Source organism: Manacus candei, unplaced genomic scaffold, assembly GCF_025592945.1.
Source record: "Manacus candei isolate 608988 ecotype Guabito, Panama unplaced genomic scaffold, ASM2559294v1 h1tg000014l, whole genome shotgun sequence".
Lineage (NCBI taxonomy): Eukaryota > Metazoa > Chordata > Aves > Passeriformes > Pipridae > Manacus > Manacus candei.
The window spans coordinates 21,149,067-21,221,155 of record NW_026138062.1 but is presented as its reverse complement, the minus strand read 5'-3'; the positions used below and the strand labels follow the sequence as shown (position 1 = coordinate 21,221,155).

The 72,089-nt window shown below is 42.1% G+C and overlaps 1 long non-coding RNA gene across 2 annotated transcripts; it reads right to left on the bottom strand.

Annotated features, from left to right (window-relative positions):
* Nucleotides 1-17,988: 17,988 nt before the first annotated feature.
* Nucleotides 17,989-46,391, bottom strand: LOC127467144 (uncharacterized). 2 transcript variants are annotated; one of them, XR_007902984.1, is made up of 4 exons: nt 46,058-46,391; nt 29,356-29,494; nt 24,430-24,535; nt 17,989-18,371 (listed from the first exon to the last, which is right to left on the bottom strand). It is a non-coding gene; the product is annotated as an uncharacterized LOC127467144 (long non-coding RNA). The 2 variants fall into 2 exon arrangements; XR_007902985.1 differs by lacking the exons at nt 17,989-18,371; nt 24,430-24,535 and adding an exon at nt 28,069-28,618.
* Between the last annotated feature and the right edge of the window lie 25,698 nt (nt 46,392-72,089).

Genomic DNA, 72,089 nt, shown 5'->3' with positions numbered 1-72,089 from the left:
CTGTTGATGTATGAGAAACGTAACTCATATTTAAAAAAAGGCTGATATGCCCATTTTTGGCCATGCTGGATTCCACAGCATCCTGAATAGCTGGATTAGTGTTTCATCTCATTCTGTTTTCTAGGTGGCACTGGCAATCTGCACTATAAATTCATGTGGTGCCTGGAAGGTCTCTTTCATTTTATTCGAGTTTCCCAGTAGCAGTTCTGGTTCAAGCTACAAACCCGCAAAGCAAACTGATTTGTAACCTAGACAAATTGCAGAACTGATATCCCACAAAAGGTTTCCAGGAGATGGTGAATATATTCCAAAGCCCTGAAAGTAAAAGAAGAGCAAAGAAAGAAAATAAACTTAAAAAAATAAATATAAATGTCTAATTTCTTTTATTGCTATCTTAAAATAGAGCCATCCTACAGCTAAGCCAAAACAATTAGAATCAATTATTTCCACAACAGGCTATACCATTTATCTGCAACCGGTTAAGGCGTGAAACACTGCCTCTGTGTTGTAACATATTGGGACAGGACTATGATATTCATTGGGAGATTGCGTATGTATACAAGTACATACCTAGAACACATATGTACGTGTACAAGTGAAAATGGATGTGTGTGTGAGTTTATAAGTGTACATGATTCATATATGTCCTGACAGGTATCTTTATGTTCTTAAGTCAAGTGAAATAAATTTGTGTGTGTATATGGAAAACTAAGTATATAATTGCATATCTCTTCCCAGTCTTCCAGTGGACCTTTCCATGCTTACTTTCCAAGATACAATGTCAGTTAAAACAATAAGGGTTGGCTCCTCTTCTCTTGGGAATGGGACCGATATCTTGATGCTGGCTCTGATACACTGTGACAAGTGTGGTGCTGTGTCTGTGGAGGAAGAACTCCAAATTCTGGCACAAGCAATAGCGAGCAGGCAAAGATACCACCATCCTTAGTCACGCACTTACATACTAAAATTGTATCCAGTTTTGCAAAACAAAACATCCAGAAAATACTATACAATCAATTCAACGTACCACCAACTGATGGCAACTCAGAAAAGACATAGCTCTCCTCCAGCATGCCAGTACAGCCAAGTAAGCAAAATAAAAGTTATGTAATGTAAATGCTGCTTCCTTCAGTAATGCCACACCAGCTGGTTGCTCACATCATCTTAGTCCTGTCTGGAGGATTTCACACCCTTTCAAAGACACAACTGCTGCTCAAAACTGCCCTTCTTTGCGTTGTCCTCCCATTCACAGGGCGTGAAGGTCCAGAAAGGTAACAGTCCTAGCCTCATCTTCACATTTGTCTGTCAAGACATGTTTACCAGCTGGCTCAGAAGCTGATAGTAGAATTACTAGAGTTTCAGAACACCTTTTGAATCAAAGGTTTAGGCTTGAGTTTGCAGGATTTCAGGAACTTTGCTAATTGTTCTCTATAACACCAACTAGCTTTTTGTCGTGACACTTAGCTGAAGATACAGCAACAGCATAGATGCGACCAGGAGCTATCAAAGGATTAGCAGTAGCTTACACACCCTGTGGTGTGTACGCCACCATTGACATTGCCAATGCATTTTTCTCCATTCCCTTAGCAACCAGCACACACCCTCACACTCTCTGTGCAAGTATAAGCCCTGACTAAAGGAGATAACACTTGCAATATTTTTCACTTTAAAATGGCCTTGGTAGCATGACAAAAGTTCTCACTTGTAGATAGTGCTGGTGTGGGACACCAATGCTTTCTGACATTACTAGTGGGAACTGGGTGGGCAAAAGGGCCATCCATTTTGAAGCATTAATCTCCCAATGGTAAACACCCATCTGATATTTAATCACTCAGCTGAAGTTGTTCTGTAAGGGCAAAATTGCTCCTGGAATCGTTCAGCTTTGCTAAACTCCATTCAGATTCTGGGCGACCATCAGCGTTTTGGAAGGAGCACCCGGTCAAATTCAACAAATGAGGATTTTTTCCTGTGACAAAGTAGGCTGCAGGATAAGCTAAATAGTACATTTAACAAACTGGAGCCAGAGAAAAGCAAGACAGTCAGGTGAAAGTCTCAAACTCTTGAACATAAATCAAGTCCATTAACATCAGTGGAAAATTTCCTACAACACAATGAGCTCAGAATACACTGGTCATTACTATCTATGGACAAGAATTAAACTTCAAGTCTGCACTAATAGTAAAGAATTAGTACAGTTGTCCACACTGGTGTAAATAGATAAATGAAATCAGACATGAGAGTCTGAAGAACTATCAATTCTTTGCAAGGGTTCTGTCTCTCATTAGAAATTAGTTTCATTTCATCAAATATCCTTTGGAGACAGAATTCTAGGGGTTGTTTTAATCAGGTCTCATGAGTTTCCAGGGAAGATGAAACTTCGTGGAAGACAGAATAGTGTTGCATTTGATTTCTAAGACATAACTCAGAGGACCAGCTCTGCCGATTGCTAACAGGGCTCAGTACTGCTCCATTCTGTATTTTGGGACTGTGCAGCAAGCTGCTCTGTTGCTATGGGACTGAGGGTAGGCAGAAGTGAGAAGGGCAGTCCCAGTTTATTCCCAGTAAAAGTTCAGCCCATCTTTATTGTTAATTATTCCGTCAATCTTCTTTGCCCTTTTGGTGGCCCTGCTTTTGGCAAATGAAAACGGAAGCTGCTGTCTCTTTTGAGTCAGGCCATTGGTGGTTCTCAATAAATAGTCCTTTCTACCAGTGCCAAATATTGTAAGAAAGGGATATTGTGAAAGAGCAAGTCAAGGTGAGATCAGACGTACTGGCTTAATTGCTGCTCCAGCTTTGCAGAGGTTCTCATTACAATTGTAAGACTTGTTTTTAAAGCAGGACAGTAGCTAGGAGAAAGGACTCCCCAGCTTATTTTCAGGAAACAGATGGAGGACTGGGGTCACACTGTAGTTTGTGATAAATTATACAGGATACTGCTGAACGTTTGGCTTGTGGACTGCATTAGCCTTGACAGAGAGCTCTTTCCAAGAGATAGCTCCTTTCCAACAGATGATAATGCAGCATTTAGCATTTCTGCTCTGCTTTGCTAGATCGCTGCCTCAGGAGGGGTTGAAACTCAGGAGAGCTCGCAGCATGCTGGCCAGGAGATTCCTGTGGCTGCTGTGCACACTACAGGGCAGGTGCCCAGGGCTGCACAGCTTCTCCAGGCTGAAGCAAGCCCAAGGGCCACACTTTGTCTTGTCCTTGCAGCAAAGGCCAGAGAGAATCATCAGTACATGTCACTCCCATCCTCAGCCAGATGGTTTCTTCCCATGGTTATAGAGGAAGATTATACACCTTATCATAATACAGAGTGGAGACACTTTTGAGATGGACAGAACGTTATTGTTCTTTAGGTTGGATCAGAGGTCCAAATTACATCTGGGTCCCACTAGGCAGTATCACTGATCCAAAGAGTTCATGGTATTTGTGATGGTTAAAGGCTGGGTGGAAGAAAAGGTGGCAAAGATCTGCTGGGAGCCTCAAACTCAAGCTTTCCTTTCATTGGAAACTGGGATGGGGGAATGAAGAGAAGAAGAAGGAAAAGGGGGCTTGTGCCCCATAGGGAAGCAATGCACAGCTGGGGGCACATCTGGCCTAAGGAACCAGAAGCCCTACTAGGTCCTCCCTCCACTGCAGAAACAACCAGGGGATGAGGGAGCTGCCTCAGGGAGCTGTTACCTGACCCAGCTGGCTATGGCCACTTAGTGGTACCCAGCCCCTGTAACAGTGCTCAAAGGGGTCTCCTTAATTTCCACAGAGGTTTGCCCTTTACAGTTTATCTGTACCCTCTTGACAGGTACTTAAAATTGCTTAGATCCAGAGTGGCAGTAATGTGGTATATGCTTATCCGATCACCAGGACATCTGAGAGTTTCAGCCCCTCATTTGGCACTATTTGTTGTGACAGCTTAATAAAACAGTACTGTAGATTGCTTTTTTTATGCTTGTCTTAATGTAATGCTGAGCATAACTGATATAACCAAGACATGAACTCAAAAGAAAAGTTCAGAGACTAAGAGCAGCTTTTAAGCCTTAGGAAATGCTGAAATGGAAACAAAGCAGGAATTGTCAGACACATAGGAAATTCATGTTTCAAATTCATTGAAGACATTGGAATTGTTCCAAAGAGGAGCTGGTCCATTAAATCACATGAGAGTGGATGAATGTAGTCAAATCAAAAGCCCATCAAGACAGTATCACGTCTTTGACAGCTATCAGTAGCAGCTACTTAAAAAGAGTAAAAGAAAAAGGACAGGGAGATGGAACCTGCCTAACCTCTAATAAAATCTGTGCATTAGGGACTTCTGGAACTATTCTCCACCTTATGCTTTCAGGTCCATTGCTCAGACTTTCTTTTATTGACCTATTTGTTGTACTTTTGACATTCCAAAAGTTTATGGTGGTGAATTTATGGCAGTGAAAAATTTATGGCAGTGATTCTCCTTTCTGAATTATGGTCTTTGTGAAAGAGTTTAGTTTGCTTGAAATGTTCTGCCTAATCTCTTAATTCGGTGTCCCCAGCTCCTCCCCTGCAGTGAACAATTACAAACTTTCTGACCTATCTGGAATGCTGCGGGATTTTATATTCCACATAATTTTCTTTTCCATACTAGAGAATCCCAGCCTATTTACTTTCCCTGTAAACAGGAGCAGATCACCCTTTGGTCTCCATCTATCCTTTCCCCTAGTTTGACTGTAAGGCCCTCAAGAATATGAGTCCTGCCTCATCTGTGTAAAGGGCCTTGCCCATCAGTGTTGCCTTCTGACATGGCTAACATTACAGACAGTCAGGAGGAAAGTGCAAGCTGCAGAATTTCTGTAGGTAGAATTTATGCAAATGAGTACAGTTTCTGCATTGCGGACTGGAAAAAAGATAATGCCTCTCCACCAGTGATATCATCTATTTCTAGTTACCACAGGTTGTGCAGCAGCCCAGTGACATTGCATTGCTCAAGGTTGGACAGGGCAGGATTAATAGCAGGAGACACTTTAATGAAAGGCAAACACCGGGAAAGGAGTGATGTGTTTGGATTTGTTTTATAGCCTAAGATGCAAAGTAGGTAGGAACACCCTGGACTGATTCCAGCTATTCTGCATAGCAGTGTCCAAAGATATCAGCACTAAAGAGCCCTTTTATTTTCTGAGCCATGCCTCAGTAGTCAGGAGAACTTGTTCAGTGGGTCTGCAGCCAAAAGACCCAATCGTCTCACTTTCTGAAGCTGATGTTTACTATCCCTTGTACCACAAAGCTGCTGCATGGAGAGCAGTTGGATGGAGGTGTCTGGAACAATCCCAGCCACCATTTCATAAGAAACTCTTTCTGCGTCTCTGCTTTTCCCACAAAGGCTCATATTTTATGATTGCTGGTAGGCAGGAGACTGATGAAATGCATAGCTGATCTGAAAACATAAAAAGGCAAGAGGCAAGATTTAAAAAATATACCAGTCATGGGTAGGCTTGTGAAATCAATAACATACATAGTCATTGTGCAAGAAGGAACAACAAACTCAGTGCCCCCTCCACCATCTGGTTTCCTGTCTGTGGTGTAATGGCTGGGAGTCTGGGTGGTAAATTTACACCTCACTAAAAGCCAGATTATAAATTCATTGACCTCTCCCTTCATCCCCCTCTTCCACGTCCTCTCCAGAACTAAGAGATGGATTGTACCAGAATCATTTTAACTACATGTTTATTATTACAAAGCCTCAAACATCACTTTCTTGTGCCTGAGAACAAAGGTTTTTTGAAATAGAATGTCCCTTTGAACCAAAAATTGGGTGAAATGCAGTGAAATGAAGTAGTGTCAGCTTTGACACCCTGGAAATTTTGAACTCTACCTCTCTCCTGGTGGTCCCTTTCAGTTTGGGTGAATGAGTTCAGGAGTGAAGCCAAATAAGCCAACTCCTTGTTGGTTCCCAGTTTCCATGCAGAAAAGTGGGATTTGAATCTCCCATGCACTCAACTTGGTAGACAAACACTCTCCCAAAAACAAACTGAAAAGCAATGAAACTGGTGAGTCAGTAATTACCTGTCAATATTACCACATGCCTGCTGCTGTCTCTGTGCCATCTCCTTTGCCCCTAGGCCATGGAGTGGGAAACCTTCTGGAGTGTTCAAGACCCACTGTGCAGCCCTTTCAACTCTGCTGATGGTTGTGACCATTGTAGATGCTCCATGGTCCACCTGCACAGATCTGTCTGGGGATGAATGCTATAGCTGTCTCTTCACAATACTGATAACCTTGCCCGCAGGTCACAAGTGCTCAGGTGTATCTTTAGGCTGGCCTGAAGGAAAGCAGATTACAAAGGTTGTGTTGTGAGTAGAAGGGTCAACAGGGACAGAAAGGTAGGTGTCTCATTAGATTTTTACACATTTGGGGTGTGCTGGTAATAGACAGAAGTTGGGTTTTCTGGCTTGCTTTCTTGACCATAAGAGATGCAGAAGACCCAGCAGCCCCGTGCCATCACAGGGTGGAGGTATTTATATGGAGCATGCTCAGCTCAGGAGGTAGGTCTGAGCTGATTGTGAGCCACCCTCACATGCTGACCATCTTCTAGTGGATAAGAAATGGACTTTAGCCTAAAAAAGACCAGGGTCCCATTTTGCTTGAAGGATTTCCTCAAAACCCTCCCAAATATGAGTAAACAAGTGAGGGAAACACAACGTTTTAGAAGAACTCAAATCTCCTGGAGCTACTTCAACTACCTGAATATTGCTGTACACTGCAATGGCAAGACAACTGTCAACAGGGTTGTTTCTCAGAGGCAGATATGACTGTTTATTTTGGTGGTTATGAGTGCAGTGTATGTGATTCGTGGCAGATATGCTTATCTACTAAAAACTTTTTTGGGTAGCTGGAAACTCATTCCAGTTGATAAGTTCACTGGTGATGATAAGTGTAAAGGAAAACAAGTGCACTGTTTTTGTTCCTTTCTGAGTACTTGTGTTTTTCACATAAGGAGACATGATGCTGTTTTGTAACCTTCTCTCCTCCTGGGGACAGAAGGAGCGTACAATCACTTTTAGTCGAGTAAACTGTTGTCAGTGCAGAGCCCAGAAGTCTCCAGCTACCCTGGCAAGCAGTCAGACAAACCAGATTGCTCCATTTTGAGCTTAAAGTGTCATTGAAGTGTGACATATTAGAAAGAATAGCCTTGGACAGAAAATATACCTTGACCTGTGACTCAGCAAGATGGGGAGCAGAAGCCTCTCCCTGTGTTTACTGATTTTTACAGTCTGGGAGAATCTCTGTTTCTGATAGCATGGACCTCATCTCAGCAGTGAAATCGCTCTCTGAGCAGCCTTCCTAATTACATCACATACGGCCTTCTGCTCCCTTTCACTGATAATCACCCAAGCACCTTGTGGCTTTCAAGCAGATGCAGATTTTACTTCTGTGGGAAGTGCTGTTAGAGAAATATTAACATACTTTGGCTCTCTGTAATATAATGAGAGGGTTTATTGTCTTTTGTATAAAGTTGACCATGGACACCTGCTTTTATTTTGTGTTTCATTCCATCCCACCCATCTGTTCTCCTTCTCTGCAGTGGAAGTAAAGAAGTAGTTTGGCGTCTGATTAGCCAGGGCTTCACAGACAAGCACTGGCTCACTTCCAGTTCCAGGATTCTTGTTCCTGTACACAACCTTCAGATGTGTTTGATGTTGTACTCTGCTATGTTCTGTTATGCTACACTACACTATTCTATTCTGTTCTGTTCTTTTCTATTCTATTCTAATTTTCTCACCCTTGTCTGGATTCCAGGTCAGATGTGTACTCCAGACTCTGTACACCAAATACATCAGATGTCTGTAAATCAGACATATTCCATAAATATGTACACCATGGCGAAAAGCCTCCTCTTCTTTCCCACCTTCTGACAAAGGCCTCATCTGGAGCACTCAGTGCCACCATTGGGATGCAGGCAGAGTCCTTCCAGCTGGTGTGCTGCTGATTCAGTGATTACAGGAGCAGCACATATTGCCAACTGTTTTGTGGATTAGATACGCAGAAATCGTCATGCCAGAACAGGCCTCTGATCCATCTAGTGGCAAATATAAGATTTTTTTAGAGAAAGACATAAAAGGCTTGTAATGAATCCAATCAGTCAATATTATACCAGTGGGGGATATTTGTCCCTGACCTCAGCTGGTTATCAGATTATGTACCCTGAAGCATGAGGACTGATAGCCCTTGTAATTTCAGTGTATCCGGCGTAGCTGCAGGTGCTCTGTTTATTCGTATTTATGCTTAGGAACAAATTCAACTCATATACAAGAAGGTGCAACTCCTCTAGTTTCAGTGGAATCAAACTAGTGGTGAATCAGATAAATTTATTGATTAAAGACATGTCTTTGAGCATGGAAGAATGATGTCAAGCTTTGGGGTTTTTTTTCCACATCAGGAAATAGATCAGTTTCTACAGAATAGTATTGCTTAGACTGTGGTATTCTTAAGAAGATTTTTTCAATGTGGGCACAGCAATTTCAAAGAAAATAACAAAACCAAACAGCTGACTTTTTCTGAGGTAGACTTTACTCAGGAGTGAGATCAATCTTAGGAAAGTAAACCTCAAAATGCCTACTATAACATTGATATGTACCTCAGGCTTCAGTGTTTTTTAATGCATTTTTAATGAAGAAACACTTTTTAGAAACACAGTCTGTCCCTTCAAACTCTTGCCATGGTATTTTCTGCTGAATTCACCTGGCTCTAAAAAGTAACACAGTGGTAATGAAGGTAGGTATAAATCCTCACAAAATCCCAACATTTAGTACGAATGTGACTTCTATTTGTGAGAAGGGAGTGTGTATGTGAATGTCTGTGTGTGTTTGTGCATTTATAGGTCTGGCATCAACCTAGTCTGCTGTTTACTATGAGAAATTGCTGAAAGCTGTACACAGGGACCAGTTTCTCTGATGAATTTAGCCAATCCTCTTTGTGGTGTTCAGTGTGACCCTCTGGCTGGTGTGTGGGTACATAATTCATCCTGCAGATTTCTCCCAGATTTTGCTGTGATTGTTACTTTGAGTATTCACTGATTTACAAATTAAGACCTGTAGTCATCACCTAAACCTCATGATTATGTATTTGCTCCCTGATGAGGACTCACTGAAGTAATCTAGGGGCTTTCGGGAGAAGCACATGCACAATATATGTTGCTATTTTGGAATAATATCCATTTGTAAAAGTTGTGTGTAGTATGGTTTTGGCATTACAGACGTATTTATTTCTTAAGAGGTAGAGAGGCAAAAGGTGAGGTGCTATATGAATCAGAAGATGAAGTGCTTGTTATAGAAACTATTTCTCATGCAATTAATAGTGAAACATTTGCTAATATCTGGTGAACACCTGCATATACTATTCGTAAGAATAACATTTAACTTCAGTTTCTCCAGAAGAAACATTACAGAGCCATGCCTCTTTCCTATGATGTGGTACATTTGAAAATAAAACAATAATGTAGTGCTTGGAACAGTTCCTAAAGCTTTCCCAATTCATTTGCCTTTCTTTAATGCCTCTGAGTTCATTCCCTGATATGTCATTGTGTTGCAATGCTTTTCTGCAGCTGTCCTTTCCACCTTCATGCAGGGCTTAAGTGACACTTTTCATCTAAGGCCCCTTGTGGGGTTTCAGGTGGTCAATTACACTTGTGCCAAGGGTGGATATTTGCAGCACCTGCCACTAGCACATAGGAGCATACAGTGTCCTCAGAATCCCTTTCCCTACTGGAAAAGGAGGAGAGGCTATTGCACAGACCAGTGCAGCAGTCAGTCTTGTCCATGGGTGCATGGGTTGGCATGTCCTGATTCGACCCACCCACCACCCTCACTGAGGACCTATTCACAGCAGACCGTTTTTGCCATCTGGTTTGGGTTGCCTCTCTGTGCAGAGCTGTGTGACAGAAAAGCTCAGAGTTTGATGAGCACCTAGACTAGGACATGTCTGGAGTGTGCCTCCAGATGAGGAGCTTGGAGGTGCACCCAGGTACAGTAAAATAGCTACAACTGTAGAGTATCTGAATTAAGCTCCTCTTCTGAATCACCACCTGAAGGAAAGTCTTTCCTTCTGCACTGCAAATTAAGCCTAAAAGCTGGAGATACACAACAACAACCCACCACAACCTCACCATGGGAGGAGAGAGGGAATTTTGGCTTGCTGGAGGTTTGGGCACACTTTCCATTGGTGTTATACCGGGACAGTAATCAACGTCTGGGTTGCCCTTCCAGTCTATGACTCAGAAGCCTATCTATCTACTCTAAAAATTGAATGAGCAATCAAAATGTGGACTGAAAATCAAAAACAATACAGGATGGTGTCTATCTCCTTCTCACAGGCATTCATCTTCATAGGTTTTCTGAATATTTCAAAGTGTTTTGGCACGTATTATCCTGAAATGTTTGTTTCAGCTCTCGCAGTTAATGAGAACTTATCAAATACAGTAATATATTGACATTTATATGCATGCCATCTCTATTAGTAGTTCTTCTCATTTCCATGAACATAAAAGTTGAGAAGTTGTGCCTTAGTTTCTGACTTATGTACTGCCCGTTCCAAGCACAAGGAATTTTGTAGAGGACAAACTGCAGCAAATGAATTCTGAGCAGAGTGCCAGTAAAGCTACTGAGGTGATCCCGGATGCTAATTTGTCCCACCATATCTAGTTTGAATTTTTGACTATTTACAAAGGAGTTGGCTGAAAAAGCCCTTGGCTTGAGTATGTCTAAAGTTCAGTTTATTTTTACTGACTCAGATCCTGCAGAACTCCTAAGGATTGCAGGCACCAGACAGCCGTGTTTAGCCTTGCCTGTTACAGTAACGTCAAGGAAACCTATCATAACTGGCAAGCCTTCTAAAAACATGAGTGCTTATGGATTACAAAAGGAGAAAACATGCAGATTAAAAGAAACTGTTACCAGACAGAAAGACACCCACCCTTTTCCCCTATAACTTCTTAAAAAAAGCCCCAGGGATTTGCTTTGATCAGACTTTAAGGTGCGAGCAGATCTCCTGGAAATTATCTACAAGCTAACAAAATAGTGATAAGCAAGGGAGGAAATGGAGCCAAGATACGTCATGTTTGTCAAAAGACAAAACTCTGGCGGTTCTGACAAACTCTTCTAAGATCTTCCAGAGAGGACATTGCAGAAAAAGCCTAGCTGAGCCCTGAACAGGATTTCCATTCTTGCACTGTTGGTCTGTTTGTGTTGCTTGGGATTTGGGCTTCTCTGGAGGAGGTGCAGAGAGACTTGAAAATTCAGCCACTTTTGACGCTGAAACAGAGTCAAAGTATAGAATGCAAGTAGAAAAACAAAGAAACAAGACAAAACAAATCCCAAACCAACCAACCAACCCTCCCCACCCCCCCCGCAAAAAGCCACCCCTCCCCAAAAGAAACCCAAAACCAAAAAACCACCCAACAAAAAATCCACCCAAACCTCTCCCTCACTACTGATCTCTATCAAGGAGTTGAACCACTGACTGATTTCAAGGCCAACATATGCTCATATCCAGATTTCTTGAGACACCAGGAGAATGAGCTTCCCAAGGAAACAGCTCATGCTATGGGAAAAAAGGCTATAAAAAACCAAAAACTTGGGGAGAATTTAGTCCATAATGCTACACTAGAATGCATCACTTTACCAGGCTGCTGTAAACCCAACCTCACCAACCAGTTGACAGAGGGTTTGTGTTAAGCAGCTGGAAGACCCTTATGAAATTAAACCTTTAATTTTCATGGAGAGCTTCCAGGTTTAAAATGGAATGAGACAAGAGCACTGCTCCATCAGCCTGAACCCAATGGGAGACAGAAAGTCTCCCTGGCACAGGAGGAGCAGCCAGCTTGGTTACCAAAATGGGAGTCACCTCCAAGAGTGAGTAACCCCATCCTTAAAAAGGTGGCCAGGAAAGATAGGATGAACCCCCTTTGTGGAATCCCTCCCTCTTCCTGTTGACTGCAAGAGAATCACAAGTAATGTTTTTGTCTCTTTTTCTTAGCTTTACCCCTAAAATCTGTGTCTGGTCAAACAACTAAAGTAAAATGGCTTATTACCTCTGCAGATGCCAAGGCTGTGGTGCAGATAAGCAGAGGACTCCATTGTCTTATTGGTCAGGGCTCCTCCACCCAGCTATATTTAGAGTAGAGAAGCCCAACAGCACAAACAGGATTTGTGTATGCAGTTATCTTGTTTGCCTGGATTTTTAGTAGCAGCAAATTTCTTGACAGGACATTCAGAGGAAGGTGAAAACAAACAGTCTTCCATCTGGAGTTTCTCTGCTAGTACAGATTTTTTTAACCTGAGAATCCGGAGTAATCTAAAGTCACATGAAGAAAAGGTCAGAAGTGGTCATGGCTCTGAAAGAAATTGGATGCTTGTAAGCGGCTCATCAGCAAGGACTTCTGATCAGCACATGATTCCACAGAGTGCAGTTTTGTCTTAGCTGTGCTAGATATAGTGCTTAGATAAGAACTACAAAACAGACTTTCTATTTGAACTTATGGTGGATACATGAAGGATAACTCAGGTCTTATCTGCTGTATTCAGGGTTAAGAAAGAGTAATTGTCAGTAAGAAGGAGTGTGCATTGCACATCAACTCGGAACATTTTGACTTTATTTGCTGCTGGCTAGTGCCTAACAACACTGTCCTGAAACCATTAAAAAGACAGGGAAACCTTCCTGCAGGTAGTGTGTCATGTCTCCTGAGCGCCAGGGTCCCTTTGGATGCTGTTGAGGTTCAGGAGGTGACCCGGCCCTTTCAAAGCTTGCTGTTTACTGAATCTGATGCTCATCTGTATTTGTGAATTTATATGCTATTAGTCACTGCTGTTCTTGCTTAAAAACGTTCTTCTCAAATTCCACACAATGTCTCACAGCTACTGGATCTTGGGATAAGGTAAAGAGGGACATTTTAATGGTGCCATTTATGTACTCTTTGAATGTTACATCAGTCTTTGGCTTTGCTTCCTCTGACTTGGCAGCAGGATTGTTTTGCTTCATTCCTGATCACTTCCAGACCTTTGCAAGGCACTGAGTCTGGGCTGTCAAGGAAGGTAGGAGAGGGAAGTCACTGAGAGTTGTCATAGTTCTTGGCATTGTGCACCTTGGATCCATCACCACTTCAGAGCAGGAGCAAAAAGGCAGAACAGGCAGCATGAGCACCAGAGGAAGCAGTAAAATGGGCCCCTTTGCCCAGCCAAGCACCACAGGTAACTAGAAAATGAAACAAACTGATGGCCTGCACAGACACCTTGCAGCTCTTGGTTTTCCAGTTTTGTGTCCTCCTTGCATTGCTACTTCCTTGCCCTTTAGACCTTCCTCTAGCCTATCCCATCCCATTCCTGCCAGCTGGCCCCAGGCAACTCAAACAACAGGCTTGGGGCGGACAGCCTCTCCCTGTCCAGGTGCAGTGCGGCTGCTGTTCCCTCACCTTTCCTAGTCAGCCATCACGCCCACATCCAGCTGCCGCTAAGCAAAGCAGCTTGAAGCCAGCAGATTTGCATACATCTGTGCAAACTTTCTGTGAGGTCTGAGTGGTTGAGTTTCACTTCATGTTTCAGGCTAATGTGGAGCCAGACAGTGGAGGGTATCAGTAAGTGTGCAGAAGTGATGTGTTTAGTCACTTCTGCTTACCAGTTTGTGTATTCCGCTGTTAGAAAAGTCACTGACTGCTTACATTAAAAAGTTCCCTTTAGTGAGACTAAAATTATTGTCAAGACTTTGCTGGTTTTGGCACTGATACCTGTGAGAGAAGTCTCTGGGGTTGTTTAGTCTGCAGAAGAAATGACCAAGGTGGCAGTGAGAGGGGATGGGGAGAGGGGGTGGATATAGTACAAGTTTTCAAATAGGATAAATATTGCAACCTGGGAGAAGGGGGTGCTTTCCATGTCCTTGGAGAACAAGACAAAATGGAAGAGGATTAAATTATCAATAAAAAAATTTTGCTTAGGTACTAGATAGATCTTTCTGATGGTAAGTATGATAGTGCAGATACAGAACAATTTATTTGGGAAAATTGTGGAACCTCCATCATACTGCTGGAACAGGAGGTGGCAGGAATTGAGGACAGATTAGATCAGTATCTGACTCTGTTGGAACAGGCAAATGGACCTAGTGACCTTTCAAGGTCTCTTCCAACCCTGTTTTCTCTGACACATTTATAATAACTAGCGCCAAGAAACCGCAATTAATACAGTTTTGGAGGCTGTATTAAGATGGGTAAGCGGACCTCTACCCAGGAGAACACAGAGGGTCAACAGAGATGAGACAAAATGTGCCTGGGGGGAGAGAGGCAGAGAGAGGGAAGCCAGGTTTCCCAAATCTGCCCACTGTCAAGCCAGTGGGGAGGAATCTGTGCTTCTGGACCCAACATCTACTGGCTGTCTGACCAGAAACTTACCTGAAACATTAAGTTTTTGTATTGCCAGTGAGTGTGAAGTTTGGTGAATTTTATATTGCTTTTGAATACTTTGAATATTTTGCAGCCTTTGTCAGAAGGCTACAGAACTTCCTACTCTGCCTTTCAGAGGCCAAAGTAATGCCCCAAAACACTTCAAATCCCTTTTAAACCCCATAGTACACAAGATTTTGCTCAGATAGTCCCAGTGTGAGATTTCCAGGTGATGGCTTTCTGCAGAGGACCCCAAGAGCTGAGGCGGGTATCAATCTGATTTGACGAAACCACAAATTTCTCTCTCTGTCCTTCTTCCCTTTTCTCCATGAGAGAGCAACTGGCTGGTCATCTGTGAGCTGAAATCCCAAACTATGCAGGATACTGTCTCACTGTGAAGAAGCTTCTGAAGAACCAGGCTGCTGCAGCAGCTGCAAAGCAACTGAGGCTGCTCCTTCAGTTTAATTTGTGGAGCTAGGAGCATTTAATCAACTAGGGAAAATAATATTTATACGAATCATTTGATCTTAATCTTTTGGTGCTCTAATTCACAGTTGCTACCTGAGGGATTTCCACATTCTCAACTGGAGCTGTCACGTTTGGCACTTGAGTTTGGAGCACAGAAAGCCAACACACATGCACAGGCATGTGCTCAGAGGTAAACACACCTGTCCCTGGTCATTCCCTTGTCAGCAGGAGTGGTGGCTTTGAGAAGAATGTTATCTCCTGGAGCTGGGGAAGATGCAGAGGGGCTGGTAAGAAGCGTGACACAGGGAATCTGCCTTTATTCTTTTAATTTCTCCATTCACAAGAGAAGCAGTGTCCAACCCCATGCTTACTGGAAAGGAGTTAGAGGTAAGTCATGCTTGTGGCTGTGCTGGAGAGCCTTAGCAGCACAGGCAGTGGGCAATGGGAGGCTGCAGCACATGCACATCACTGGCTACTCTGCTGAAGTGCAGCAGGAGGAGCGTGCTGGCAGGTCCTGTGGCACTGCTGGCACAACACAACGAGCCCCCACAGTCTGGCAGGTGGATGGGCTTTGCCAAATTGCCTGCGAGCCAGCAAACAAATCAAGCAGAGTCAATGGTGTCTCCAGGCAGCTCAGCTCCCGCAGGTGCTGTTTTTATTTCCAACATCAGGGGAGCAATGCTGAAGCTCTGCAGAGAGGTGGGGGAGAGGGCAGTTTGCCTTTGTTTGCTCTGATTTCTTGTGGAGACACCAGAACAGCCTTTCCCAGCACTGGCTTCATTTCCTTCTGCATGAAGAAGGCAAAAGCTGCCTAATGAAGAAGTTGCGTCAATAGATTTTTGCCCTATTTTTCTTTCTAGGAATTAAGCTGACTTACCAACATGCTTTATGGTCATTCGTTCCTTACAGACCAGCTCATTTCTGTTTACCCAGATCAGTGTGCAGCCTCGCACTTTCTTCTGGCTGCAAAACAACAGCACCCAGCTGGAACCTTGTGACTTCCCAGTAGCTCCATCAACCATCCCAGAGCTTCCTTGCAGGGCTTCCTCCCCAGCAGACTCACTGCTGGGAGCCCACTCCCCTTGATGTAGCTGCTCTGTATTTACATGGGGAAGCCTGGGAATTGGGCTAGAATCAACTATTTTCAGCAACGATTGATTTTTCTGCTTTAGTGGGCAGTAGTGGCATCTCCAGGGGATATCACAGTCTGCAGGAGAGCATGGTATCCTCCCGTCTAGCTGCTGTTGCATTCAGTATTTATTAGTGGCAATGAATAACCAGGAGAACTAAGTCCATCCTTTCCCCTGGAACCACTGGTGCTATTTAAAACAGCAGAACAACCAAACCAAACCAGGAGCAGACTGTTAGGAATATCAACTCTCAAAGACAAGACCACAGCAATACTCAAGCCTTTCAAGTAACCTTCAGTACTGTACACCAGCCTGTTTCAATGAACAGCCACTGTTACATAATTCCCCAAAGACCAGTAATCTCTGGGTACTTCCAACAGTAAAAGTATTTGATAAAAGTACACTAAGGGGAGCTTGCAGATACAGAATCTTCAGGCTAAAAATTAACCTAGTTGGAAAGCCTTTAACTCACCACAAGGTAGTGAACAAATTTGCTTCTGAGAAGATGACAATAGGTTGTGTCCCAAAAGCTCCCACAAGTAACTTTGAGTAGTTGACTGAAATGAGCCACCCCACAAGCCCATGTGATCTGGAAATGGAAGTTGGTATCAGTATAATAAAAACTGCCCGGTTTGTATAAATCTATCCCCTCTGCTGCTCAGCCAACCAAGGTCTTCATGTCACAAAGAGCAAAGGAAGGCTTATCAAGGACAGTTTGGTGATGTGAATATGATGGCTGCATCAAAACACCACTGACAATTCATAGGAAACACATAAGACTTGATCTGAAGTCTCTTATGGAAGAAGAGAATAACATCTGTCCCTAACTACTGAAACAAGTCCTGCACACAACCCAAAGACCATCGAATGTGGTCAGTCATGGCTACACATAAAGCACTGAGCGCTTTGGATGGTTCCCACCTGAATGCTGAGTGAAACACGTGCAACAGCCTGTGGGGTGAAACTGTGCCCCATTGCAGTTCTCAACAAACAGGCTATCAATACGTAATTGCTTCAGACATGACCTGAATGGTACCAGGCCTGTGCAGAGCAGCAGGGTACCTGCTGATAACCAGAGATGGAGGGATGTTCATATACAGCGCCATCTGGCATAGCTGGAGCTGACCCTAGCCATTTGTTATTCTGAAGGAAATCCCAGGAAAATGTGGATCCCTCTGTGTTTCACTGATCTATCAGGAAAGATGAATTGACAAGATGAGGGCATCTTAGCTAACAATACAAGAAGGTAGCCTCTGTCTCAGTGGCATGACTGCTAAGGTCATTACCCTTGGATACAAATTCAGAAAGATGGGGGTTTTTTTAAAAGTGATTGGGTGACAAAGGATTTTATTATTCTTGTTGCATGAATCTGAGGTATTATCTAAGCTTTGGCAGCATCACTTTCCAGATCCAGGCATTAATGATAACTATGATACAATGCTAAGAAAATTAAAGTTGTTGAGATGCGATCAAAATTCAGGCCTCCATGTAGGGTACAATCCACATTAATTGAGTCTAATAAAGATATTTACTTGGCTACAGATGAAAAAGAAATTATAAGATATTGACACATACTTCAAGAAGAAGAAGGGGAGTTTAAGCTGGCATTCACTGCAGAGAAATATCTGTTATATCAACATAAGTATTTGTTGGTGTTGAGCCAGTGCAGTGGTAATGTCTTCTTGAGCAATGTTAATAAAGTTATTAAAATATAAAGTAAATATTTATAAATAAAAATTTCATAAACAGGCACAATGGATGCACATGCAAAAACTTGTTTGGGTGAAAACAAAGAGTAATTGCAGCTGCTGGCCCACATGAGTAGCTGTTGGAATTTACCTTGAACACAAAAATGTTAATTTGCATGGTTAAATGTTGGCTTCAAGCAAGCACCTGGATTTGATGCAATTAATGGATCTGGTGGGTGCTCTTTCAGTCACACAAACACCCAGGAGACAGACCTAGTAAGTGAAAAGACTTAGTAAAGGGTTTTCTTCCGAGTAAGTTTTATTGCTTTATTTATCATCTCATTTTAAAGCTTTTCTGGCTTATTTGGCCAAACTCTTCAATAACTCAGGGAAGTTTAGGGTTCTTCTCTTTTTCAGTAATTAGAATTTGCAATTTCATAGTGATAATTTATTTATGGGAACTAGAGTTTCAGAAGCACTTGGTTCAGGATCTGATGAAGATAGAGAGGGTCGACAACCAGAGCCTGTCATTACTTCTTTGGGAAACACTGGGATTAAAGCAAGGCAGGACAGTCCCTTCTTCCACTTTGGTGGTGGCAGGAGACCTGACCAACTGTCTGTATGTCTCAGGATGGGAAACCAGTGTCTGACCAGGAACTGTGCTTCTTCTTGGCTGTTCCCAAATGCGGAGATAGTCTGAAATAAACAAAGGATTTATTTGGGTATTTTAAGGTGATGACTGTATGTTCAAGCTTCAGCAACAGCCATGGAAGGAAAAATTCCCACATCCTGGAAATGAGAGGCTCCTATATCGGTAATACTTGAAGGTGTTGCTAATCAAATACAGAAATCCCACCTCAATTGCAATTTTCAAGCCTAGAGAAACCCCAGCAGTTGAAGGCAGACTAAAATTCAAGTCTCTCGAGATCCTGCTCACTTTTAGTAATAACTCAGGGACTCAAATGCTACTCAGCTGTAGGTATTGTTAGTGAAAAGAAGCTGTATTCTGTCTTCCAGACATGGAGCTGACAGCAGACCTGGGCTACACACACAAGGCTTTCTGTATGAAGAAGTTGGTACTTCCTGTACTTGGAGGCTTTGGAAAGTGTTAGTTGAAATTAGCTTCCAAAAACCATGTTGTAGCACTGGATTCCCTCTTGTAGCATATGTAAACCTTACTGCACGTTGTCCTGTTAGCAGATCATATTCTGCAACTGCATGTACATGGCTGGAAATCTTTTCGGGGTCCCTTTGGCTGCAGTGCCCATTACTGGGGTAAAGTGTTGCAGCTGAGTGTTAGATGGAAAATAAATTGCTACTTCTGTATAATCATTGTCTGAGTCAGTCATGCTGGCATCACCTGTATGCCCATATACAATAAGTGGTGGAGAAATACTCAGATCCTGGTTTTGGAGTTACCAGGTGGCATCTATACAGCACAGTGCCCAGAGGACACGATAAACACAAGGTGTGTCTTGCTGGTTTGCCTCCGTCACCTACTCGGAATGGATCCATCCTGGGCAGATGATGAACAAAATGTGTGAGGAGCCTTTTGATGGGAGGAACCTGAGAAGTAGGCAGAAAGCATCCCAACCCTCTGTTTTGTTGCCTTTACCCTATGACTATGTCCTGAGCTTGTTGTGCACTGGGAATTGAGTGGTACCTGACTGGTCGCTTCATGGCTAAGACAGGCTCTCAGGCTCCACTTTGTGTGTGAGGAGAACAAACTTAAGCGCAGAGACAAATACAACCTGGAAATGTTGTCAAATCTGTGCAGCTGTCTTGGAGCTCCAGCTTCTGTCCTGAATCTGTACATAGCTGGACCTTAGCATTTCACAGGCTTGTACAGTGGCAGGATAATTCATACTGGAGGCTCAGAGCAGGCCAACAGGCGTTGTTCTCCAGCTTCACAGCTCTAAGCTGAATGAGGCCCAGCACCATCTCCTTCTATTGCTCCCTGGGCTTCTGGTAGCAGCAGCCAGGTGTGTTGGCCGATCCAAACAAGTGTAAACAAGGTCTTGTTTTTCTTAGTGTCTGATTCAAGGCTAGATAACTTTTTAACCCTTCACACTCATGTTAGAGTGATGTACATGTATGTTTCAAGGGCTTTATGTGAGGTTTTTAAAGATTCTGGAGCCCCAAGAGAAGTGATAGGGGATTATGAGATGGTGAAGGAACAACTTGTGCTACTTGTTCACCACTGCTCTGTAACATCCACATCACAGTGTGAACAATCTACTAGCCCACATCCAATTCACTTTAGAATGTGGGTTGTGTACAAAATAACGTGTATAGGCATTGAAAGGCTGGCAAGTGGTAGGGAAGTCTTTAATTTGGCATTATAGAAACATCCTGTTAACACCTGGCTCATGCCCTTCACAACCTCTGTATGCAGACCTTATTTACCAGGTACCCCTTAGATGTTTTGGCCCAAATGAGTGTAAGTACTCCTTTCCTCCAGTCCTCTTCCCTCAGCACCATCCAAGGAAAGTGTGGTTAATCTCTCACCCTTCTATTTCTGCCTGTGCCATTGATGATGTAATGCTGGTGTAGCTTCCTCTGCGCATCACAGGCCTTGCTGTCTCCAAGTGCAGAAACTTCACTCTGCACAGCCACAGTAAGGAAGTCCTGAAGCATGCTACATATCTGAAAAGTGATGAGTCAACACTGCAAGTGTGAGGAATAGAAACTGGGAGAGGCTTCCCAGAGAAGTCGTGGAGTTGGCTAGAAGCTACTGTTGTGGTCAGAGGCAAAAGCAAAGTTCATCAACAAGTATAAATTTCCTCAAATCCAGAGGATTTCAGACTGCGATGCAGTTCCATATCTGGAATAAGCATGGCTTTCTGTTTTCTTCATCTCTTTTATGATCCAGCAGATCCAAGTCCATTTTCTCTCCTCTTTCTCTCAAAAGAAATAAAGATTTGTTTGCTCTGCTCAGTTATCTTCATTGCTTATCATGCTTAAGGTTCCTGTTTTGCTCCAGTCAAGAGAAAAACAGTCTAGGGAAATTACTCAGAAGAAGAACTGGGCTTTAACAGGTTTTTCGTTGGCAATGTGTACAAAGTTTTTGAAGGACAAAAACTAGTAGTAGTAGAAAGAGATGAAAAATAATAGTAAGAAAAACTCAGAGTCACAGAAGTTGTTTTTTAAATGCTTAAAACAAGGGGGCTTTCTGGGGCACAAGGGAGCCAAGAGTTGAAAATGGATTGACATTTCTGTGCTTCTTTTTTGACACTGCTAGGGTTGACTAAGTGATAATTAGGCTAGAGAGTGCTCCAAGAGTCACTGCTTCATCCTACTCCTTTACCCCCTCAGGACTTGTCACCACTGAATAAAGGGTAGAAATTATATTAGAAATGCCTGCAGTTTTGAGGCTATGTAAATGAAGAAGCTTGTGCTTTTTAATGCTTTATGGCTGATTTGAGGCAAATCAAATTTCCAAACTGATTCCCACTCCCACCCCACCCCCAAAATTAAAGGAGATTGGGTTACATGCTCTTTACTAGTAGGATCTAGAGTCCACAGAGGTGGTGCATGGACTTCAGTTGTGTTTGTATTTCTGTAGACTTAATAGTGGACGTACACAAATGTTCCCAGCACACAGAGTGCAAAACAAGGACAAATATCAGTGTATAACGCTGGCTCTCCCAGGGGACAGTCAGTGAATAATTGAATACTAACAATCACACAAAGTATTTTTCATTGTATCTCCGCCTCCACAGCTGGGATTTCCAACCCAAGGGAGGATTCATATTTTAACATTTTATTGCTGTTGTTCTGATTCAGAAAAACAAATCTTTTTTTTGTAAAAATATCACCAAAATAAATCCATTAAAGAGTCATCCTTGGTTGGAGAAGTATGCATTGTAGGAAATTCTGAATATACATTTAAAAATTCCCTAATTAATTGACTGGATTTCAAAGTGAATTTCATTTTGCTTTAACACTTGTTACTTAATTTGAGATTCTTTCATGAGGTTTTTTACATATTCTAATTTTGTGAAGTTTTATGTGCAAAACTAATTCTTATTTAGAATACAAATTATTCTATAATAGTCAAAATATTATAAATATTCAGAGTGTAAATAACTATGATTGAATAAACCCCCTTACATTCTAGAAGCTAGTGTCTCCTGTTGATTTGCAAAGAAATTATTTGTTGCATTGCTCAGGGAAAGACAAGCTCTGAGCACAACACCTAGAGGGATTTTAACTTCTTACTTAATTAGAATATGAGTTAGGTGCATGAATATGAATTATGTGAGTGTATTTGGTAGCAGCTGTTTCCAGTTTCCTAGCATTCAATTACTACCATTACCTATATAACTTAGATAATGTCACAAATTCCTAGGTAATTTTTATCCTGGCTTTTTCATGTAAAGTCTATGAAAAAAATTGAAATTTATAATCTATCTTTAGCTTTTGGAAGAGAAGAGCATGGGAATGGCAAACAGAACAGAGTATGAGTGTGACCTAAGTAAAGGTTGGATGGAGCTCTGAGCAACTTGGGCTAGTTGAAGGGTCTCATTGCAAGGGAGTTGGACTAGATAACCTTTAAAGAGTCCCTTCCAAACAAAACTATTCTGTAATTCATTCTATCAGAAAACATGGTAAATATGCCACTCATTAAATTGATTTTTTAATTATTATTAATTGTGATTGATTATCAACCCTGTAGCACCTTGTATTCTGACACTCAAAGATTAGGCTCATTTCCTACCTCTCTTCTGAAATGACCGTAGCCTAGTAAGGAAGCCTTCCCAATATGTCTTTGATTGCATACGTAGTCATCCTCAGGAGGAAACAGAGTTATTATAAACCATATTTAAAGACTTCGTATCTACACTGTATCTAACTATACAATGCTTTTGTAAGACCAAGCCAAAACCTATGAAGAACCTGACTACTCTTTATCACTGGCTTCTCAATAGTTTTGAATCATCAGTTTTTAATGGGCAGCTTCAAGCTGTGTTTGCTTATATGTCACATTGCCCACGAACAGCTGGAATGGGACTTATCTCACATAATTTCTGGTGTCTGGAGTCACCAGTGAGTTTCCTTAGAGTTCATGTAGAAAAACAGGTACATCTGCAGCACGTTGGCTCATTCTCCCCTGCCTGCATTTACATTCTCTTGCTCTTAATATGTTTTGTTCCCTGAATAACAAATGTAAAACACAGCAGTGCAGATGCTGCATGTACCTTTCTTCCAGTGCAGAAGAGATGAGTCATATGGCCCCAGCTACAGAGCCTTGGCTGCTACCTCAAACTGTGGTGTTTGGAGTCTTTTTGTTTGAGAGGTTGTCTGATCCCATATCTCATGCATCAGACAGGACAAAAGCTCACAAGTGCTGCTGGATGCTGCCCCACCAGGCTAACAGAGCTTCTCATACCAAGGGGAGATATGGCACCTTAGGAGCCTTCTAAAATTTTGTGCCTCTAGCTACTAAATGATATGCACAGCACCTAGTGCCACTGATTTCTTTCCTTAACCATGATAAGGACAGGACTTGTGACTCAACAGACCATCAGGAGGCATGTTCATTTAAATCCCCAACTCTTTTAAGTTGTGCATTTCAGTGTTCAGCTGTTACTATGCTGAAATGTGAAAAACATAGCCAAGGGGTACCTTTAGCTATTGTAGCTGTTGGCTCACTCTTGGGAGAGGCAAAACTGCATAATTTATCTGATGTTTCTTCTGAGTAAGACAAACATATTTTCAAAATCAAAACTCAAGATAGGTTTGTGGTAACAGTGTTGAGATTCCTGAGATAGTTCTGTGCTAGTGCCCTGGCCGTCTGTCTGATAAACCCTGCTAAAGTTGCTCTTGGCACCCTCTGACAGCCTGGCAAGTGGGTATATTCCTCTCAATGGAGCATTTTTCTAGTACCAGAGCTGAACTGGAAAATGAACCTGGAGGCGCAACTCATCGGCCAAGCGCCTGTGGAATGTGAAAGGAATCCAGACATTTAATTCCCTGGTAGCTCTCTGGAAAATCCCTGCTTTGCTGCTCTCGGTAGCTTCAGTGTGTAACCCTGAGCAGCTGGCATTGCCAGTGGGCACCAGAACAGCTGGGAGAGGGCATGCTCATGAGACATTTCTCTTTGCAAATCCTTTGTCACACAGCAGAGGTGCTGTTCTAGGGACCCACTATTTTCCTGTTAAATGTGTGGTGAAGGGCATTGATCTTAGTAATTATGGGAAAATAATAATAAAAAATGGAGGGATATGACTGATAAAAATCTCTGCAAAAAATCCTGGCCATTTTAGCAGGCATGACATGTCAGGTTATGATCCCTCCTGTTGGTACATTGCAAAGGGGAAAAAGGCACGCACGCATCTCTGAGAGCATTTGTCCCTCTAATCTTGTCAGCAAAACCCCTTTTACAACAAACAGGGATACCCCAAAGGGCAGTTCACCCCGTCATAGTATCTAGGAGTAGCAGAGTGAATCGCCCTCTGCAGTGCCCTATCTTAGATGCTGATATGGAAGAAGCCAACACCTGACTTAAAATGACCACATTTCAGTGAGATAAACCCACCCACCCACGTACATAAACATTTAGCTCAGATGGCTGAAGCGTATGGACTGTTGTGTTTATAAGTTCAGTACTCACCATACATCAAAGAAGGCAAGTACAGTTAAAATATACAGAGCAAAAAAGGGATCTTTTTCCTCATGTCACCACCCCTCTCAAGCACCACTACATACAAGTAGCTCAAGTGGCCCCAAGATGTCATAGATTTACTATTACCTCCAGCTAGAGTATTAAATCAGCAGCCATGCCTCTGAAGTGAAGGTTGGCCATCACTCAGAAAGCTTCTGATGAGTTGCTAGTTGCTTCTAAATCAACAGCTTCCCTACAGAAAAAGAAACTCTCTTAGGAACAAGCAACTCCCTTGTCAGTTGATGTTCAACCAGCACACAAACAGATGTTAATGACTTCCAAAAGGGAGAAAGGTCAAACTCAAAAATCCTGTAAATTTCCTGACCTAAAGGAGACCAGTTTCATCATGGTTGAGAATGGAATCACCATTAACCTCCCAAAATAGTGATTATTGTCACATTTAGCACTGGTAATGAGACATATCGTTTCATCTGGTTCTATTTCTTTGTATAAAGCATGATTGTCTGTGTGTGTGTTGCAGGAAATGACTTATTTATTGAGCAGATTGCAATATGAACTGGAGTGCAATATGCAGAGTATGACTTCACCATGTGGGAAAGCATTTTACCCTAAGAGATGTTAATGACTTGCTGGCAGTTCATCCCGGTCATTATCAGAGATATCTGTTTGCTACCAGGATGGGAAAGGATGGCCCCTGCCTACCAAAAAAGTCATCAACATTCCTAGACAGCTGAAGGCAGACACTAACCTTGGGGCAGCAGTGTGGAAAATGTTTCCAGAATAAATTGATACTGATAATCCCAGGAGTGAGAAGTGACTTGAAGAGAAGCCAAGGGGACCCCAAGGAAGGGGAAGTAAATGAACTGAGGTTTTCTGTCGGGAAAGGGTATTAAAGACATGAATCTTGGGGGAAAAGTGGGTCCTTTGATATGGCTCATTAGGTGACAGTGAAAGAAGTTGTTCTTGGAGCTGATTTGCTGGTAAGCAAATAAGTGCTTGTGCTTTTGTCTTCTTTCCCTGTATCTAGATCCTTTCAGGGTGTTGTTTGCATTTAGGCTCTGTAAATAGGCACAAGAGTCTGCTATGTGTTAGATTGGTGTTAAGGATGATGAGAATGTGTCTGAGGCACCTGGCAGACAGCAAAACTATTCTCTGTTGTGTGGCTGTTGCAATCCTTAACCTTAAACACTAGTACCCCAGCTGTTTGCTGAAATTCATTTCTGCGGGCATTCAGATGATTAAAAAGGGCTTCCTCACACAAATGCAGAGGCTATATATTTAGGAACATGAATGAGGAGGATCTGTTTGGAGCTTTCCAGTGACCTGTATTAACTGGGAAAGAGCATAACTCTCCAGCAAAAGAGTAAGAGAGGGTCCACACCCCCAGGGTTTTAATAACAGACACATGTTGGCAAATGACATTGTATTTCAAGTATCGAAACTCTAATGAAATGACTAATAATGTAAAAATGGAAGAGTGGCTGATTTTCTTTCTTTATAGCAATTTTACTTACAAGAATTCTGCATGTTGCCATGGTTTAGCTCATCATGTGTATGACAATATCTTTAAGGTGGTCTTGACTTCCTAAGTCTGTACGAATGTCTCTAAATAACTCTCATTTGCAGACATAATGAGTGCATACAGCTCACACGGAAATACCTCTGAAAAAATACTACTGTTCGTACCTGTGCTGTGAGTTTGTGCCTGCACGCAGGATGATATTACACTGACATCGTGATCCCAGCCAGCCAAAACTTCAAACAAACCCTAGTTCCTTTTCTCCTCTTTTGGCAAGGACACATCAACACATGTCAGATGAAGGTGACCCATGTGATGTAACCACTGACACCCGGATAATGAGTCTGGCTGGAATGGGGTTAACATTCCCCATAGAAGTGCTGTGCTTTGCACTTGTGCCTAGGAGAGTGTTGGTAACCCATCCACGTGTTGGCTGCTGCTGAGCAGCACCCAGACGGCACCAAGGCTGTCTCTCCAACACCCCCAAGGGCTGGTAGGCTGGGGGTGGGCAAGAGGCTGGGAGGGGAGGCAGCCAGGACAGCTGCCCCAGTTGTTCAAAGGGATATTCCATACCATATGACATTACTCTTAACAATAAAGGCTAACAGAAAATGGACTCACTTCATTATTGAAGTGTTTGTCTTCTGAAGCAGCCACTTTGCATACTGGGGCCCTATTTCCCAAGAAGTGTCTGGACATCGCCCGTTGATGGGAAGTAGAGCATCCATCTCCTTTGGTTTTGCTTTGCTTCTGCACACAACATTTGTTTGTTTGTTTGTTTGTTTGTTTCATTTGACTGCCTTAATCTTGACCCATGAGATTTTATGTCTTATTTTCTCCCCATGTTCTGCTGAGGAGGGGGCATGAGAGAACCCCCTGGGCCGACATTTGGCATCCAGGTAAGGTCACCAAGCCACTCTATGGTACATTTAGTCCTGGATAAATGAGTGTAGTATTTGTCATGTTGCCAGACGAGCGACTGGGAACAGTCTGTGTTCAGAAAGGCAACTTGCAGTTCTTTATAAATTAAAGCAAATGCATGGGGGAAAGACCACTTCCGTCCTGTGTTCAGTGGAGCAAGACTATCTATATAGGATTTTATTACTCACTGATTACTTCTCCTCATGACAACAGTATGAGTAGCCACTTGTGCTAAGAAGGCAGCCAGAGGAGTGACTTCAGAGAGTGCCGTTCCCTTCTGCAGACCTCTTCTTGTGACCCCATGGGAATTCTCAAGCACTCACCTATGGCCATGTGTATTTGCCCTGAACAAAAATATGAAGAACATAATGGAATCCATTTCTAGCTCAGTTAAATGGAAACAATGTAAATCTAATACTGTTAGCGGCAGTATTTAGTACAGTGACCTGAAAAGCTAATCCAAATTCATCATTTTCTAATGGGTTGTTCAGGATTTTTTTTTCTTTTTATGATGCAGCTTCTTTAACCCAGATGAATTGTTACATGACAAGAGATGAGAAATTTGCCAACCCCATAGATTAGTGATGTGCAATTAACTGAGTAATTTTAGCATCTTAATGCCTCGGGTCTTTTATTTATACAGAGATGGCGTTTCACTCTTCTTTCCTTGGAGGGAGTTGCATAGAATGCAGCAAACACCTGTAATGATTTTCAATAATTTCAGCTGCTATAAAACCCAAAGTATTCATGGACCTTCAAAATTTTGTTCCAGTGGAATGAAGAACTTAGAAACAAATAACATTAAGGACTACATGTTCTGGGCTCTAAGCTGTGTTTAAGATCTATATTATAGACTCTGTTAGAGTCCTATTGGTCTTATTGGGGATTTTCCTTTTCACTCAATGAGATTGACTCCATATGCCTCATACTCTCTTAGCTATTATCCCAGGCTGGAGGAGTTGCTGCCATAAATATATAGCTGGTGCCTACTTGTGAGGTCCTTGGCTGCCTGGCAGGCCTTCAAAATAAGGAAGGTAAACTAGATGACTGTAGCTTCTTTCTTGCTCTTCTTATGTAACCTTGCCTGTTTGGGTTCCCATGGCAGAGCCACTGATGATTACTGAGTTTTTCTCTAGTACCTCAGTCTTAACAAACACTGAAGGATGCCAGCTGCCTGCCTGTGTGTCTGCAGTGGTGAACCACACCTCAGGCTTTCTGGTGCTTCCTCAACTCCCCAGATCTTTTGTGATTCACGGATACTCATGGAGAGTAAAACCCTAAACATAACAGTGCTTTGGAGAGAGGTGCCTTCAAATTCACATCTGCAAAAAGTTACTGGCAGCAGAAACATTAAAGAAATTCAGCTCTGATCTCAGTCCTCAAGTCTTTGGCTTGCTGTGGTGTGATAAGTCATTTGAACATGTACAGCCTTGGAGTAACTAAGTGGGTATGAGCATGTCTATGGCTCCTGGGCACCTGTTGGTTTCAATGTCAGAGTCAGAAAAGGCTTATTAAAAGACATGACGTAGTCCATTTATTTTAGTCAAGAGTTTTCAGCCATGCAATTTGCCTGTGGGTGACAGGTTATTCTGGACATTTTCTTATTCAGCTTCCGTCTTCTTACGTTGTAGATCACAACCTTATCTTGTTTGTTCAACAGCTCTCCTTCCAGTTCACCCTCCTACACCAGCATAAAGTTGCTTTACTTTTAGATAATTAACCTTTTCTTTTGCCAGCAGTAGATAGAGTACAGGGCTTCATAATTGATGTGCTGTTGTCTCTGACTTCTTTACACACCCGTGGGGGCTTTCAATTGTTGTTAAGAGCTGGAGTCTCGGTTTGAATCCACAACACAGTGCTGCCTTATTATTTACCCTGAGTAGAAATGCAACAGAAATCGATGAAATGAATGATTATTATTACCCAGAACTGACTGGAATTCAGATGCTGAAAGATGTGCCCAAATGAATTTTTAAAGAGGCAGAGGTGCACAGAGACTATGTAACACCAAGTAACACTCAGAAAATAGCTCTCATTAGGAGATGAACATCTGACTGTAATTGAATTTTCAGTACCTAGTTAGCAGAAAAATACAAGAGATTTTATTGACTAAAAAGCTTCTCAGGAGGCATGTTCATTAAAGCAGCACCTAAATATTGAAATAAAAGGCAGTGCCCAAGTCTCCAAGATAAGCAATTCCTAGGAAAATCCTGTCCTGCAAGCCTAATTTCAACAAGCAGGCCTTGGAAATCAGTTTATTGGATATTGGCTGAATAGAACCTTTATCCTGGGGCACAAGGGCTTTTAATCTTCAGATCATTGAGAGCCTGGGCTTTTATGAGAGCTGTAAATAGGGTGTGATTCATGAATGTACATCATCATTTCTTTGTACTCATGAACACTTGGAAAGTCAGCGTGACCTGGGATTGTGTCTGATTTTTCAAGAAACAGGATTCTGTACTATATCAGAGTCTGACATTGCAGGTGTAATGTAATATGGTATGCAGCTATCTTAAGATCTGCTGCTGACTTGGTTCCTTTAATTTGAGTTAACCTGCACTTTGCTCAGAAGTAAACAGTATGTGCAGAAGAGGGAAAGGGAAATCCTTCACCTTGTTCAACCATGGACAGGGGAATTCACAGGCTATCTCTGGATTCCTTTTCAAACTCATCTTCATTCCCAGTCTTCTGGACAAGTACATGACTTTACGGCAGTTGCCAGGACCTCTGGAGTTTGACAAGCCCCATTTGCTGGAAAATGAAGGTGCGATTACGTCAGAGCAAGTTGTTGATGCCCAAGAGACTTAAGTGCAGTCTTTGTTTCTGCTGTGAATGGTCATTCCCTAATGTAGGAAAGAGAGAGAAGATTCTGTTCACTTGGCTGACCCCATAATACAGCTGAGTCCTCACACCTCAACCCTGAACCCAAATGCTCCTTACTCCTTCTCCTTGCCATGCCTCTGCAGAGCGCAAATTTGTCAGCAGCAGCTATGACCCAGTGAAGGTGACAGATTGAAAAACAGGCAACTCTGTGGTTTGTTCTCCATCATCTCCAGGTCTCTTTATCTTCATACCTCCTACCTGCACCAGCCCGATCTCAGTGACAGCACACAGTGGCAGGGAGCAACCATGTTAACGTGAGAGAGGCCTTTGCCTCAGCCTTGGTCTGCACAGCCTGTCTGGACTTTTATTGAGCCATCCAGAGGCACGCCTGCACACACTGAGTAATTGCATTTTGTTGTGGTTGTTGTAAAATACATTGGAAACATGTGTGCCATTAAACTCCTGCATCCCAATCAGTGTCATTTCTTTTGCTGTTTTATTTCAATTTAACAGGTCAAAGGAGACATTTCAGTGAGGAGCTGTGACTGTCTTGTAATTCTCTGTTTTCTTTGATGGGCTGCAGGAATGTGTGTCAGTGTCAGAGCAAACACAGGGCTGCTACAGGTTCAAAGGGAGTATTTCATTCTGGCTAAATCACCCCAAAAGGCAACTCAGGGTAGCCTTCCCTCCCTCCAGGATGTTTCCAGGTGGCTTGTGAAAAGGGGGTTCATCTTTAGGGGAGCATTTGGTGTCAGTACAATACCTTATAAGAAATATCCATCTTTCTCAGCGGTGCTTTGTGGATATTCTATCTGTCAGAGTCAGATTCCTATAACTACTCATGGGACAAGTTCTCTGCATTGCCCAGGGCTCCTGGCTATCTATCTGGCTATCTCAGTGGGTTATCTCTTTGTTATTGGCAGTGGCACTTAGAGTCTGATTCTGTGTAAAACACCTAGGAGCTACCTGAGGTTTTGCAGGATCAGTCTGTTGTGGACCACCTCGCCTTTATTGAGTTCCTCTTTGTGTACCCCAGCAATTGAGCTGATCAAGGAAAGAAGTCAGGTGTCATTATCTCCCCAGTTCTGATAAAGGATGAGGATTGAGCAGCCCAGTTTTTCTCATAGTTTTCAGCTTTCATTGGCCTGTGTTCACAAAAAGTGTTTAAAATGTTGGTTACACTCTCCCTTCAAATAAGAGAATTCTGTGCCTCTGACAGAAGGTATAAAGTATTTTGTTTATTCAGTGAAAGATAGCAATCACGAGCATTAGGCTGCATTTAAAAGCCTTGGACTTTATTAGGGAAATAGACTTCAGTTTAATAGGAAAGAAAGGGAGAGGTGGAGAGAGTGAAAGGAACAAGAAGGAAATTTCAAAGTAAAATGTTCCAAGACCTCTTATTCATGAGTTTAGTTTTTGCCTGTTAAGCTTAAACAACTTTCCATTAACATTCCTTATTGAGTACTGTGAATGGAAAAAGCAAATAAACACTAGTCTGTGGCCTGATGTGTTGTCAGTAATGCCGTTCATGATTTTTTTTTCTCTGTCAGTGAAAGGGAAGGTGCCATCACCACCACTACTTGACAGCCTGGTCAGACTCTTGGCTGCATCTCTGTGCAACACAGGGAAGAGAAAAGAGCTTTGTTTCACCTCCATGCTGCGGACTGAGGACTGTTATGGGGACTTATAAAATGCACCCCAATGGTTGTGGAAGGAAAGCCTTCTGCCATCATATCCTATGCTACCTTTCCTGAGCTGCTCAAGCTCTGTTTTGCAAAGTCAGTAGGGTTTTCTGGAACCCACCACTTTCATCTGAAGACCTTCACATCTGTAATGAGCAAGGACATCTCTTTAATTTCCAGTCTGCATCTTATTAACCCACTTGTTCTTATGCCAGGATTGACCATAGTAGTTCCTTTCTCTCTTTCATGTTTACCGTCTGCTCCTCCGCACTGGCTTGAAATACATGGACATCAGTTATATCCTCTTTTAAGAGTTCATGCTGAACTAGGTTAAAATCCTCCATACCCTTCTTATAAAATAATGTCTTATCACCATGCTCAGGTCCCTAGAAGGAGTCAGCAGGCTCATATCACTAAATGCTTTACTCTCTTTCTCATAAATATTGGTACTTTTCGTTTCTTGTCTGGGTGTTCATCCTACCACTGACATTGCTTTCTCCATTGCTGTATCTTCCTTTGCCTTGCTTTCCCCTCTCAGTCTGCACAAACTGATGTGTAGGAAAGACACTTCCAGTCTTGCCTTTTCATCTCTTAATTTAAATTTCTTCTTATCAGAAACAATATTTGAAGATGAGTGAAAGAAACTTTCTAACACAGAAAACATGTTTAGGAATATCCTGGATCTGTTTCAGTCTTATCCAGATTCTTGAGATAAAAATTCAGGCATATGAATGTAGGTGTCTTCATGAGCACAAGATGACAAAGGCCCCTTTATGTTTATTGGACAACCAGAGCTTGATTCAGATGCTTACATGTAGGTGTCTGATACAGTTTATGTTGCCAGAGATCATCTAAGATATCTTCACTAAGCTTGCGGATATGACACAGTAACTACAAGAGTGCCACACCTTTCTGGGAAGGCATCTCAAACATAGGTAGACTCCTCAAGGTCATCTCCGTGACTCCAGATGTCTATGCTTCACTAACAGAGTCAGAGCAAAGAGCACAGAGCTATTCAGGTCACCTACACCTGTCTTCCAAATAGCTCTACAGGCTCTGCTGACAGTGGAGTTCAGTATTAAAGAGCAACAGGAGCTGTTGCACTGGAAGTGGCAGGAGCTCTGACACACAGTTCCCATGTTTGTGTGCAAGTTGAAGGCACTCAAATAACTTGCACCTGGGCTGAATGTCAGTGTGTGGGCTTAGCTTAGGCTGAGGGGCTTTGAGGGGGCAATTCAGAGCATCCTAGGTAAGGAATTTCTGCTCTTGAAATCAGATTCTTTCAGTGAGATGGTATTTCTCTGGAGAAGAGAATGAGAAGAGGAGGAAGACAGAGAAGAAAGCAGGAATGGAGCTGTTGTATGGGATCTGGCAAATGGCAAATATTTGTAGAGGAATGGATTATGAGTCAGTTACATTTCAATCAAAAGACAGTATAGGCAAAGTTATGCTGCTTAAGGAAGATTCTTTTATATTTATTTAAAAGGAGAAAGCCTTGATGAGTTGAAGGAGCTAATTAATAAAGACAGCTAATCTCAGGATTTGAATGTGTGTATATGAATTTCAACCAACTATGGAAAATACCTTAAACTTCTATTCCAAGAAAGAAGAGAGAAAAACAAACAGAAAAGGACTGATAATGTAACTGGATGAATAATCCAGGGGTAAAGAAACCTAAAACCAAAGAGGGAACAGAGGGAGAAAAATGGGAAAATGAAAACAAGGAAATTATAAGTTACAGAGGTAAAAGCAAGATTTTGCAAGCTCCAAGTGAACTTAGGAGAAAAGGATGAAACCTTCACTGGTTATGTAAAAATTAAAGAAATAAGGAATTTGAGCATTATAGGATGAACATTAAAGATGTTCTATCTTTGTTTCCAAAACCTAAGTGAATGTGTTGCCTCCATTTTCAAGAATTAAGAGAGAAAGGCAGTGGTTAATGCAAATGATATTATCTCCATGGAGCTCAGGTGCTTATGAATCGAGGAAGAAATAACCTCTATCACTGGACTTTGAAAGAACCAGCAAAAACACTAGGTTTGGTAGCAAAGTTTTTAAATAAAATTCTTAGTTTAGAGGTGATATTACAGAAATAGAGAACAGCAAAGGTAACATCTATGTTTTAGAAATGTGCAAAATGTGACTTAGAAAACCACAAGCTTGTTCGTGTGATCTCAGTCAACCACAGGTCCTTAGAATGAAATAAAAGAATGTGGATAACAGGTAAATGAGAGAAATGCATCACTTGAAAATGGATTACATAGGCAATTATTAGGTGAACTGGAGGAAGGGATTAGCAGAAGAAATGTTATAGAGAACTAGCTAAAGATAAGTCATAAATGGAGCTAGTATTCAAAGTCAAGACATCATAAAGGAGGCACATCTCTCTGATGTGGCTAGTGATTTAAATATTTCTTGCCAATGCAGAGAGAAATCTGAGCATCTGAACAAAATGAGACGTGATTCAAAGTTCAAATAACAAAAGTTTCTGCTTTCCGAGAAGGAGAGAGCTTTTCTGAAAAAAATGACTGAAAGGCCAGCTACTAGAAGCCAACTACAGTGGAGTAGCCATGAGAAAGAAAACTGTAGTCTTGAGAATATCAGTATATCCAACAAAAATAGGAAAGCAAGTATGCCATTTCAGAAGACATTTGTGAAATTTTTCATGCAACATCTCAATTAGGTACAACTAGGATTTTTTTGGTTTTTGGGGTTTTTTTTAGCTTAGTTACAGCAGGTGATCAGGGTGCTTTACACCATGTTAGGTTCGTTTGTTCAGCTAGTGATGGTTTTGCTTACCCCAGTTTTATTCACGTGACTCAGATTCACTCCTTTGTACACACATACCAGTATATACTGTCAGCACTGCCTGGTAGCAGCCTGCTACCTTTTTCCTTCCTCTGCTTTCTACATGATTTTATGTGCCAGATAGCAACTGTGACTTGGTTGGGAAATGGACAAACACATCATATTTGTAACTGCAATGAAAGTTATTTTAAAAGCTTCCCTGCCTCTCCTACTCACTGCATTACAGGGGGAGTGCAGATTACAATGCATCTGAGGCATGCTAGTGACAGGGGGCTGGGCTGGTTCCCACTCACACTTTTGTCCTTCTACTGTTCTTTTGCTTGCCCATTGTATCCTGACACAACACTGCAGGAAAAAACATCCACCTCGGCTGGCTTTGCAGACTGTTTGACTTGATGATATATTTATCATAGATTAAGATTAGTGTGTGAATTTCTGTTAGCTATTCCTGGGTAACTTTGTAGGAAAAACCCAAAGGATGTTTTTTTGAACCTTAAATTGAGACTCTTGTGATCAGACCAGAAATAGCTATGGAATCACTACAGATAAAAATTAATGGCTGGCACAAATTTTGGTGCCAAGGTAAATCACAGCAGATTTATCTGCAGGTTTTTCTGGTATACCAGGCTTCTTAAAACAAAAAACATTAGAATAGAAGCCAAGAGCAAAACTCAGCAAAATTTAGTTACAAGAAACACAGAGCCCACCTGAGAAACAGAGGACAGTCTCTTGGAAGCAGCGATGAGCTCTCATTGCAAGTGTATGGGAAGGAAAGTTAAAAAAGTAGTTCTTGCTTGCATAAACAGGTGAGTGATGAATAAGAAATATGGTTCACCATTGTAAAAGTATATCTGGTGCTGGTAGTCACAACTTCAGCATTGATTTCATTAGGGAAGAGACAATAAAGAAAAAAAAAATAAAAAATTATTCAAGGGCTGGGAAAAATGTCAGATTGAAAGTTTATCAAAGAAAGGACTGGGAAGCGACTGTACTAGAGCATGCAACTAAACAGAGTCAGTAGAAAATGCTTCTATCTCGTTGCAACATGGGATGTGAAGAAACATCTAAGAGAAATGTTCTGAGGTTCCTGACCCCAGTGCCAATGTATATGGGTGAATTGGTGTATATGGTGCACAGGTGGCCCAACTATATAATCTAATGGTTCCTCTTAATCCTAAACTCTGTGAATCTTTGAATTGCAGAGAAAAGACCTTTCTCCGTTCAGGGTTCCTATCCCTCACTGGAAGACAGAGCAAAAGTCCTCTGGAAGACTTTCCACTGGCTTCAGGGGCCACGGGCAAAGGCCACAACATTAGCGGTGATGCACTTCTCTTTAGAGAAGCATCAAATAACAGTAGTGGCCTGAGAAATATCTGTGCTTCCAGGCATGTGAAATTAAGATTTTGAAAGATAGATCAGTGCTGTCTTTCCAATAACAAAGACTTGGAAAACCTCACCCCACTTTTGGCAACCCTTACATATCCTGAGTGGCATGCTGGGACTCTGCTGACAAGACTGTGAGCATCTCTGAGGGCATTAGCTCTTCACATTAATTTTCTAGCACGCAGCTTAGGACCAATCTCTTCTATACATTAACTTTGATTTGCAATTTTGGGGGTTTTTTTGCCAAGGCTTAGCTCACTGCATTGTCATATCCTCAGGTAAAACCATGTGAGTTGTGCTGCTCAGCTGGGGAGATGTGCTTCTCCTCTCGACCCTTGCACAAAGCCCAAAGGTCAAAGCAGTTAGAGCTCCTCACTGAGACTGACTAGCTAATTATCAACTTCAATTTCATGCACTGTTTTTATCCATTTAGCTTCTAACAAAAGACTTTGATGCTGTATTTAACAGAAAAATTCCAGTTCATGCTCACTCGCTTTACAAATCTCATTTGCCATGAGAGAAGAGATGCATTTTTTCAGAGACCTCTCTGTGTTGAGCTGTTACATTCAGTGTAAGGTGCTATAGCAGCAAGAGTACATTGCATCTTTCACCATCAGGGCTTTAGAACAGCCAGGTTCGACTTGCATATGTACCACAGAAAAAGATGAGGATGAGGAAAAACCCAGGTGCAGATTTCTCTGTCCAAGCCCTACACTGCAGGGGGACACGAGCAGTGCGTGAAGGGGCACAGTTCCTGCTGTCTTCAATGGTGGGAGATGTCAGTGGAGGTTACCTTCTGGAGGTCTCTCACTCTCCTCCGCAGCCACTGGGGTTTTAAATTGACATGCCAAATTTAGTCAATTGAACTAGGTATTAAAATTGGTGAATCATGTAAGGACAAGAATAGCAGTTGGAGTCTAGTGCATCCCCACCCCATAAATTACACTAGAATTTCAACAGACTTGCTTCTTGGAAGAGTGTCTTCCTAGGACCATGTATAGGACAGCACAGGGTTAAAAGTGTTTAATCCTAAATGCATCAATGCCTTGTTCCCTGGGTGCACCAAGGGGAGGAAACTTATTCCCTGCAGCACTTTTGTGGATGTGGCCAAGAAATATTATGGATAACCTCTGTCTGACAGTGATCACCAACCAGGCTTGTGACCCTGATTTTCCTCAATTACGTCATCAGGATGATTATTTTTCCCCCATTCTGCCTGAAGACACATTTCAGTTCCAATCTGTCCCAGCTGAAACAGCTCAGTTTGATCTGGCAAAGAACAGCCAGATTGAATGTTTGACTCTGATACTGAGTATCTGAATGAACCCTTTCTTTATGTCTGCAAGCATAATACAGCCTCCTAAATATCATGTTCCTCTACCTTCACAGCACTGCAGAAAAAGCCCTTGCCAACAACATCATCAGCTGATAGTGGGAAAATCTCCTTGTGATTTCATAAAATCAATATGAGGGGGCAGAGAGTCTCCTGCTGTTCTTGGGAGAAGTTCCTTGGGTGCTAGTGCATCTGGAGGCTGAGATGTCCAAATGCTGGTGTGAGGTGGACCTAGGCTTTGGAGGGGCTTGGAGCTGGGTTGATTCTGCACATACAGCAGAATGATATCTTCTCTCTGGTGGGTGGTTCCTTACTGAGGGTTCTTCCCAAAGAAACTTCAAATAGAAAACATCAAGGGTTTGGCCCTTTTTTGTCCCTTCTTGCAACAAAAAAGGGCCAAGTAGCATAGAGAGATCACTATCAAGCCCTCTGTGCTTTCTTAGTTTTTTAACTAAACCACCAGACTTTGGAGGCTTTAGCTAATCCTTCTATTTCAGCATCATTTCAAAGCAAGAGTCCTATGACTTACCTGTGAGCTAAATGCTCAGAAGTGCAATTTTGTTTCCCTTAAAATTCAGACTAAACAGTTTCAAGCCTTCAGAGAATTTACTTCAGCCTTGTCAGGTTCTGAATTAATCATTAAAAAAAAAAGGTCAATAATCTTTACTAAAATGACTGCCCATCCTGGAGAAGTGTTTACTAGGGGCAACTAAAAGCAGAGGAATAATTGCCTTTGGGTAGTACCTCCTCAACAACTCACAGAGTGCCTTTCCCCTCCTGACTGAGTAACACTATTTGAAAGTCTACTGCATTCTCATTTTTCTGTGTATACTACTGGGGAATAAAGGACAAAGGAGAGACAAAGTGCAATGAACTGTTCCTGAAGATGGCTAGAAAACTGCAGTCAACCTGTCTCAGCCCCCCGCCCATCCAGACCAGCAGCAAGGGTTAACAAAATCAGAGTCGACCACAACACTCCTCTGGAGTGGAGTGCCTATGTGCTGCCATTCAGCAGCTGTGCCCCATGAAGGAAAGGTATGAAGCTTTAACTGCAACAAGAAAATCTTCTCTACAAAGAAAACGCAGAAGCAAAAAGGTGAGAGCCTAAACTCTGACACCAATGACTTCAAACCATGTCTCAATAAGGCTGGCAGAATGTCTGGCCAGTATGCTGTTCAGAGGTGATATCAAGTATTGATTTACTTCCAAGAAACCTTATTTAGATTGTTCAAAGTCTTGAAAAAGAAAGAAGGTCTTGAAGTTATCAGCAATTTGACACCAGGCAATAGATAACAAAACCCATCAGTGATTTTGAACTGTTCTAATACACTTTCTTGATATGTTTCTCAGAAAGGGAAAAAAGAAAAAACAAACAAACAACCAAAAAACAGAAGACAATCATCACCAGATATGCTCTTTTAATCTAACTAACCAGCACAGCACACTGGCAGCAACTTGTTCCATTACCTCCTCACATTGATGAGTTATGCTTCACTTATCTGAACAGATCAGCAGATAACCTCTACTTCCAGAGCATCCTTTGGATTTATTTTTTTTTGTGTGTTTTGAATTAGTGGAGCAAATCAAATTTTCTGTAACAGGCCTAGACTCCATTTCTGAAGGAGGACTTTCTGTTCAGACTAACAAGGGTGCATTGTGTCACTGCCTGCTGTAAGGTGCAGAAATGCCCAGTTTATCAGAATATTAAATGCAAGAGCTTGTTGTGGTTTCTCTCTAGCTTACAGAATGTACATTTGCAGTTCTGCAGCTGAACTCCCTTCATCAAACACCTCATTACCTTGGCAAAGTGAAGGGAAATAGCAACTTAAATACTTCAGGAATATACTGGTTATACATTAACCCGTGAGTCTGTAGCTGTAGGTCTCAGGCAAGCACCACAGCATATCTGTTGTTTAATAGAAAATCAAACCAGAAAAAAATATATTCCTGTTGAATTTGAGATGTCTCTCCTTACAGAAATGAGTGTGAGGGAGAAGGAATGATGTTGGTAAGAAATTCAATCTATTTCTATATTGGGGTACCCAAGAGCATTTCTGAGGTGTGTGCTCCCACTCTGTGCTGAAATGAGACACAGGCATATGCTACCCACCCCCTTCAGGGTTTGGTGTCCCCAGTGGGTGTGTGGGCTGGACAAAAGCTCTGACAGTTTGAAAAGTCTCTTATCTGCACTTCCAAAGGAATACGATCCCACAGTATCCCCCATGCTATTCCACTGGCCAATTTAAACAGAGTTTGAGAAATCATGATTTTCTTTCTGGATGAATAAAATCTTTCAGAATGACCTTGCGGAGTTGCTTGTGGATGGTCTATCTTATATAAATTAGTGTGGGTAAATTTTATCTACTTAGCAAGTATGTTTGAAGTCGAAAAAACATTAGAAATTACAGATGGATACTTCAATAAAGGGAAGCACCTATGTATATAGGAGCAATCTTTGGGATCTTGCAAACCAACATGCCATCCCTTGTGAGATTGCCCAAGAAGAGAGAATTAAATTGCAAAATATCACTGTGCAGTGGGGATAATGCATAATCCCTTTAGCATGGGGTGACTAGGAACAGGATACAGGTCTACTGAGGCTTCAGAACTGCTATTTTATCTGTAAAGCCCCCTACCTCAAAGGAATCATTACACAGAAATTCTGCACCTCTCAAAATAGAAAACACTCCAAAATTCATCTGGAAAGCCATTGCTGTTAACATTTTAGCTGTGACAAACAGGGAATGGTTGCCAGCAATCAGATGAGCAGCTGCCCCACCAGATGAAAAAGCTGGATAGAGTGGCAAACTGTGATTTTGTGGCTCATATGCTGTAGCGCTCTGCTGTGTTCAGGACTGATATACCTGCCACATGCATAGGACATAATAGTGCAGTGTGCTGTTGTGTGCAAACTCAGAGCTATTATGCAAGACTTACTTTTCCAGAGAACTGTAAACTCCAGTGAACTGTATATCTTTGTCTGTTGTTGTTTATGTGCCTATTGATTTATCTATCCATCCATCCACCCAAAAGTACTCAAATGTGGTACAAATATTTCCATGTTCCTATTTCCATTCCCCCACGAGAATGGAATTCATTCTGGCATTTCACAAAACTTTTTGTCAGTATCTATAAAGTTAAAAACTTAATTATGCAGAACAGGTAGTTATTTGCAGGTGGCACTCTGTCTACTGATTATGAAGATGGCCAAAAATTACCAACAACTTCCTTTAGGGGTAAAAATTATAACAATTCCACTGGAAAAAAATCACTGCATTTCAAAATGTGTCCTCATTTGTATGTACTTCTAATCACCCATTTAACCAAAGGAGAAAGCTACTGCAGCAAACCATATGGAGGTTTGAACAACAGGAAGGAAAATAGTCTTCTTGTTACAGAAATAGTGGGAATAGGTATAGTTCAAGCCCTTTGTTGCTTCTAGTCTGCCCTATAGCAGATTCTATAGGGATGCAAGGAGCAGAGGAGATCCTCAAAGATACCCAAATCTCACTTTAAGCCTCTTTGAAGTTCCTTCCCAGGGTAGAAACATTTGAGCATCCCAGCAAGTCCTGTCTTTGCCAGTGAGCTTTGAAGACCTGACTTTGAGGGTGCTTAGCCCAGGTTGGTACTCAGGTATAACTCTCACTGAAATGGGACTAAACAGGAGTTAGTGAGGTGATAAGTGAACTGCTGGAGTCAGTTCCTTATTTTCACTAACTCAAAAAGGTATGGGGACATAAAATTAAGGCACTATCAATTGCAAATCATTATGTGAGATCAACACTGAAACTAAGGCAGGCAGACCTAATTGTGCATCATTCAAAGAGAGTGGGCAAAAAAATGTTCTTGATATTTGCAGATATTACATGCTCATACACTTGCATAAAAATTGTCTTAAAGGATATGCAATTATTTTAATAATGTCCCTAAGCTGGATCTGGGCAGGTGCAAGTGGCAAGTTGTATTTCTGCAAGTGCTTCAGATCTTTCAAAATAATACATTGTCAGAATTTGTGATTATCCTGAGAACATCAACTCAGGTGGCATCCTGGCAGATCAGGCCTGAGTAGAATAAAATCTAGTGATGTGGAGGTCAAACAAAGTGGTTAGCAATTTCTACTTGAAGAAAGCAGCCTGTGGAAAGACAGAGGTGTGGGGGTTTTGTTGTTGGTTTGGTTTGGTTTGGTTTGGTTTGGTTTGATTTGGTTTGGTGTGGGGTTTTTTTGTGGTGGTTAAATTACATTTAATCCTTAGCTGGGCTTAATCTGTGTGTGTGGTTTTCCTCAAGAGCAGTTTGTATTATGTAGACTTGACTTCTTTCTTTCTTGTACCTCGTGTGCTTTCCATTTGTACCTATCCTGGGCAGAGTTACAAGATTATGCAAGTAGCAGCACAACTTTTCTTCACTCAACTGGTCTAACTGCAAATGACTGCATGAAATTAAAAGTCAGAAGAGTAAAACCATATATCACATTTTGTTCCCAGTCTTAAAGCTCTGAAGAATAAATAAAAATTATGTTTTCTAAAACCATGACTCTTATCTCAATGGCCCAAGATTAATTTCTGTGTTCTCTTCCTTCCTCCCCTACAGCTTTTTGGGCTCAACTGCCTGAAATGTTTCTTATCTCTCTTCCTAAAATGGGCCATATCTCCTTCCTGCCTCCTCTTTCTCACAAACATTTGCACAGCCATTCCTCTCCATAGCAGAAAGCCCCAGAGGGGTCTCCTCTCATGATGACTGGCAGAAGAATCAAGTTGTTACATTTCTGGTTTGAATTTACTGCTGCCCCTGTTTTGACAATCTCCTGAGGTTCTCTGAGAGAACGATCCACGTGCTATGAGGGGAAGCCCTGAGATAGTGACCAGCCTGTCTGCAGGGAAGTGGTCACCTCACCTATTGTCTGCAGTTGTGCTTTGGCATTTAATGAAAGTGTGCATCAGATCACTGCACACAGGAAGTGCAGGCGTGGCATGACATGGCTGCCTAAAATCTTTTTGGAAAGGCAATCGTGGCAGGCCTGAGAGAAATGTTGCCTCACACCTTGATCTTGCCAGTTCTTTACACACAGTGAGAGCTGCTTCCATTGCAGACCTGGGAGAGCCGCAAGATGGAAAGACATACAAGACTTCTCTGAAGTCAACTACGTGTGGATTGCATTGCAATACAAAAATCTGGGAGTTGTGCTGGGTGCTGCAGTATGCATACTAAGGAAGCCCACTTGTAAACACTCATAACGCCACTGCGTCCAGAGCAGAAAGGAACATGTGCACTGAAACCCTTTATGCCGTGGAAAGGAAGGGAACATAAACAACAGGCTCAGGGCTTGCTTTTGTACGGTTTAGAAGCAGACTTCCTGAATGATAAAGAAAACTGCTGTGGAGTTTACAGTTTGGTTCTGACCTACTCATACCTCCAGGTTCCCAGGAACTTCAGCGGTAATTTGCAGAAAGGACCAGATCCTCTGCCACCGCCCAGGTGGTCATATTGGCATTATGTTAATTAACACATTCGACATTGAGACATTTTTCAATTATCTCTTCTGCCAATGATATAAATACTAAGTCAGAAGTGGAAAGTCACAAAATTAGCTAGGTGGATCCCTTCATTTGAGTATGACCTGTGAATCCCACTCCTGTGAGAAAACACAATATTCTGTAGATGACTGAGAAATAAGGTTATATCAAGTAGTTTTTGTTAAAATCCTTTTAAACTACTGTTAAGATTTGAAACTGAGAAGCCCATTTATATTCATTTCATTTCACCCACTGCTAATTTTATTTATGCTGCAATACTTTCAAATAATATTTAACCAGCATGCAAGTAATAGATGCACAGATGTTAGGTAGGTGGAAGGATAATCTGTGACCCAGAGCAAGCTGTAAACCAGCTCTACCAGTTATAAACAATGTTCTGTGTGTTACAAATCTTTGCCACTTCAAACTCTAGTTAACATGTATGATGATTTAGCCCATAAACCAATTCCACCCTGAGACAAATGCATTTCCTCGGTTAAAGGGTTTCTTAAGGGAATATTTAATGTGTTGTATAACAGTAAAATTCTTTTACTTAGCAAATAATTCCAGATACCCAAAACTGTGTCAAAGCAAGGTTGTACTGGCAATCCCATATCTGCTTCATAGAAACCATATCTCTCTGTTTTTAACTAGATTTTTAGAAAGTAATAATAAGATATTGGAAATGTTCATAAAATAAAAATAGTCAAGCCCTTCTTGGAAAAAAGAAAAAGACTCTGTAGGTAGCTGGACATGTTTTCAGGTATGTGGATGTGTGCCATTTTTTCACAGGAACCAGGGAATGGAACAATGGAAGGGATCTCAAGACATTTTCTAGATTAGGTATTCCTAGACTGTGTGACACTTATCACAGGGGCTATACAAAATCATTTCTAGGATGTTCATGAAGGCAGCTCACCAATTTCTTGTGATAACCTATTTATGAAGACAGTTGCAAAAAGCGCAGTAGAGCTTTCTCGGTGGTGAGAAATCAGAGAGAATGGCACTGGAATCTAACTTTCAATTGGGTGATAAGAGAAGGATAAAAGGCCAGAGGCAACTATCTTCCTCATGACACTATTGTGACACTAGCAGACTCTCCCAAAAATTTCTTCGGAGAGATTTTTTTAAGAACTATTCTCTAACCAGTTCTTAGAAAAGCCAGTCAAGGTAACTGCTGTATTACTTTAACCTTTTTCTTTGCAGTGCCTTTCCTGATGATGCCTTATTCCTTAGGGCTTCATGTAGAAAAGTGTGAGGAAGGGGATTCAAACAGTTTTCTCCACCAGCTGCTCTTGGATTTCATCAATTTCTGTGAGCCACAGAGTGTGGCTGGTTTGGTCTCTGTGCAGTGACAGAAATTGAGGTCTCCTGTTCAGCCCAAGTCATGGCTCTCTCCTGCTCGCCCTCCTCTTTGCCCCAGGTTCCTGTGGGCTCTGCTTCCATCCTGTCACTATAGGATTCAATGCCTATATTTCTCAGGACTGGAAAACTGGTTCATGTCAGTGTGTTCCCCAGAGACCCCTCAATTTACATCTGTGCATAACGATATTTAAATACTTTCATGTGAAACAGCATCTCTGTTCAGTGGTTCTGCTTGCAGAGCAGGTACCAGACAGCGTGACAAGCTTTGTGAAGTCTTTGCCATCGATGTGCAACAACAGCAGCAACCTCAGGCCTTAGAGGGTGTTTTGGGAAACTTCTGGCGTGTTACCTTTGGTCTCAGAAAGCTGTGAGCTGTGATATATGTCCATGTCCAGGACCAACCACCATAAAGACAGACACATCAAGAGATCAAGTTGGTCAAACCAGATAAATTTTTTCTTAACCACCATCTCTTCCTCATTCTGTTCTTCTTGCATTTACAAACTTCTGATTTCCTTTTCTGTTACGTTAGTAACCATCTATGTCTATATTTACTTTAGGAACCAAGTAGTGCCTTTTTCTTCCTTTAAAGAAAACTGGATTGATATTCAAGCCTAAGTCAGGGATTTTTCCTGAATTTATTTTCTTTCAGTGACTTTTAAATATAGGCCTCTGTCCTACTTCCTACTTTGTATCCCCTTTTCATTCTCCAATTCTGATGTTTCCAGTAATTTCTAATTTTTTGCCCTCTTAACATTTTGTGTTGAATTTATGCACACTGAACTGGATTCCATTGGCAGTCCAGCCACATTTCTTAACTACTTTTTGCAGACTGTGTGATATTAATTTATGAACCATAAGCTGAAAACTGTCACACTACCATCTTCTCTCTGTTTTGCTAACAGCAAAATTTGACTCATTTGCACCTAGATTGTGTGTATTGCAAAACAGCATGGGAGCAGAGCTTGTCAGAAAATGCTTGGGGAATCCAGTAATCATATGGAATGGTCTTATTTAAAAAAAAAAAAAAAAAAGCTGTTTCTCATCAGTTTTGGTGCTGTGAAGGTCCTACCCAATTTACGCTGTGCACCCATTATTTTATTCAGACCCACACATTTTCAAAAAGCCCTATTCACAGAAATCCAGAGATGGGAATGCAGAGGTTAGTGCTGGTGCTCCTTGGGATGGAGAGAGGTCAGGGGCAGATCTCTCCATGAGTCAGCCTGCTGGAAATGACAACCAAGCTATTGCCTTGTTCTTCCCATGACACAGCAATCTTGGAGGCAGAAAAGCCAGCATCACTCACAAGCCTGTGTTCACTGTGCCCATCCTCAAGTGGCTGGTGGAGATGAGATTGCTAAACTCAGCAACTGTCTGCTTTTTATCTGCCAAGTGGAAATGGACCCAATTGCTTTTGTGCAGGCAGGCTTTACCTTGACTGTGTCCCTTTAAATCACAGCATGTGCAATTCAGTAAGAACAAAGTATAAGTACAATGAAAGCCGGGAGCTCCTTTCAATATGGAAATGTTTCCCCAAGTGACTCAAATTAAATTTCATAAGAAGAAATCCATAGTTCCATGAAATTTATAGATGCATTATAAAAAAGAAGTATATTGCAGTCTACTTGATTTACTGTTGATTCTTTGGGCAGCACTCAGCAGAGTAAAGGAGGAATGTGATTTGGAAATGCACTGGAGGGGATTCAGCAGTATGCTGGCAGCATCAAGTTTCATCCAATTCGAGGGGACTTTCACTCTGCTTGGATACTGTAACTAACTGGGTTTACTATCAAATTACATTTTGCTGGGTCTCCTGCAAATCTGAGAACTAATGAAAATAAATGCAAATATAGTGACTTTTGCCTCATTTGCGCTCCCATCGAGCCTTCAGCTATTCTGACATAATTTGTTTCTCTTTTACCGTCTCTGTTTTTTATGGGTTGTGTATGGAGACCAAAGCTTCTGTTCTGCAGGAGGACACACAGAGAAACAGTCCATTGGGGAGTAATCCGAAAAGCGCCATGAGTTGGATTTGAAATTAAGCCTTTTGTCTGTGATCAGTTACTGCGTCTTCGCATGCACGTAGGTGAAGCTGACCTTAGGTGTTAGGTCTAAAGAAAGGCTGTGGAAGGTTTGGGGGTATCTGAGCCTTTTGTCAACACCTTGCATTTGAAACCAGGACACCCCCACCTTGGAGTTACAATAGGTTTGCATGTCCTGTGTGCTGGGCACAGCATGGGATGCTGGCACGAGCAGGTTACATAGTAGGTGTTGCTGCCCCATATAGCATAAACTGGATAAGTGGGAGTCTGGGTGACTCTTCCTGCCTACTCTGGTGGACTCATTCAGGAAGAAAAAAAACAAACAACAACAAAACCCCCTTTTCTCCTTCCCAAGAATAACTCACCTTCCATCAGGTACCAGGAGAGAGCCAAAGGAGTCTGACTCTAGTGGTCACACACAAACAGGCTTGCTTAACGTAATGTGCAAAAAACTTGCAAAAACAAACCCTGAAGCCTGTGGCAGAGGTATCAGTAAGCAGACACTTGAAAAGGCTGAGTGCTTGTTAATATTTAACAAGCAAGTCCTCATCTGACTCAGTGGCGTTGTGCTTTGTTTATCTAATCCCTAAATTCTCCAAGGGAAAAAACCCTCTCTTTATTAGCCTATGACAAATAAGTAAAGAGGAGGACCTGGAAGAATCTCACTGAATTTTCTATTTAATAGTAAAGCAGCCTGTGTTGCACAGTCTTCCCTTTATGAGATGAAGCAATATTTTAGATTGATTTAAGCAAATCTTCTTCCCTCAAACAGGATGGTAAAAGAGGTAATATTTGCCTACCCTGAAGTTTGCAAATGGATTTCAGAACTGTCTTCAAATTACCTTTTCTGCCAGACTCATTTGTGGTGGAACTTAGGAACAAGTGAGAAGGCAATGTTTTGAGCCAGACTTAGTTTAATTTTAGACAGAGACTCATAGTTCAAATCTAAGGCCAAACTATGCCTTAAGGGAATATAGCTGTTGGAAATGTGTAGCTTTTCTAGCTACTTTTCAATAACCAGACTTCTAGTCTGTGGAAAATATAGGTTTATCCATTCTCCTGAAAATAATTTTTGTGGAATTTTATGGATTTGTTCTACCAATTTAAGCATCTGGGCAAAGGTACTCTCAGTGTAGGATGACACCAAATCCTTGCTGACCAAGGAAGTTCTTTCAAGCTGAGTTAGACAATGAATCTCAACCAAGTCTACTGGAGTAGGATCCAAAGTGTCTTATTTGGGGCCCAGGTTTTAGGATTTATTTGAAGTCTCGTTTTCATGGCCCAGCTCAGGCAGAGTGAGCATCACAGCTGATCATAGCTCTGTTTCATAAAACCCATGTCAAAAGTGGGACCACAAATGGTCTTGCTTGGAAGCAGTCTGTGCTGTGGGACACATTCCCCTTTGAAGCAGGATGGAACATAGATTCTCCCTCCTGTCAGAGGGACAATCCTCCATTCCTGATATCTGTTCTAATGGGGTTTATAAGAGCCGTTGTACTTAGTGAAGTCAGGAGTGCTATTTTTGGACTATGGTACCTGTAATTTGGTCATATTGATCAACATAACTGGTCTACTCTGGCTTCCAATCAGGAGGCCTGGAGACACACCATCTATAACGCAGCTGATGCCTTTGAGAAAGCACACAGGATCACTCTTGAGGAGAAAAGACAACGCAGAAAGATTTGTGCCTTGCAGAATATACCACCTAAGGAGTCTTTCTGCTGTGCCTTTTGCAGTCGGACGTGCCTATCTCATATTGGCCTTTTTAGCCACCAGTTTGTAACAAAGGTGGGTAGAGCCTTTCCCAAATCTTCGTTTTCAAAGCCTAGCCATGATGATGATGATGATGATGATGATGATGATGATGATGATGACCTGTAATTCTGCTATGTTTCTTTAATACAGAACAGTCATTTCCTTTAAAAGTCCATTCATGGGTTTACAGTCTCACTGCCTATCCATACTTCAGCTAACGGTTTTGTTTTTTTCTTTGTATTCTGACTTTCATCTTTCCTGGTTGCCATGGTGATAGCAATACAAACATCTCCAAAGGATGAGCTGCTTCCCTTGGAAGAAGAATGGCTTACTGTACACATCAGGACTGCAGAAATGTTTAATGAAATTTTGACCACATGGTAAGCTAGTTTGGTGGATCATAAAGCGGAAATCACCATCTGGGTCTAAGGTCGTGTCAGTTACACTGACATTTTATTTTATTCTCTTCCATTCTGAAGACTACATTTTGTTTCTTGTTCAGGCCAACAGGGTTATAAGTTACAAAGATTATCTGGCAATCTAAAGAGCTATTTATAGATTAAATAGAAAATTTACTGCCAAAAGAAGTTTCTCCTCAGATTCAGATCTAGATCAGCTTGATTATATTCTTTAAGAAACATATTTCAGTCCTATATCCTCCTGTTCATGGTGTTTTTTATGTAAGAGATTGAACAAAACATCTCATCCCCTCCACAGAGGACAAAGAGTTGTCAGCACACACCACAAATGCAGTTCTACATCTGATGAAACTGGGAGAAACTGCAAATAACTTGATCAAAGTGTATATAGGAAATGAGTGCCAGAACCCAAAATGGTCCCCTGCATGGGCTGCATGGCATCTGGTCCAGTACTCAGACTGCATGAACACAACTCTCTTTAGCAAATGTGTCATACAGAGTGTTGGTCTCCAAAGCAGCTCTACCAACAAAGAGCTTGCAATGTTCCTGACTGGGAATAGCATCCCAGTAGTGGATGTGTGGTACAGGATGGTACGTAGCAACCTTCCCACCACTGAGTGTCTGCAAGGTTAAAAAATCTCAAACTGTTCTTCAGGGTGGGCTTCTTCTGAGCTTCTGCATTACACTCCTGTGGGAGGGAATTCTTGGAGTACAGTTGAACCTGGAAAAAACCAAAACAGTTTATTGCAAAAAAATATTCAGTTTGGAGTCGGAAGAAAAATCCTTGCAACACAAAGACATGTGGCCTCACCCACTGTAGTCTAGAGATGAACCCAGGGTGGTATTTCTTCTCTTTTTCAACGTGCAAAGATTTAAAGCAATATGCTTTCAAATACCTCTAGCTTCAGTCTCACCTCCTCCCATTCCTGCCCTGTATTCTGGAACTGTAACTGGTGACAAAGACTCGAAAGGAAAACAGAAAGAACAATATTATGCGCATTTGGAAAATGTAGGAATAAATGTTGTTTTAGGGAATCACTTGAGTGACACAATGGAAAAAAGGTCCAGGGTTGTGTGTTCCTGCACTATCTGCCTCCACCCCCAGTGCAAAGGCCCCTGGGCTTCCAATGGAATTAAGTCTACACTTCACGTTGCACAAGTGGTACAGGTCTTGAAGAGATCTTTCTTAACCATGAATATGTCCCAAATCAGCTGTTGCTGTTTAGCAGGAGAGAATTAAGCTTGTCTTGTGACAAATTTGGCAGTAAATATTCTTCATCTATCTTTACTGTTATGATTTATAATTTTATAGTAAATTTAATAGTATTGAATATCATATCAAAGAGAGAAAACATTTTTGGACATATGTGCATGCAACCATAAACTGCATATCATTAATATATTTACTGCCTGTATTACTTTGAGGTAAATATATAGGGTAAAAATGAACATACTATTCAAAGGTTTAAGATGTTTTGAAAATAACTCAAAAAAGATTTCAGTTTTGCATTGAAGTACTTTCAAATTTCCTTGGGAAATTTCATTTGTGAAAATGACAGTTAGAAGACAGCTTTTTTTAATTTACTTGGCAAAAAATTTTAATAGCAGTAGCTGTCCAAACATGCTGCAAAACACCCTTACACAAATATACAACACCTACTGAGGCAACTAAACTTTTGAATTGGTATTTTGTTTACAAGCAAATGCAGTTACTCTTGTGCTCCCATCACATACTGCCTTTTGCAGATGGTTGTGAGTTTTTCTGTTTGAAAGAGTCTGGGGAGTTTCTAAGGGGGAAAATGTCAAGACTGAAGTAGAAAAGGGAAAAACTGATGTGCCAGTGCTTGACACAGCCATTTTGAATTACTGTGACTTCACTGCTTTTCAAAGATCCACTGATACAGAGTGCATGGCAGTTCAGGATGGAGAAGTTACTCTGATTTTGTATGCATGTGCGTGTTTGAGAGTTGTATTACAGCAGTACAGCTGGTCACTGTTCCCAGTTTAACCACACCCAAGGCCACCTTCACCATCAATCTCTGCCCATTGCTCCTCATCAGTTCTCAAACCCAGAAAGGAGTACTCCATGTCCCTGGGCATCACAGTGGCGAAGCAGTGAGAGAGCCCTGCATGGGAGTTCTTGCTGCATGCTTATTCCTCATACAGAGCACATTTTTTCTTTTTCTGGCCAGGTCTCCTTTGCCACAATAACCACTAATTTCAGGGAGGTAAGCAGGTGCCAAGCCGTTGTCACCCTGTCTTTGATGGGCTCCTCCTTGATGGACTCCTTACCCTTAGCTTTCCTAATGGGGAACACAAGGTACTGGCATACTTTGAGGATAACTAACTCCAATGTTATCTAGATCTGTTTATGAGTTTTGCATCTTTATGAGCCTTCCAGGACAAAAAGGATCTTTATTTAATCAGTGCTTGAAAAAATCTTGTGAGGTACTGGATGTAAATGAGTTGTCGGTATATTCTGCTCTTCACACTGCTGCTGGGACATATTGAAGCAAGTCAGACCGTCATCATCTCAGGACTAGTGGAGTACCCAGGCGGTCTAGAAAGGGCTCCAGACTGTTCTGAGAAATTGGCTCTGAGAATAAGCTAGTTTTAACAGATATGGCTGATTAAAATATTCACGTATTCACATTTCTGTCTCTTACACAAATGCTGGATTCAGTAGAATCTCTTTCAGGTCTTAAAACTTCATCTCAGTAAGATGCACAAACCTCATGGGGACACTTTGTACCTGCTGGGGTAAGCAGGTACATGAGTAACACCAGCCATACTGCAAATAAGCACCATGCAAAAGTCCCTGCTGCTACTCTGGTGCTGTTATTGGATCCTTTAATTCTTATGATGTCTTTACTATCCAGTCATACCATACATCTTCTTTACTTTTTATCTGTACCACGCAAACTCTTTGCTATCCAACCATATCATGTAATATCTCTGCTGGTCTAGTCCAGGCTCTTGATAACTGCTGTACTCAGGAATCTCACAAAGCTGAGAAGAGCTTCAGGCAAGTCTGAGAGCCAAGTGGCTCCCCTTAGAGTGGAATGGATGGAAAGGGACAGAGTGATTCTCTCCTTTCACAGATAAAACCCCTGGGCTTCCATGGTGTGACCCTTTCGCAGCAGTGCTCCAGTGCTCCCCCTCTCATACAACAGCACTTGTGTCTCCCAGCTGGAAATGGTCTGTCTCTCACAGACCCTTGTACAATGGTGTGGGGAATCACTCAAAGTCTCTTTCTATGAGGACTAGCTGTTGGAGAGCTACTCCTGTGCAGGCAAAAGGAAGGTCCATGGTCAGGCATCTCCCAGGAAAACCATGGAGTGACATGAGGCTGTAAAGAGACTCTGATTCTTGTAAAATTATAATAAGGAAATAATAATTTCTTGAGGTGCTCCATCAAATCAGCAAAACCACATCCAACTATTCCAATAACCACTAGGAATATAACTCCTTTAGGAATGACGGGAAAAAAATAACTTACAGGGAAAGGGGGGAGCAGAAATGCTTCAAGAAAAAACAGGGAGAACAAAGCAGTAAACTCTGGAAAGAGAAGATGCAACAAGTAAGCCAGAGTCATACGAACACCAGTTTTAATCCATTGCTGAGAAACCGAGAATGCATCTGGTCTAACTCTTCGTAGACATGAGTGGTGGGTTTCCCAGAAGGAATGAAAGTTCAGTATGAAGCAGCAGTAGGTTTAAGAGTAAATTTTCAGATGGAATTAAAATCAAGGCACTGAATTGTCTCCCAAAAAGTCATTTTGCCCTCATCCTACTGTATTTCTCACACTGTCACCTTATGTTTTTCTTATGTGAAAGTAAGAGCTGTCTGAAGACCATCAAGCAGTCAAACTGGTGGCATCTGAGCATGGACTAAATGTAAGTATTCACCTACTTTTCTTATTCATGGAGCTGAAACTCAACACTTTCAAGGAAATAAAAAGATTTATAGATTAGACATCCATGTATATTCCCACTCAGGTAGCCCAGTGTTCCCTCTCAGCTCAGACCCCTCAGAGAATGGCATAGAGGTAACCACAGAGATAAGTGCATTAAAATGATTATAGTCATGATAAACTTAACAATTTAAACAGTTGTGTAAGTATGGTCTAATCCTAATAAAATTCTCCCGTCTGGTAACCTAAAAATAGAAAGATTTAAAAAAATGACAAAAAACCTGACACAAAACCAAACCAAACCAAAACCAACCAACCAAAAAAAACAAAACCAAACCAAACAAAAAAACCCAAACAAACAAAAAACCGAACCAAAACAAAAAACCCCACCTACTCAAAATTAGTTCTGCCTTAAAGACAGGAGAATTTGTGCTTTGCAGCTAGATCTAAATTCTGCCTCTCCAGGAGACAGACCTTTTGTGTCACAAGTTCATTGTTATATTTTTAGATCCAGAGACTAGAAGGTGGGGCCTGAATATAAACCTCATTGTACTTTGGCAGCAAACAGGAAACAAATGATACCTCATGGAGTTCAAGTTCAACTCAAGTTCCTGGGAAGGCTGGGGTCTGTTAGTTCATTTGTTTATTTTGGTTTTCCCAGACACTACAGTTTTCTCATTACCTTCTTTCACAGGAAGTTTTTAGTAGCTCTTCATGTGCCTATTGTGGTGGTCATAATGTGGAGAGTTTTAAAGGCTTCAGGTAACTTTCTGGAAGAGCATCAAGGGTGGGTTAAATAACCACTCTGCTAATTTAGCTTGAGTCTTCTGCCACTGCAAGCCCAAAGTTGTCCTTTGTGGGTCAAGATGTCAATATCCACAGCTGCACTTTGCTTTTGAAAAAGGTATTTGCACACTTGTCCTCACTTGCTGTTATAATAAGGCAGAGTTGTATGGTACAGAGAAAAAAAGAGATATAATGCAAGGTCTGGATCTGGAGCCTGTGTGCTGGACTGGCTCCTCCCAATCACATACTGGCAGTACAAGCTTCTGGCTATCTAAGGAGCTCTGTTTATGAAGGAATAGTGTGTTTTCCTGTGCTCTTATGAACCCACCAGGATCTGTCCTCTTTCCACCTCCCAGCTCCATTTATATACTTCTTATGTCTGAGCATCCAAAAGGACCATCAGCTTCCCATGTGTGAAAAACTGTGTTATAATGAGGTGTTGATATGTTTGGAGTGCTACCTGCTATGATAATAGAAATTATTAACAGTGATAGATCATTTTCCACACCCACGCAGATAATAGCCTCTCTCCTGGGACAGCTGACAATCTAATTGTGGCAGAAAGAAGGGAGGCCTGAAGCACATTTCATTAGTAGTTATTGACTGAGCTAGTCTGTCTTGTCCTTCAGGAAAAAAAATAAATTACAAGAAACACCTGACAGGAAAAAGGAAAAGCCTGTGCAGTACTTTTTAAAAATCAGCATAGACATAATTAAGGATAACAATGTAGCAGCGAGTCAGTGCAACTGAACAACATTCTCTTGTTCCACTGTGCATGACAACATATTTTCCCCAAGAGACATTTTTTAAGGTGCAAAAGTTCACCTGCTGTCTGGTAATTCACTTTGAGCTGGGACTGTGATCACTTAATGGATTCTTCTGGTGCTGGCTGCTATGGTAACTGCTGCATCACACTCTCCATAGGCTTGTTTTTGGAGGAGAGTGTAAACTGTGAGAGCAAATCTCAGATGGGTTTGTTACTGAAATCAAAATCCCAGGGCAGATTTGCAAGTCTACACACAGTCTTGGCCCACTGTGCTCTCCTTTTATGGGCATGTTTACTCATTTGGCTTAATTTTAAATCCAGTCCTTCAGCATTGTGTGCTCAAAAACACTTCTCAGAATTGAAGCTTTTTGGGTTTGGTCTGGGTTGGAAGCACGTGTAAGATGTGTTTTAAAAAAAAAAAAAGGCACAGAGAAAATCCTAAAAGATGAGATAAATAGAGCAGAGATTGGGTTAAAACATACAGTCCATCTGGCCTGGTTAGAAGCAAAGCCCTCTCCAAAAACAAGCAAAGACATATCCTCAGGAGCTGGGAAAGAGAGCTACCAAGTCTTAACCAAATGTAATCAAAGCAGGGATGAATAGGCAAACAGTCTGGAGGAATGATTCAGAGACCTGGGAGTAGTGATTTCTGATCCATCTCCTTCATACAAGCTATACCATGAAAGGTGGCATTTGCCAGCCCCTGTGGGATCTGTTTGTAGAGAGGGGCAAGGCTGAGTGTCAGGCCTGGGATAGGATGGAGGTTTGCAGTGAGTGGGAAGAAGTAAAGTGCAAGGGGGAAGAAAGGGGAAAAGACAAGGAGGAAAGTGACAAGAGAAAGACGAGACAGAAAATCGAAGGTGGATTCCAGTGATCTGCTAGAAGCTGGCAAACATGTTCCTGCAAAAGGGTAAGCAAGTGTGGGCTGAGGTCAGATTGTGGGAGACATAGAGGATAGAGGTAATAGCAGAAGATGCAGGTTCATGTCTGGGCAGGAAGTGAACCAAGACCAGGAGGGGGCCTAAAGAAATCCAGAGGGTTATTCATCTGCCCATAGCAGGACCCTCCTTGTCAGGATCATTTCTCATAGATGCGTGCCTGACCCCTTCTTAAAGCTCTCCAGCAGCAGATATTGCACGATTTTCCCAGACCTTCCAGGGGTTTTCCCTCCTCTTCATAAACATGTTTATCTCAGTACAGTCATACAGTCCTCTCCAAAACTGCTATCAGCTGATTTTATGCCACTGAATAATCATATAGTTGAGTATTCTAGACAGAGTACAGTACCTTTTGTACCTGCTGAATACCATAAGGATTTTTCTTTTCAGACCATTTCTTCAATTTGTTAAGGTAATTTCGAATGTTAACTCTTTCCTTCAAAGTATTTCCCATCAGTTTGATCTCCAAATTGAATGTGTGGTTTTTCTCATCTGATTTGTTAATGTAAGTACTGAACAGACATAATTCAAGACAGACTCTTCCAAAGCTCTATTGAATTCTATCACTTTAATGTGTATCTTCTTCCAGTAAAAATGCAGAAAAAAAGATAGGAGAATGAAAAAGAAAGTGGGAGTAGGTCACTTAAGGTAAAAAATCTTTTTTGGTGGAACAAAGTAAAGTACATAGGGAAGTGGTCTGTTGAGATATTACTCCTTAAAGCCATGAGGTAAGATACAGAAGTGAGTGAAAGGACTAAACTAAACAGCCATAACTGAACTGGTGGGTTCCCAAAGCATTCAATAAAATCTCTGAATCAAAATAATTTTTTGAAAAATCAGTATTACCATCAAAAAAAATCCAGAAATTATACATGGTCGTTGTTCAATCAGTCAAAAGGAAAACAGTGTTTAAGAATAGGCGGACAGGTGATTGTGGGCTAGTCCTACAACCACATCAGCCAATCTGGCAAGGGTAGTAGAGCTGGAGCAGCAGTTTGTGCAGGACTGGGTTGCAGTGTTCTCTGGTACCTGCACCTGCAAACTGCTCCAGTCACCTCCATGGTACAAACCCAAGGAGAAAGGAATATGGTATGAGTAAATATCCAGTAAAACCCAGAGTAGGAGAGTGAATCGCTGAAAGTTATCTGATATTAGCCATCAGCAGAAAATGATAGAGAGCTGTTTTTCTCCTGGCTGCTGCAGTTCTGCAACCTGTCATGTGTAACAAAAAGGTTGTCAAAACAGGATCAATCTGCTTAGCCCCTAGGAAGAGAGGCAATGGGAAGAGAGGGTGGCATAATTCACATGCTGTCCTCCCTTGCTGGCCCTTTCCAGCTGAGGCTATCAGCCACTGGGTCTGCTCTAGGTTAGCCAAGCTGCAGTAGCTGAGATGCTCTGACTGTCCTTGTCACGTGGCAGGAGTATTTAGGCTGTGTGATGACTTTTGAGGTGGCAAGAGCAGCCCAGTGTGAGTGGCAGGGCTGGAGGGCTGGCAGCAGCGGATCACCATGATGAGGTCTTCCTGGAGTGTGTCACCACATCCGTCACTGTGAGAGTGTAATGGCAGGTCACCAGGCAGGCATTAAGGTCATGGGTGTGGAAATGACCATCCCAGTGTTCCCAGAAACATGCATCTGCTCCTGACCATCCCAAAATGTGTGATACCTCAGCAAGGACAGACTTCAGCCACTTGGAGCTGGCCCCAAGCCACGGTCACTGATGATGATTCACATGCTGAGCTCCTCTTGCTCACTATGCACGTGCGTCTTGATCTGACCCAAAATAGGAAGTCCTTTTTAGCAAGATGGTTTTCTCTGGAGTCATGTTTGGGCCTCACTCCTCAGCTCCTGAGACAGTAGGCTCACATTCCTTGGAGACACAGAGCTCCTCTTCCTCAGCCTACAGACACTGCAAACATCCCAGGAAGCTCTCAGCCATACAGAGCAGACAAGCTGTGATAACACTCCCTTCCCATCTATTTTGCCAATTGGTAACTCTTCTCAGGTATGCCACCAGCAATGGTTTTTCTGCCATGTTCTCTCTCTGTGGAAGTTCTCTTGGTGGGACACAGCATGAGATGTACTTGAGCCTGGTCTGCAGCTAAAGGAGAGTCTGTGGTTGCAAGAAGTGGTACACAGGGGTGAGGAAAATGAAAGCAATGCTGAGAAGACACCTTCTGTGGTAGTGAAAGATATCGCCCTGGCATTGCAGTCCTTCAGGTACTCTGCTGCTCTACATCCTTCCAAATGAATATATGGAAAAGGACCCCTTTACTCTGGATTATGCTGGCAGCTGCTCATCACCAAAAAGAAATCCCATACCTGTTCTTTCAGAAAACTTGAACTTTCTGTCATCCACTGTCCTCCAAAACAGGAACAATTATGCAAACAAACAAGACCTAGGCTTCTTCAGCCTCTCCTTTATGCTTTTATGCATGAACTATACCTCAGTGTACCCAAAGGAAACACAAATTAGCCTGAAGCATCTATTTTTCAAAGTACCTGGGCACAGTCTTCTGCAAGAGAAAAATGAGTCTGAAGCTGCCTGTTATTTCCTGTGAAATATCTCCCCTGTCCGACGGGGCTGACTGCTGCACTTCTTATTTCCTTTACATATGAAGATGAAGAAAAAAAAAAAAAGGCAGCTCATGGCCACCCGCATTTTCAGCTCTGTTTACTGATCACCACAGTTTCCTCATGAGCCTCTGCCAGAAAGGCAGTTCAGCTGACTACAGGCAGTTCTCATTAATCCCCCTTATCTAAACAAGATGTAGAATGAAAAATCGCAAAGCAGGAAAGCCAGCAATTGCATCAAACCAACATTTTAGGAAACCTAAGCAAGACACTTTTTGCAGCACATCCCCACTGATGAGCAGTTGTTTCTGAGGAATTGCTTTTTAGCAGTCCAAAGCACACAAATTTGTATGCCTGTAAGGACATTTGGAACATCTCTGGAAGGGCACTTCCTTCCTTCTGTGTACCCGTAGCTTTTTGTTAGAGTTTCCACTGCATTCAAGACATTAATTAGCTGACTGAGGACACTGACCCTTCTTATTTCTGCCTTTTTTTAATTGTTTGCATTTCAGAGGAGCTGATAAGAGGTAACAGTGGCAATGCTGTAAGCAGGAGAGAAGCTATGACATTGCTATTGTACTTAATGCCTTCTTTGGCTGCTCTTGTGTTCAAAACAGAGCAAAAGAGATGGGGGGGGCTGTTTTCCTTTCCGTTCCCCTTAGCCAGCACTGCTATGGAGAAAACCTCCATCTCAGCCAGTTGGGTGGTTGGTTCATTTCCCTGTTTGCATAGCTTATGGGTGAGATGACATAGGAAGAAGCACTTAGTGGCTGCTACATTCCACAGGCAGCCTGGAGAGCAGGCTGGTCTTCTGACCTGTAGGAGGTGAAGTATGACGGTCTTTCTCATGCTGGCATGCTACAGTGGAGGAGCAGGCAGACCTCTTGGCAGGTACCTCTGGCATGGCCATGCTCTTTTGGCTCCCACAGAGAGAGGAACTCTTTATGGAGAGCAAAGCCATTTCATGGGTTCTCAGGATAACAGCTGATGTGGACAGGACAGCACATTTCTCAGGGGTGTGTCAAGTCAGATTTTGAATATCTCCAAAGCTAGAAAGACCTCAACCTCTCTGGGCAACCACCTTCATAGTAAGTAAGTTTATTATCCACAAGACTTTCCTGTATTTTGATTTGTCCCCATTGCCTCTTGTCCTGTAACCAGGTACCACTGAGAACAGCCTGGTCCTGTCTTTACTCAACTCTCAGGTGGAGTAAATTTATGCATATGAGTAAGATCCCCCCTTGGCCTTCTCTCCTTCAGGCTGAGTAGTCTGAGCCCTCTCAGTGTCTCCTTCGATGAAAGATGTTCCAGTCCCTTCATCATCTCCGTAGCCCTTCATGAGACACTGCTAATGAGGCTGCCAGTGACTGGGAGTTCAGAGCTGTGTATTTTGCCTTCTGATCAGCACCTCTTATGCTGTAACCACTCTGTCAGGCTGGAGGAGCCCAGCTGAAAATCACTCATATGCTGATGTCTGCATGAAAGATCTCCCAGCACATGCACATGATGCTTCCCTGACAGCATGCCAGAGTCAGATCACTCAACTTGCTTTTTATTTTACTTTCTGTGCCAAATTTGCAGACTCAGCAGCCACAGAAATATAGCCTCCAAGGCATGAAGTCAGGTTTTTGGTAAAGACACAGAAATCAGTGTTCATTTATTTTTTCTTGTTTTGGCAAGTGACATTGCCCATTGCTCATATGCCCTACTACCCGTCTTCACTGGCAATATAACAAGCAGGGAGCTGACTCGCTGCGTGCTTAGAAACTCATTCCTTTTTTGAGCTTAAGCGTTGCAATCGCTGAGGCATCTAAGACAGACAGTTCTTCTAGATGTCTTGGAAACAAGTGGGCAACCTTTCTATGCTTTATTTCAATAGTGTTAACAATGATTCCTTCTCCTTTTTTTTTTTTTTTTTTTTTGCTTTTTTTAGGTTGCAATTTCTACAGAGCATTTGTTCTCTACTCAGTGTTAGCCTAATATAATTTAAAAAAAAAATCTGTGGGGATATGATATTGTGGGATACAGAGAATATATTAGAATGTTAGATAGACAGTTACATACATGCTTGCATACATACATACATACACACTATGAAGTCTAGCAACCAAAATACACATTCTTTTTCCCTTGACATATTCCTATTAGAGGCACCAAGAGTGCACTTCTTCCTGCTTTTTCTTAAATTAAATTACCAAAACAGGCTTCTGAATTTCTTGCCTTTACAGAATAATGGTCATGCACTAGGGACAGCTTCAGGGACTTCCAGGCTTCCTGTAAGACATATCTGAACTGGTTGCAACAGTATCCATAAACGCAGGTGTGCTGGGAAAGGGTTGGGATGAAATTGCACATTGCTGAACATCCAAACAAAGTCAAGGCAGACTGATCTTCTAAGTGGATGTAACTTCGTGGCATTCACATTTCGAAGTTTTCAGGTAAAAAATTGTTGGAAATTTGGTAAATAGTGTTATAGCCCTGTAAAACTCTGGCCAATTTTCCCAAGCTTAGGAGAAAGAGGGAAACCAAAGCAGTTAGTTCAAACAGAAAGTAAATCCCCTACTAGTCAATCCTTCTGATGGGAAAGTTATATAGACCTGGCCAGGGACAAGTGTATTCCATCAGGATAATTTCTGTGGGCAGAGACCCACAAACCTACAGCATGAAGGGACAGATGAAGAGACCACCATGCCCACTGGAAGGATTACAGCCCACTGCTTTATAGCTATATGCTGCTTTGCCAACCTGACTGAAGTTACAGCATTTCCATAATCCATGTAATGCACTGAAGAGTTATTAAGTTTGAGTAGACCAAACAGCAGTGGGTGTGACAGCAATGTGGTAAGTGCTTGACTCAGGTGTCTACCACAGAACTTTAGTTTCTCATGTATTTCTGTCTTCTGCGAAGACAACAAGCAAGGCTGGAACTTATTGGTCAAGGGCTCAGCATGAGGATGTGTCAGGATGACTAAACACTTGTCCTGGCTGTGGTACCAATCCCTGACTAATCTCTCCATGTCTGAGGTTTTAGTCTTTCCAATTGCTTTGTTCTCAGGAATCGCTCACAGCAGGAGAAGAGTAATATTGTTTCTGGAATAATTCCCCTAGACTTCAATTGATCTAAGATTCAGTTAAATGTGTTGTAAGTGATATACAAAAACATGAAGTTGGTCAAATCTTCTACAAACAACTACTGTTTGCAACCTGCATGCACTGATAGGATACAGTAGTTTCTGGCAGGACAGATTGGACGTGTCTTCTCATCTGCAGATCCAGCTCAATGAGCCTTATAGAATAAGGTAGCACCCACACTCAGTTTTTCCCAGGAGCTAGATCTTAGCTGTGGTACTGGAAATGCTCAGATGACTATACTATTATGTGGAGCCATATAAAAAATGAATGTCAAGAAGAAGTCCAAAGATCTTGAAGATAGTGTAAGCATAGCACAAAACCACTCTTGGATGTCCTGCTGCTTATAGACTGTGTCCATTCAAGCATGGCAAACCCTCTCTTTCTGGAGCAATTGTTATTCTTTAAGCTCTCTGGTGTTACTTGGCTTCAATAATTAACTCTGTTTATTGATATAGCTGTTTTGGTTTGACTACTTTAAAATCTGGGGATTTTTCAGACTCTTTTTGGTAAAGCAGCTCTCTGCTCAGTCAAGTGTAGGGTGGTGGGAAATGTCCAGCTAAAAAGGCTCTGGGCTTTGACTGTCTTTTAAGGAACATTTTGCCATACAAGCAGCAGCAGAATTTGGTCTCCATTTTACAGTATGAAAGTGTGTTGGCCATTACTTCCAAAGCTGTGGCAGTAGGAGAAAATGCATAAACACAACCCGTATTTTCTTGTGTGTAGAGGATGTGTTCAATAAAATATGACCCAAATTCAGCTGTTACAATACACAAGCTGAGTACCCTAAAAGTAGCTAAACCTTATTCTTTATCAGACCAAAACAAAGGGTTTTGAGCCAAAAAAAGTCTTTCCCAATGGAAATGGTCTTGAGAAAAGGTGTGAACACTTTCTACAAATATTGCTTGCCTGTGGTTTTGGATCAATGCAGCTATAAGAACTCTACTAAGAAAATTTATTTTGTGTTGTAAACTCTGGTGTCAATTTAAATCTTGAGCTGGGCTGCAGATCATGGAGGGAGTTGAATGTTTGCTAACACAGATAATGTCTCATAATGAATTAGTGCCTATTGGTAACAGCAGTTACTGATTTAGCCATATGATTAGCTGCCATCTGTGAGAAACTACCTTTCAATAAGTAACTCAAAAGAGGATTAAAGCCTTTGTCTGTGGTTTGTTTTGCTGTTATGCTCTAAAGATTTTGATTCTCCTCCCCCCCTTACAAATACCAGCTAAAACAAGTCTTACTCTGATGCTTATTTCTTTGGAATTCCTTTCAGCACCTATCTGCGAGTGATGGAGCTAAAAACCAGCAGTTGTATGGAGGGAGCTATTATGCTGACTTTGTTCTTAAGAATTCTTTGATATTCTTAATGAGATATGAAGAAGTCCTAAAATAAGAAGTAAAACTGTTCTGAATGCATTGCCATCTGCAGGTCCCCCTAAAATCCTCCTACAGTACACACATGCAAAGAAGACACTGTGTCTGGGACATCAGACACCATTATCCTTCTCTGTTATGCAAGAAAATGATTGCAAATCATGTTTGTAAGGAGATCATTATACACTTAGAGTGAACCTAAGCTGGTGTTTGGGAAAATTTTAGCTGCCATTAGAAACTGAATCTCAAGCTAATATCATATTTCAGAAATGGTCTGACACAAGCCCCGAAGGAAACTGCCTTAAGTGAGTTTTGTCTGGATCTATACGCTGGGATATACAATAGCTGAGTCCTGACATATCAAAGGTGCAATGCCAATAACATATGCAGGAAAAGAGTATCCCTGTAACAGAGATAGATACTTTGATTTGAGCCTCCAGGCTTGTTCTACCTACCTTCCCAGTAACTTCTAGCCTGAGCTGTATGAGGTAAGAGAAGGAGAACTTCCCACATTCATTCTTGCTTGAAACAAAAATCATTTCTGTCCAAAAGCCAATCCAGTCTTGATTTGGAAATTGGCAGTGATGGAAGAATCAACCACAAGCCTGGATAAATGTTTCCAATGGTTAATTACCTCTGTAGTTAAAAAACATTCCTTACTTCTAGTCTGAATTTGCCCAGCTACCATTTTCATCCACTGGATCTCCTTACATCATCAGCTATGTTAAAGAATTAATTTTCTTTTTTTCTCTTGTCCATGTAGGCATTCACAGGTGGGATTTAACTTACTCAGCTTTAGCTGTCAAGTCCTCACTCTATAATCTAAATTAATTCGGTAGGTCCCTTTGCACTCAATGCAGAGAGACAGCCAGCCCTCAACCATGCTCCTTGCTGCTAGCAGACATCTACTTTATGTGACGTAGCTGGGCATTGATTCACCTTCTCTCTGCTTCTGTTTGACATTGTATGTGGCCCCAGTGCACGGATGACTCTTAGTGTGACTCTGCCATGTTTGGCCATACACGGAAAAGAGCTTTTGTAGAGGTGATGTCCCTGATGGGGCATTTACACCTCCAGTTTCTTGTCTAGCCTCCTTGAAATCCCAGATATATTTGCTGGTGACCTGATTCCTGTCGCCTGTCCACTCAACATTTCATAGAATCATATAGAATGGTTTGGGTTAGAAGGCACCTAAAAGATCATAAAGTTCCAACCCCACTGTGATGGGCAGGGACACCTTTCACTAGACCAGGTTGCTGAAAACCACATCCAACCTGGCCTCCAGGGATGAGACATCAACAACTTCCCTGGGAAACCTGTTCTGATGCCTCACCACCCTCACAGTAATGGATTTTTTCCTTATACCTAATCTAAACCTACTCTTTCAGTTTGAAAACGTTCCCCCTTGTCCTGTCACTACCTGCTCTTGCAAAAAGTCCCTCTCCAGCTTTCTTGTAGGCTCCCTTCAGGTACTGGAAGGCTGCAATTAGGTCACTCCTAAGTCTTCTCTTTTCCAAGCCAAACAAACCCAATTTTCTCAGTCTTTCCTCATAGGAGAGGTACTCTATCCCTCTAATCATGTTGGTAGCCCTCCTTTGGACTTGCTCCTTCCTGTGTTGGGGACCCCAGAGCTGAATGCAGTACTTGAGGTGGGTTCTCATCAGAGTGGAATAGAATCACCTCCTGGACCTCCTGGCCACACTGATGGTGATGCATCCCAGGACACAATTGGCTTTCTGGGCTGCAAGTGCACATTGCCAGCCCATATCCATCCTCTCATCCACCAGCACTCCAGGTCAGGGATGCTCTCGATCATCCCCCAGCCTGTATTGATATCATGAGTTAGCCCGACCCAGGTGTGCAACACCTTGTACTTGGCCTTGTTGAACCTCATGATGTTCCCATGAGGCCACTTCTCGAGCTTGTCCAGGTCCCTCTGGATGGCATCCCATCCTTCAGGTGTGTCAACTGCATCACTCAGCTTGGTGTCATCTGCAAATTTGCTGAGGGCACACTCAGTGCCTTCATCTGTGTCATTAATGAAGATACTAAATATCATTGGTACTAATACAGACCCTTGAGGGACACCATTTATCACTGATATCCATTGGGACTCAGAGTCATTGACCACTACCCTATGGATGTGACCATCCAACCACTTTCTTACCCATTCTAACAGTCCATTCATCAAGTCTCTCTCTCTCCAATTTAGAGAGAAGGATGTTGTGGGGGACCACATAAAAGGCTTTACAGAGATCCACATAAATGGCATCTGTAACCCTTCCTTGTCCCTGATATAGTCACTCCATCATAGAAAGCAATTAGGTTGGTCAAGCAAGACTTGTCTTTGGTGAAACCATGCTGGCTGTCCTGAATCACCTCCCTGTCCTCCATGTACCTTAGTACAGCTTCTAGGACAATTCCATGATCTTCCCAGGCACAGAGGTGAGGCTGAGAGGTCAGTAGTCCCCAGCATCCTCCTTTCTACCCTTTTTAAAGATGGGTATGTTTCCCCTTTACCAGTCACCTGGAACTTCACCTGATTGCCATGACTTTTCAAATATCATGGAAAGTGGCTTGACAATTGTATCAGCAAATTCCCTGAGGACTCTCAGATGCATCGCACCAGGTCCCATAGACTTATGTACCTTCAGGTTCTGCAGGTGGTCATGAACCTGATCTTTACTAATAGAGTGACTTTGCTCCCCCAATCCCCATCCTGCTGTCCATCCACTTGAGGGGTGTGGGAAGAGAAGTTGCATTGAAGACTGAGGCAAAAGAATTGTTGACTACCTCAGCCTTCTCCTCATTCATTGTTATCAGTTTTCCAGTATTGTTTATCATGGAGAGTACACTTTCTTCGACCTTCCTTTTCTGGTTAACATACCTGTAGAAGCCCTTTCTGTTATTTTTTGCTGGGTTCAGTTCCAGCTTTGCCTTGGCCTTCCTCACCCCATCGCTATACAACCATACTTCGTCTCTAAACTTTCACCATCCCACTCTGGCCAGCTTAGCATCCAAACCATCTCCACAGCCTGCCTCTCTCCTTACAGAGAAAGTAGGATGTTTTCTACACTTGTCCACTTCCATCTTACGATTTCTTTCTGAGCTGAGGGGGAAAGAGTGGTGTCATTCCTTGATTCAATTAACAGGAATCACACTAGTTTAATATCACCCTTTCAGATTCAGAGCAATTGCACTGAATCAGGTCACTAAGCCAGGGAATATCTACAATAAGAATCTGAATGATTCTGGAACTTATATGCGTGTCGAGCTCAGAGTAGTATATTTAAGAGCTGATAACAAGTGATACTACAGTGAGAAGAAATAACTCAGTAATGGAAACTTGAAAGTTTCTACCACCTGTATTTCGATCGATGTGAACCATTTGTGCTTTTAGCGTCCGAGATACAGCAGACACTGGAGCAAAAAAATTCTTTATGTAGGGAAGAATCTCCAGCCGAGGAACATTGAAAAATGTTAGCTGAGGTTTGAGTCCCTGTGAGTAAACAGACTGGGATCTCAAAAACAGTGGAGCTTCATCCAGTAGTTAATGGCGAGAAATTCCACTGTAGTGGCAATGTAGCCCTTGAGACCACACTGGAAACATGCTATTGTTTACAGACAAATTCACCCTGAATCAGTGAGTGTGCCTGTGTTTACGTGTGTGTGATCACAGGCATAACCCATCATAGATATCACACTAGCAGAGTACTTTCACCACTGCTCGTAGAAGCATAGATGTGCCAAAAGCTGTGATCCAGAGGGAACACGTCAAAGGCTGAGTGAGAACAGTTAATCCTTCATGTTTATCCCATCTTTTCCACTGTAATTGCCTGCAATAATGCTGCCTGTCACCAGCTGTGATAGGGTATGTAGGTAAGAATGGAATCGGGGGATCTTAGATCACCACAACTCCCTCCATGAAAGCTATTGCACTGTGATGGTAACATCATCCTGCAGTGAACACCAGCACAGCCTGGATTTGGATAGCAGTCAGATGCCATGTTCAGACGGCATAATTTCTAGCAAATCTCCATTTCTGTCCCTCAAAGCAGTGTCTTAGTCTCTTCTCCAATGCCCACAGTGCAGCATCTTTCTGAATGTCTTCATAGTTTGGTGGCAGTTCCCTGATGGGGTTAAAACAGATCACCCAGACTACTCTGACGTATAAGACCACAAAGTCTAACAAAACTGGGATTTAGAAAGATTTTTGGGGAAAAGCTGAATATGACCTAAACTTTTATTAGGTCTTCACAGTTTGATACTGAAAGGTAATAGAGAGGATTTCCTTCTTTACCACAGAGATCTGAATTATGGGCCTGTGCCCACCTCACAAGAGTATTTATGCTTCATATTTATCCATAACAGCTTCATAGCTTACAAATATTTGCATATGATGGAGCTAGAATAAGACTTTTAAAGATTTGTAAATAATTTAGGAAGATAACTCCCATTCATTTAATGTAATTCTCTAGGAAGCATTCAAAAAAATCCCACAGTTTTAAGAAGAAATTTCTTTCTGTGCCAAAAAACCTTTACATAGCTACTGCCAATACCACTGTGTAAATAACAACACTGTAAGATTTCAAAATCATGTTTATAAGCAGGAGCCACTATCCAGTGATTTACCAGCACTGTTGTAATGGTTAATTTTCCTGGAAAAGTACATTATTGCAACAATTTCTCTCCTTTTCTTTTTTTTTTTTTTTTGTGACCACAGTGTTTGCTTCATTATCTGTTTGTTTCTACTGCTGGATCTTAGTTTGGCACAGAGATCTTGGTATCTAAATAGGGTTTTGAAAACCATCAGCATTTTGAAATATACACAAATTGCCAAGTACAATTGTACTTTTTAGCATCAAGGAGCAATCCTCCCTCTCAAACAGCAGTGTTTTTAAGTGATGTTTCAACTTCTGTGGCTGCAGTCCACTCTTTTATAATGTGGGAAATGCCCTGCCTCTGAACTGTGTAAGTGATACGTCACATTGTCCACAAGTCTGTTTTTTAACAGAAAGGAGTAAACACCTCCAGGGTCCTGAGGATGTGTTTTTAAACTGTGTCTGGTACTTGCAAAGATTGAGATAATGATAGCTGATAAGTCAGGAGAGAGAAAACACCAGGTCACGAAAGAATTGCTGAGGACAGGGCAAGAGGAGCAACTTGAAGCAATAGCATAAAATGAAGCAAAGGAAAATTACAGCTTAATTGCCCAGAAGCTCCTAGACTGCCAGCTAAGCCTTCTGGGGGAGACAGCGTGAGTCCCAGAGGATAAGCAGTAAACACAGGCCTGGACAAAGCACTGAAAAATGTGCTGCCTGCCAGCAACCCTCCTGGTAGATGATGGAAATAGGAAGGGTGGCCTAAAATGTCTCAAAAGTCATTTGTGAAACATCTCTTGAGGCGGATAGGGAGCTGGAAGTGGTGACCAGTCCCTTCACCTCTTCTTGTTTCTATAGCCTTCTCACAATTTCCTGTCCCTCCTCCTGCTCACTTCCCCACTACCTTCCTACCCTCCCCTCTAAAGGCCCTCTTAATCAGCTCCCTAAATTGTTGTAACTCTCTCCAAGAAATTTGATAGCACGGTGACAGTCTGGGTTATCACAGTACACAGGAGGTATCAAGGTCACTCATATCATCATCACTGAATGATACTTGCTGTCACAGCCCTTCATCACCTGCAGCTTGTAAGATGACCACAGCTCAGCTTAAGGTCTTCCTGATAGAAAATGGGTATGAATGTTTGAAACAGGGCCTTGCCATCATGGGATGGATGAGACATATGGGTGCAGCAGGCTCATATCCTCCTCACTGCATGCCTGTGGATCTATACTCATGGTCAAGTGGGCTGAAGTTTTCAGTGTTGTGATGGATGTTTTCAGACATCCATCAGAAGGTTGGTCTCACATGACGTGGACACCTGGGGAGCTTGGAATGAGGAAAGGTGCAGGACAAACATCCTCCTTTTCCATAAAGGACAAGGAAGGCACAGAGAGAAGCATTTTGAGTAATGTCAAAATTTTCTCACCCAAAAGCTATCTCTTTGGGTCAAATTCCTCTGAACCAATTAAGACATCTAGGCATCCTGAGTACCTCTACATCATCAGGAATAATAAGCACACCTGAAGGTGGACTTCTCATCTGTAGGCAGACATTTCAAATGCACCGTATATTCCTTTGCATTGACTCAACGGAGATCCAAGAGTGGATTAGCTCAGATGTAAATAGTTGTGTTGTAGACATACAGTGGTAGGTGATATGGATTCTGTCTTTATGCCTTGACATGCCCTGCTTTCCCCCTTCAGCAGGACTGTAGGCAGCAAAGCTTCACACTGCTCCTGCTTCTGAAGTTTAAATTCCCTTTGTCTTTCAATCCATTTTTTATTTATGCTGGACTTTTTGTCTTCTTCCTTGCCACTCCCTATAGGCAGAGCATTCCTTCAGTTGAGGTTTGACAAATATCCTTATTCTTAAAACAGTGCAGAGCACACCTGCTCTGTGGAATACTGCAGCTGCAGCAGATCCATCCTGAACATGGTTTGCTCAGCCCTGCAGTGCACTGCTGGCACTGCCAAGGGGGAATCTCCTCTCACTCCTACTTCACCAGTTTCTGATTTCAAGGAGATGCTGGATTCCACAGACAATATAACAAGTTTGCCTCTCTAAAATTTGGAAGTTCAAGTCATTCCCCTGTGCAGACTGTAAGATAGGAGAAAAGAGAAAGGAGACATGAGAACTGTTTTGCGACTGTCATTGGATAAATGACTTTGCTAGAGTGGGGAAATGAACTGCTCTCTGTGGACATTGAAGATTGGATGAGAAGCAATGTACTAAAATTACAGCAAAGCTTAGCTGTTAGGAAAAGAATGGTTCCCTAGGGACACAGTTGGAAGATAAGGTCTCACAATCTGTTTCCAACTCCCAGTCCAGGAACCACTGCAAGCCACAGCTCTTCTCATCTTTTTCCTGTTTCCTCAGCCTCATGCAAATTCATAGGTAGATTCAAATGCTCTGCCAGGCCCTGATATGCCTCCTGACCAAAGCTGAACCTCCAAAGCAAATGATATTTTCATTGTCTCTCTCTTCTGCAGTCTACCCCAAACTTCACATGGCAGTAACTAAGTGGTAGCAGTAACAAAGCCAGGTGGACTATGTCATATTTATCTCCATGGACTTCCAGTACAGCCATATGGGTACATATAGTCTAACCCTGGCACCACACAACACTGTTGTCAGGTCTCAGATATCCTCCGTGTCCCTGTCCTTTCCCAATGAAGATTTAATGAGTAATTTTTCTGTGACAATAAGAATTTGATAACAAGAAGAAATCTTTTCCATTCCCATTTTCCTCAGAGACCTCCAAGACTTGTTACATGTCTATCCTGTCTGAGGGGCAGACACATGAGAGACATCTCACACTTCTGGTTTCTCCCAGTCACCAAGACTAGGAGAACATTTTGAACATGTCCTACCTCATGGAAACAGCTTTGCTGAGTCACATCCTTGTGATGAGCAGAGATTTGCCTAGGGGACACACCTAGAAATATGAACTCAGAAATACACAAAGACACTGACCCAGCATGCATGCTTTAGCAGAGTCTACACTTGCTCTGACACCCTGTTACTCTGTCAGATGGTCATTATAAAGCATCTTACTCTTTAGGTAGGTACCCAGCTGTTCACCTTCATCCTGCTGTAAGGTCCAGTCTGGCCTGTCCATTTCTACAACCTAAGGGATAAGATCCTGGCACTCTTCCAGAGGGCTATCCCTTTTGGAGGCAAACTGTGCTGCTTGTGTGTGTGTAATGATGTGTGTTGTCCCTCACATGATGTCAGTGAGTGGCTGGACAGGGAGTCAGATTGCCATATGCCATATCTGTCTCTGTGGTGCTGTGATGGTTTGTGTGGCCCAACCTGCACAGACTGCACCAAGCCATGCCACTGCTTCCTGAGGCTCACAAGGTGATATGGAAGTACAACTGTATGTGTTGCCCTGCTACAGTGACCACACTACAAAGAGGAAACCATTGTCCTGAGGGGAATAAAAAGTCTCAGGATTGGCTGGAACAAAGAGGAGGGAGGCATTCCCTAGGCTGGACTGATAACTTGTCCTTGTGCATTTGGGCATAGACATCGTGAGCCAAGCTCATCCACATAAAACAATTCACACAACCTGTTTAGTGACTGTAAAGATCCCAGGAATTCACTCCTTCACATCACAGCTTCTTAGGTATCATGTCCTGCACAGAGGTCTCAAGCTAGGCAAGTAGAAATGGGATTTGTTTCTATCATGAATAGAGTCAAGCCCAGCTTAGCCCAAACTCATGGACCTGGGCAGGTTCAAGAACCGCTGCAACCCTCCCATCAGTCCTACCAGGACTGGCAGCAGAAAGCCCTCTGAGAAGGGGGTGTGAAGCAGCCTCAGGAGAGACAGAAGGAGAGGGGGACTAGCAAGGGGGTTGGGCAAGCCAGGCAAGTCGGGTGAGGTGCTGAATGAATGCATGCGTCATTCCCTGAGCAACTACAAGACAACTCCCCATGTGGCTGCCTTTTCTAGGCAGCATCGTGTGCCTGCACACGCTGTATGTGAGTTGCTGCTGGGAATGAATCCCTTCTCAGGAACTAGCAGATGAGTCAGGGTTGACTCAGGTCTTCACAGTCTTCCTTGCTCAAGTGGTACTGGGTAGAGGAGCTAAATATGAAGCCTGTTTGTATTTTTTCTTTGTGATTGCTAATTTTGCTAAACACTGTAAAATATGCACAAGGGCATTTTTTCTGGACAGACTTTCCTGCTGCATGCACACATTGAGCTGTAAAACCTGTCTTTCATACAAAAAGCCAACTTTGTTTATAAGTGTCCCATTAGACCAGAGCATGCTTCATTATTTGTGGGGAGACCATTCTGTCCACATGTTGAGGTATCTTGGAAGCAGTATGTGGCTCTTCGAGGACCTATTATTAATTTGAATTTATTGAGTGCTGACAGACAAGCATGGTGCTTTATGGTCACATAAGGGAACCCTTGTGGCTGCAACATTTCAAGAGAAAACTCCCATGAAAAGGTGGAAGTACTCTTGGCTTAAGGAGGCTGAAAGACACAGTTTTGTTTTTTGAAATGATGGCCTCAGGGGCACTCTGCAACAAAGTATGATAAACAACAATGGGAGTAAGCAGGGACTTTGTCCTCTGCAATCAGCTACATAATGTTTGCTACACTGATTCTGGTCTGCCTGAGCTATATCCAAGGAATGCAAAGATGCTAGGTACATAGAAGTAACATATGGACTGTTTTCATCTGTGTAACCATAAGAAGACTTTATCTTCTCATTCTAAAGCTAGTCTGTGGGTTTCAGGTTTTCTCTGGTCTTCTGCATTGTGCTCTCCCATTACCCTGTCCTGCAAAAGGGAATGACATCTCTTGGGAGTCTGTGGTTGCTAAAGAAGGTATAGTAATAGAGGAAAAACATATTCCCAAACTATATTATTTTAAATGATATTTCTGTCACAATGTTTCAACAATGACGAATCACAATTCAGTTGACACTGATAATTGATCATAAAATTCTGGGACTAGGCTTGACACTACAGAGTAGTAAACCATGCAGAGTCATACGTAGAGAGTTTTTCCTCTGTAAAATAAAACTGACTGCTCTACGTGAGCAGATATATTTGGGTTTCCTGGCTGTCTGTTTGTGAGACATTTTTGGTAGCTTCACAAAATCTCACCGAACTCTTTACCTCATGAAAACAGCCTCAAGATACTTGCGATACTTAAACTGTCATAAAGGCAAAGAGCAAACAGGCTCCCTTCTTGCTGTAGATGGAAGGAGAGGTGAGTCCCAAAAGGGCCCCCACACATATTCTTTTTAAAACTAGTGACGCAGTGACAAATGCAATGGAATCTGGGAAACCATCCTGCTAACCTTTTCCAGCTCCTGAAACCTGGTGTGTGATGGTGACGGTGATATTGATTAAAAGAAGAATCTGTTATGTTTGGGGATGTGATAAGGAAAACTACTGTTTTTTAATTTCCCCTCCCACAGGTTAGATTACACTATAAAGAAAGAATTTACCCAAAGGCAGATAATGCTTAAACCATTTAGAAATAATTAATAGACATTAGAGTCATTGCATACTACAGAAAAATGTGTCCTGAAAGGCTACACAATAGCTTTCCTTGTTAGAGTAAAGGATGTTTGTTTAGGCTTAGTTGGTGCTTCCGACTACTTAATTACCCAGAAATGAGGTAGCTGTGCTCTTAAGCAAGTCAGAAATGCACACTGATGAATGCTGGGCAACACAGGCCGCATAGTTTTCAGAAAAACATTCAGATATGTTGGCAGATTAGTTTTGCAGGTGGGAGCAGTGAGTCTGTCTGCTTCTTTAGATGTCTTTCTTTTGTATTTTCTAAAAAATCAATATTGCATTGTATTTCATCTGTAGAATCCATTCCTTCCTTTTGTAACATCATGTACTAATGTAGCACCCTAGAGACAGCTGGTGCCTCTGCTTGGAATCCACCAGGAGCATCCTTCTGGCCATGGCCAGCCACAGGACCTCCGTTATTACTCATGGGTAAGCACCATTCCTCTTTGGGACAGTGGGAGGAGGAGGAAGGAATGGATTCTCTCCAAACACCAAGTGCCCAAGGTAGTCCCATAAAACACAAAAAGCCACAGAATCATAAAATCATTAAGGTTGAAAAATACCTCCAGTATCACTGAGTTCAAGCATTAAC